Consider the following 72089-nt stretch of genomic DNA (forward strand, 5'->3'; position numbering starts at 1 on the left):
CTCAATCCTACTCAGGTGGTCAGCCACGAGGTTCTGTGCACCGCTCCGATCACAGATCTCCAAATCAAACTCTTGGAGCCAAAGCATCCACATGATCAATCTAGGCTTTGATTCAGCCTTCTTCAACAGGTACTTCAGAACTGCATGGTTAGTATAAAAAATAACATGAGTACCAAGCAAATATGAACGAAATTTCTCAAGAGCAAAAACTATTGCAAATAGCTCCTTCTCTGTGGTAGTGTAATTTGCTTGGGCAGCATCCAAAGTTTTGGAAGCGTAGTAGATCACTCGAGGCAACTTGTCAATCTTTTGAGCAAGGACAGCCCCCAATGCATAATGGGATGCATCGCACATCAGTTCAAATGGGGCTGTCCAATCTAGTGCCTGAATGATAGGGGTGGTAGTCAACGCACGCTTGAGGTAATCAAAAGCCTCTTTGCACCGGTCATCAAAATCAAACTCCACCTCCTTTTGCAGTAGATTGGATAGTGGAAGGGCCACTTTGCTAAAGTCCTTGATAAAGCGCCTATAAAAACCTGCATGGCCAAGAAAAGAACGAACCTCTCGCACACAAGAGGGGTAAGGTAATTGTGAAATAAAAACTATCTTTGTAGGGTCTACCTCTATGCCCCTACTGGAAATGATATGCCCTAAAACTATACCTTGTTCTACCATGAAGTGACATTTTTCAAAATTCAGCACAAGGTTAGTTTGAATGCATCTATTAAGAACTCTATCTAGACTATCCAAACATGCATCAAAAGAGGATCCATAAATAGTAAAATTATCCATAAACACCTCTATGCAACTCTCTAAAAAGTCATTGAAAATGCTAAGCATACACCGCTGAAAGGTACCAGGGGCATTGCATAGGCCAAAAGGCATCCTCCTATAGGCAAAAGTGCCAAAGGGGCAGGTGAATGTGGTCTTTTCTTGATCCTTAGGAGCAATATGAATTTGTAAATAACCAGAAAAACCATCAAGAAAACAGTAATGAGACTTACCTGCCAAGCGCTCAAGCATTTGATCAATGAATGGCAGGGGAAAATGATCTTTTCTGGTTGCCAGGTTCAGCCTCCTATAATCAATGCAGACTCGCCAACTGTTATGCACTCTTGTGGGGATAAGCTCATCCCTCTCATTCTTGATCACTGTGAGGCCTATCTTCTTAGGAACCACTTCGACTGGACTCACCCACTGGCTGTCAGAAATGGGTAGATGATTCCAACTTGCAAGAGCTTGGTCACCTCCTTTTTCACCACATCTAGAATGATGGGGTTGAGTCGCCGCTGTGGCTGCCTCACTGGCTTAGCTCCATCCTCTAAAAGTATCCTAGGCATGCAGGTAGATGGGCTAATACCAGGAATGTCTGCTAAATTCCATCCAATGGCTTTCTTGTGCTTCTTGAGCACTAGCAACAACTTCTCCTCTTGCTCAGCAGCAAGGGAGGCAGAGATGATCACATGAAATTTTTCCTAGTCCTCCAAGTAAGCATACTTGAGGTTTGCTGGTAAGGGTTCAACTCTGATGTGGGTGGTGGCTGAACAGTGGGAGGAACCAATATAGGAGAAGAAGAGGAGGGTTCCTCAGCCTGTACCTCATAAAGCAAGTCAGAAGTATATGTACTTCCTGCAACATGGTTAGTGCATTCTGACTCTAAAAAATCAACATCATGAGGTACAACACCCAGAAAATCAGAACCAGACTCAAATTCAGATTTACTCTCAGCATAAAAATCAGATACAGGATCAAATTCAAACTTAAATTCAGGTTCAATGCATGAGGAATGACAAGTATGCAGATCAGATAAAAATGGATGTTTCCTACCATGAAGAGAATCAAAATCAAACATATAATCATCAACAATCTGATCAAGTATCTCAGCACGAAAAATAGAATGATCCTCAGATGGATGTTTCATGGCATCAAGAATGTTAAAATGAACAACAATATCACCAAATTCCATAGACAATGTGCCAACATAAACATCTATCTTGGTTCGGGCTGTTTTCAAAAATGGTCTGCCTAAAATAATTCGAACTAAACCATGAGAAAATCCCTCTTCCATATCAAGAACATAAAAATCAGCAGGAAAAATAATTTCACCAACCTGAACCAACACATCCTCTATGAAACCTGTGGGGTGAACAACACTTCTATTTGCCAATTGAATCACCACACCCGTAGGTTGCGAAGGTCCAAGAGATAAAGAATTAAAAATGGACAGAGGCATGACATTAACTGATGCTCCTAGATCTAGTATGGCATTCTCAAATTTGTTGTTCCCAATAATGCAAGGTATACAGAAAGTACCTAGGTCCTTACATTTCTCAGGAATGTGAGGAACAGATTTACCTATCAATGCTGACACATTTCTGCCCATGCTAATCCTTTCATTGCCTTTGAGCTTCCTTTTGTGGGTGCACAACTCCTTTAGAAACTTGGCATATCTTGGAATCTGCTTGATGGCATCAAGCAGAGGTATGTTCATCTCTACTTTCCTGAAAGTCTCCAGGATCTCCTTTTCCACTTCTTCCATTTTTTTGTTTGGAATTGCTCTAGGTGAAAATGGAAGATGGATAGGAGGCTGCTGCAAGTCAGAACTACTAGAAGAAGGTCCACCTGCATGAAAATTTTTGTTAGCTCCCTCATGATCAGGAAGCTTTCTCTTTTGTGTAGCTAGCTCATCCTCTTTTTCAGGTGTAGAATGAAGCTTGACAGGTTTAGGTGCAGGTGCTGCTACTGGTGAAGGCACTTCAATTTGTTTGCCAGATCTCAAGGTGATGACACTCACATTTTTCGGATTTTGCATAGTTTGTGAAGGCAATTTGTCAGAATTTTGGGACTGAGCTTTGTTCAACTGAGTAGCCATCTGCCCCATCTGATTTGTCAGACTCTGAATGGAGGCTCTTGTCTCTTGCTGAAATTGCATATTCTGGATGGTCATTTGCCTCACTAACTCCTCTAAGGAAGGTTGAGAAGGGGCCTTAGTTGCTTGTTGTCTTTGTTGTTGTTGCTGCTGCTGTTGCATTGGAGGAGGAACATATGGCTTGCTTGGACCAACAACATTTTGGAAGGGAGGGACAGGCTGTTGTTGTTGTTGTGGAGGATTTGCCCATCTCAGATTCAGATGATTCCTCCAACCTGGATTGTATCTGTTGTTTGAAAGATCATAATTATTCTGCTGTTGTTGGTTTTGCTGCTGATGGGGTCTATTATAAATGTTTGCAGCATAGGCTTCAAGTTGCTCATTGACTTCAAATTGCTACAAAGAAGGATAGAGATCTGTATGGTGATCAGCAGAAGAACATAGACCACACACATTGCAACAGTAATAAGTGCAGATGCAAATTTATGATTTATGGCAAGCTGAGTTACTAGGTTGACCAAGGCATCAAGTTTTCCCTCAAGCTTCTTATTTTCAACAGATGAAGATGAATTCGTGGCCACATCATGGACTCCTCTAAGGACAATAGCATCATTTCTTGCACGGAATTGTTGGGAGTTGGAAGCCATCTTCTCAATCAGATTCCAAGCCTCAATAGGAGTCATATCACCAAGAGCTCCACCACTGGCAGCATCAATGATACTCCTCTCTATGTTGCTAAGTCCCTCATAGAAATATTGCAGAAGGAGTTGCTCAGAAATCTGGTCGTGAGGACAGCTTGCACACAATTTCTTGAATCTTTCCTAGTACTCATACAATCTCTCTCTACTAAGTTGCCTGATGCCTGAAATGTCTTTTCTGATGGTAGTGGTCCTAGATGCAGGGAAGAATTTCTCCAAGAACACCCTCTTAAGGTCATCCCAGCTGGTAATGGACCTAGGAGCAAGGTAGTACAACCAATCTTTCGTCACTCCCTCTAGAGAATGAGGAAAAGCCTTTAGAAAGATATGATCTTCCTGGACATCAGGGGGCTTCATGGTGGAACAGACAATATGGAACTCCTTAAGATGCTAATGAGGATCTTCACTTGCAAGACCATGAAACCTGGGAAGCAAATGTATTAGTCCAGTCTTGAGAACATATGGAACATCCTCATTAGGATATTGCATGCACAAGCTTTCATAAGTGAAGTCAGGTGCAGCCATCTCCCTAAGAGTCCTCTCACGAGGTGGAGGTTGAGCCATGTTTTCAGTATGAAAATTAACAGTCGAATGCTCAAAATCAGAATGTTCAGAATCACCAACAACAAAATGCTCAAAATGCATAGGATGCTCAAAATGCACTGAATGATCAGGATGCACACTATGCCTAACTAATCTATGAAAGCTTCTATCTATTTTAGGATCAAAGGGTTGTAAATCGCCTGGATTGCCCCTAGTCATGCACTATATGCAGCAAATCATGTATTTCTCAAACAAGCACCAGGGGTAAAACTAGGGGTAAAACTGTAACTATACTCAAACGATATGCAAATGAGCTGAAAATTTGTGAGAAACACCCTAAAATCATGAAAAGATAGCACAAAAAGTTTCAGACAAAAATTCAAAGTCTAACTATGAAAACTGCCTAAGAAAAGTTTAGAAAAATAGGACAATAATACTTAAAAAATAAAAAAAACGTAGTAAACAACTGATTTTTAAGCGCTAAGAAACCGCAACCAGTGCTAGCAGGTTAAGGCTACTTGGGAACTTTTTTTCTACCCCAAATTCATATATAATAATAGTCATTTTGATAACCAGAGCAAAAGTTCCCAAATTTTTTGTATCTCTCAAATTTAGCCACACCAAGTCCTTATGGTATTTTTCACACAAAATATGGATCAAAAGAAACTACCACACAAAAAATCAGCCAAAAATAACAACTCTAGCTATCAAAACAAAAATCGCCAATTAATTTGAAAAATCCAACACTGTTCATAGCACTATTCACAACACTTTTCACCTCTGAACAGGGGGGAACCACGAAATTTCACCCCTAAACAGGGGACAAGACTGAAAAACAAAATAGAACACTACACAACACTACACACCTGAAACACACACAAAAAACACTAAACAACACTAAACAACAGAACTACACACAAAACAACTAAACACTACAAATTAATCACATAACACAGATTTTATAAAAACACACAGAAACAAACACAAAGACACAAACACATAATTATGAACCTTTGGACCACTACTCCCTGGCAACGGCACCAAATTTGATCGGAGCCGTACCCGAATCAAATAAACATTAGAATGCAGTATCTAGGAAGTGATCCTATGTCGTCTCCCAGTGAGCAATGATTAAACAAACGTTCATAACATATAATAATAAAACAGTAACGAAATAGGGGGGGGGGGTTGTTTGTTTTTTTTGTAATTTAAACAGCAAGCAAACTTGAATTAAAAAATAATAGAACTAAAACATTTTGTTTCCCCTTGATTCAAAAGCAAGTCTCTTATCCTAGGTTACGAGAATTTATCCCTAATCAATTCAACCACTTAATCCAACCCCAAATTAATTTACTAAGCGAAAATTAACACAAGGCTACCATTATGTGATTAAGCAACACATACACCAATTAATTCCTCTCACATGTCCATTAAGCATGAACATTAATTAAGCACATAGACAATTAATCAGCATTAAGCATGCATGGATTAATATAAGCAACAAATATAGAATAATTGGTGAAGGGGAAAAACTGATCAGAATTTAATATTAATAACAAAACCTCAAAGAGAGCTATGCTCAATCCTGAAGAGAAAACAACACTAGAGATTTAGCCTTCCATTAACAGCAGAAATGAAAACAAAAACTGGAAACTAATTGCAACACAGAAACGAAAATGAATCTACAAACAAAAACCGAAAATGAAATTGCAATTGGAAACGAAATGCAGAAACGAATAGGAAATCAAAGGCAGAAAATGAACTGAAATTAGAAGACAAGAATGAAAATGAAACTGGAATTAAAAGCAGAAAACAAAACTAGAATTTGAAGCAGAAAACGAAAATGGAGTTGCTACGTTAACAGTACCATGCACGTGAACAGTAACACGAAAAACTGAAAATGAAACCCTACAATCTCTCCCTCCACGTGAACAGTAACCGGACCACTTCTAAAACCCTAGCAGTTGGGCTCACTAAAGGTCATTTGGCCCCAAAGCTTACAAATCTGATTTTGGGTCCCAATAAGGTCTGGTGGCCCAATTACAAAAATAAAACCCAAAAACAAAATAAAATAAAATTGGACGACAAATAAAATTGTCTGCACTCTTCATGTCTAAGCCGGTTTAGCCCAATTGCTTACAATTCTCCTAAAATTAAATTAAAACACATAATTAGTCAAGTAGGCCCAAATGATAAAACTGCATAATTAATTTGAAAATTAAGGCTAATCAGTAATTAAAATGGTGATAGAAAGGGGTAAGAAATATGAGAAAATAATGACACATCACGGAGGTGCATGAAGGATCCTTTGACACCCATGCCAATGGGCATGCCATGGCCCGAAAGATTCTAAGAGTTGGGTATTACTGGATCAAAATGGAGAATGATTGTTATGTTCACGTGAGGAAATGTGACAAGTGCCAAGCTTTTGTAGATAATGTTAATGCTCCACTTGTATCGTTGAATATGTTGTCGACGCCATGGCCACTCTTAGTGTGGGGCTTAGATGTGATTGGGGCTATCGAGCCTAAGGCTTCAAATGGGCATCGTTTCATTCTAGTCATCAAGTATTTAAAATTAAAATGGATGAATCCGAGTATCGAACTCAGGGAACTAGTCTAAGACCGGGTTAAATTTAGAAATAAGGCATTGTTGAAAGAAACATTGATAATTGATGGTTTAAAACAAAATTAAACTAAGTCTAGGATAAAAACAATAAAAATGCAAGTAAAATTAACAGCAGTAGGTAAATATGTTGGGCCTTTCTAATGTATATAAAGATATTTCTCTAATCAATCATGCTTTTGTGTTCTATGTTGTAGCCAAAATTACTAAACCTCGATCCCTAGTTGGACTGAATCAATCCAAGCTTCGTCCTCAAATCCCTCTTATTGGACTAGGCTCAATTTAGGCAGCCCTCCTAGGTTTAGACTAACTTAAACTAAGCTTCATCCTCAGATCCCTCTTGTTGGACTAGACTCAATGAAACTTTAGACTAATTTAGCCTAAGCTTTGTCCTCAGATCCCTCTTGTTGGACTAGGCTTAGACCAAACAACGTTATTGTAACAGCATACTTAAAACCAAATCTTAATCCGCAGATCTCTCTTGTAAGATTAAGTTTCAATTCTGCTTTATTCAAGTTCTAAGGCAACAATACATTTTCCAATGTTAAAATCACATAACTAGGCACACTAATGGCTGATCAGACCAAGAGCATATGGAATTTAAGCACTGAAAGAAGCATCAAACACAAGAAACACAATCAATTAGATATGAAAATAATTACATCAGCTATTCAGTAGAAATCCACAACAAGGGTGTTTAGCCAGCCATTACAGAAGAAACCCTAACAATAATTGTTGGAAAAAGTGGCCTCAGAATAATTAAGAAGGGGGGGTTGAATTAATTATGAATGTGTCTTGACTAATTAAATTTTATCCTTCTTAATGTTACTAGATTCAATTAGGCTTTACTACCAAGTTACGAGAAAGTAAAGAATAGAGACAATAACTTATACAAAAGTAAAGCGGAAATAAAAAGTGCACAACGGAAAAGTAAATAGTATAGGAAAGAAGAAAGCAAACACAAGTTTTATATTGGTTCGGCAACGACCCGTGCCTACATCCAGTCCCCAAGCAACCCACGGTTCTTGAGATTTCCAATAACCTTGTAAAATCCTTTACAAGCAAAGAGACATAAATGATGTACCCTCCCTTGTTCTCTTTGAACAACAAAGTAGATGTACCTTCTACTTGAAGCGAACCACAAAGGATGTACCCTTCCTTGTGTTCACTATTACAACCAAGAAGCCACCCGTTTCTTACATAGAATTCTTAGACGGTTAGTTCTTTGAATTCAGTGTTTGGGCAAAGAATTCTCAGACGATTAGTTCTTTGAATTCTTTTGGCAAGAGGAAGAATGAAAGAAGAAGAAGAAGAGAACAACAGAAGGATAGCACAGTTTTTGTTTTTGCAGAATTTACCTTTCTTCAAGGAAAGATTGAACAAAAACTTAGAATGAATTTGGCAAAGGTTTTTTTATGTTATTGTATATTGTCTTGTGTATTAAAATGTATGTCAAGGTCTTACATATATAGAAACTTGATACCTTTTGAGAAAACCATGTTAAGACTTATAACTCTTAACATTTTCTTCAAAAACATTCACAAGTAATAGATTACCATAATGGTGTAATCGATTACACAATGTATTTTATGAAAAGTTGTGACTCTTCGGAATTGGATTTTAATTCCAACGTTCAGATTCACTTGTAATCGATTACACTATTTGAAAATCATTTTGGAATGTTGCAAAGCATTGAACCTAGTTTGAAAACCATCTTGGTCACTGGTAGTCGATTACTACCAAATGGTAATCAATTACCAGAGAGTAAAAACTCTAGTAACTTAGAAGATTTCAGAAAATCCTTTTTAAAACAAAAAACGTGCTATTTGATGTTTTTGAAAAATACTTTTTACTACCTACTTTGACTTGGCTTGATGCTTCTTGATTTCTTCATTTGATTCTTGAATCTTTGAGTGGAATCTTGAATGCTTGATTCTTTAATCTTGAAACAAATCTTTAAGCTTTGGCATCATCAAAACATCTTGGTGAATCATCATGGTAGCTTTGCTTCCACAATCTCCCCCTTTTTGATGATGCAAACCTGAAATCAAGAGATACATACAAGCTATTTTCTAGTCGTTCACTCACTTTATTCTCCCCCTTTCCTTTTGAGTTTAAGCTTAATTCTTTTTAAAACTTAGTAAATTTAATATCTTGATTTCTAACATACCCATTTTTTCTCCCCCTTTGGCAACATTAAAAAAGCCAAAGTGCGTAAAATAAAATCATACATAAGAAATTTTAAAACATACATAAAGCATAATTTTAAATAACACCAAATTTAAATACATAGTCATATATCATCAAAAAAACCAAGTTCAATCATAACTAATTAAGTACCAAATACTTAAACATAACCAATGTTCAGAGAGTAAATAACTAACATTAATGTCATAAGATATAGCAAAATACACGGCTTAAAGATAGAAAATACGAGAAACTATAATAATAATCTAAGTGGATGGTGGCGGTGGAAGGTCAAAGCAATCTCTGATGAAAGTAATGTTGCCTTCAATCTTCGTGATCCTAGAATCCATCTCTCCGAATCGAATGTCTACTTGACTCTCCAAGGAGTCAAATCTCTCTCCAACATAGGTCTGAAGATTGTCAAACCTATCCATGACACTCTGCAGAAGAGAAGAATCCTCTCAAGGAGGTGAACATCCCTTAGCATCATGTGGTTCAGCATCCTTCTTTACCCAAGAGCCATCACGCTCTTTGCGATAACCGAAGGAGGCGACCATTGCAGCCCCAATGGAGAAGGACTTCTTGATTTGAACAAAAGGTTTAGAATCAAGAGGTACCTCGAAATGGTGAAGAAAGAGAGAAATAAGATGAGGATAGGGTAAGGGAGCATTTGATCGCAATGCCTTACTCATGCGATAATGAACTAAGTGAGCCCAGTCGATTTAACGACCGGTAAGAAATGCCCACATGATAATGAGACTTCTTCAAAAACCTGTGCAAGGTTTGAAGATCTCGGAAGCAAAATGCGAACAATAAGATAGTGGAGGATACGGCAATCAAATGCCAATGAACCGGCAAGAAGCCTTCCGATCATATCCGCTTGGTTGGTGTAAACCAACCGGCGGGCATCGTAAACAGAAAAATCGAACTTCCAATCATCATCAAGTGTACCTTCAAATGGTACACCATCACTGGATAACTAAGTGAGTTCAAAGAAAAGGGACTGGTCTATGACCATCTTAATCCCATATACTTCAGAAATCTAGGAACCTTCTTGAATTTCTAAGTTTGAATAAAAAGCTTTCACTAATTAAGGATGTCGCAACCTACCCTTCCATGGAAGGAAAATGCGCGGAGTCGCCACCAACGTTTATTCGAGGAAAACATCGGAAAAAACGGAAAGGTGGGGTCAATGAACTTTAAGTGTGAAAGGTTCGGGAGTTGTATTTACGCACTGGGAAGGTATTAGCACCCCATGCGTCCGTCACAAAGGACAACAGCCTTTAATCAAGTGTGCAAATATGACCTCTGATATGGTAATCAAGTGTATTTATGCCTTTTTTGTATTTTTTATCTTTTTGTGGTCGACAAGGGTGTTTCCCTTGCTCCTACGTATTCCTCAATTGTGATAAGGAAGTCAGACCTACGTAGTTCTTTGAGAACTAAATGTTGGTTAAGTTGTTTTTATCCTTTTTTTGCAAGATATATTTCGACTGAATAAAAGGTCATTTAAGGCGTTGGACCATTAAACGACCTTTTGATTCTTTTGAAAGGAGAGAAAAACATTAAGGCATTGGACCATTAATGATCCTTTGGTTTTTTGAAAGAGGTGACAAAGTTATGTGTTGATTTTAGGCTTTCAAAAGTCCACGTTTAACCAATAAAAGCGAAGAGGACCATTTCAAGACGTTGGACCTTAAAATGGTTTTTAGGTGATTTTTAATGACAAAAGCTTGATTTGTGAGTTGAGTTTAGCCTTAGTTTCACTTGCGTTATTAGTCAATTCAATTAAGAAGAATCCCAACGAAAAACGTCCGATTGATTTTTTTGATTATTTTATTTAAAGATATTTTTTGATTACTATATTATTATTTTGCCTCTTTTTGGTTTTAAACGTGGTTACGACGTGAAAGATCGGTCATATTTAATTTTTGATCGGTGGAAATTTATTTAATTTTTGATCGGTGGAAATTTATTTTATTTTTTATTAGGCAAGAAAACGACTTAAATAAATGGTTAAAGCACGTCAAAAAGGGGTACGGAAAGCAAACAAAATAAAAATAAAAGCACGTGAAACAAGTGGGGACCACTAAGGGCACATAGAATGAATTGAAAGGTTCCATTTCGGGAACTTACCGGTTGAAGACCAAAGAACGACGAAGAATGAACAAAGAAAGATGAAGAACGATGAAGAACGGTGGAAAACCTTCACGAAATTGCCCACGGAAATGTCTCGGAAGCATTACGGAAGCGCCTCGGCTTGGATTTTCTTCACAGAAACAATTTTTCTCACTAATTTCAAGTGAATCGTAGATACCAGGAGGGTGGAACGAATTTGCTCTGCCCTGATTCCCCTATTTATTGGGGAAAAGAGGGAGGTGGTTGCCGCCCAGCTTGCCCAGGCGAGCTGGGTTGCTTCCACTTGAAGGCACCGCCTTCTGTTGGAACACCCTGGAAGGTCCAAGTGGGCCTGGTTGCTATTTGCACACCCCTATTTACTAAATACACCCCCTTTGCCTTTTTTTGCTGATTCTTTTCCTGTAACGTTACGGAACTTTACGGATTACGTAACGATACTTGTTTTCTTTACGTAATGTCACGAAACTTTACGGATTACGCAACCATCCCCTCTTTGACTTCTGGAATGTTACGGATTGCGCAACAATGCTTCCTTTCGACTCCTGACATGTCGCGAAACTTCACGGATTGCCTAACGATAGGTGTTAAGTACCTCGAAGCGGTCAAGCGAAGGTTGCATGACACCAACAAATGGTCCCCAGACGAAATTAGGGTATGACAGTTGCCCCTCTTTACTTATCTTTTATTGGAGATAAAAGCGAAGTAAAGATAAGACACTAATTTTGTTCAAGCGGAACGTCATTCGGCCGGTCAATATCCCCGCCAGTGGAACCTGTCATTCAGAAAGAAAAGAAAGTGCTGCAGAAGCGTCAACAAACTTCAGTGTCTTAAAAATGACAAAGTTGGACAACCACGACACATCCCTTCGCCATTGCACTCGATCGTCCCTGTCCAGCAGAGAAAAATCTCGCGTTTCGTTGGGGTTGACTATTTCCGGACGACGAGAGTAAAAACCTGCAAAAATTTTGAAAATGATCAGCAATGAACGACCAACATCATCCTCATACCGTCGAATTCGTTCCCCTCGATTGACGAAAGGCATAAAGAACCATAAGGTATCTCCGCCTAATACCTGACTTGCTATCCCTGGATGACAAAAGGTGCAGAAGACGATGTCAGTTTCTTCGCGTCAACGGGCTCGTTTGCCCCGGGTTGACGAAAGGTGCGGGTAACCATATGGTAACCCCGCATGTCACCTGACTTCACGGGTCAGGAAGACAAAAGGTGCAGGAGACGATTTTAGTCTCTGCATGCTATTGTGCTTTGAGTCTTACAGATAGCAAAAGAATGTTTATACGGATAACCACTTGGGTATTTCCGCCTACCCATAACTTCACGAGTTAATACAGACAGAGGTTGTCTGCGCGGAAGATGACGTAAATCTCCGCGAGTCAATGGGCTTGTTGGCCGCAATTGACAAAGGGTGCAGAAGACGGCGTTAGTCTCTGCATGCTATCATGTGTTCAGTCTTAGAGATAGCAAAAGAATGTTTATACGGATAACCACTTGCGTATTTCCGCCTGCCCCCAAACTTCACTAGTTAGTACTGACAGCGGTTGTCTGCACGGAAGACAACGTAAATCTCCGCGTATCAACGGGCTTGTTGGCCGCGATTGACAAAGGGTGCAGAAGACGACGTTAGTCTCTGCATGGTATCATGCGTTGAGTCTTAGAGATAGCAAACAATTGTTTATACGGATAACGACTTGGGTATTTCCGCCTGCCCCATAACTTCACGAATTAGTACCGATAGAGGTTGTCTGCGTGGAAGATGACGTAAATCTCCGCGTGTCAATGGGCTTGTTGGCCGCGATTGACAAAGGGTGCAGAAGACGACGTTAGTCTCTGCATGCTATCATACGTTGAGTCTTAGAGATAGCAAAAGAATGTTTATACGGACAACAATTTGGAAATTGCCACCTACCCCCTAACTTCATGAGTTAGTACCGACCGAGGTTGTAAGCGTGGAAGACGACGTAAATCTCTGCATGTCAATAGGCTTGTTGGCCGCGATTGACAAAGGGTGCAGAAGATGACGTTAGTCTCTGCATGCTATGATGTGTTGAGTCTTAGAGATAGCAAAAGAATGTTTATACGGATAACCACTTGGGTATTTCCGCCTGCCCCCTAACTTCACGAGTTAGTACTGCAGAGGTTGTCTGCGCGGAAGACAACGTCAATCTTCGCGTGTGAACTGGCTTGTTGGCCGCGATTGACAAAGGGTGCAAAAGACGACGGTAGTCTCTGCATGCTATCATGCGTTGAGTCTTAGAGATAGCAAAAGAATGTTTATACGGATAAACACTTGGGTATTTCCGCCGGCCCCCTAACTTCTCGAGTTAGTACCGACAGAGGTTGTAAGCGCGGAAGACGACGTAAATCTCCGCATGTGAAAAGGCTTGTTGGCCGGGATTGACAAAGGGTGCAGAAGACGACGTTTGTCTCTGCATGGTATCATGCGTTGAGTCTTAGAGATAGCACAAGAATGTTTATACGGATAACAACTTGAGCATTTCCGCCGGCCTGCTAACTTCACGAGTTTGTACTGCAGAGGTTGTCTGCATGGAAGACGACGTAAATCTTCGCGTGTCAATGGACTTGTTGGCCGCGATTGACAAAGGGTGCAGAAAATGACGTTTTTCTTTGCATGGTATCATACGTTGAGTCTTAGAGATAGCAAAAGAATGTTTAAACGGATAACGACTTGGGTATTTCCGCCGGCCCCCTAACATCACGAGTTAGTACTGGAGAGGTTGTCTGCGCGGAAGACGACGTAAATCTCCGCGTGTGAACGGGCTTGTTGGCCGCGATTGACAAAGGGTGCAGAAGACGACGTTAGTCTCTGCATGGTATGATGCGTTGAGTCTTAGAGATAGCAAAAAATTGTTTATACGGATAATGACTTGTGTATTTCCACCTGCCCCATAACTTCACGAATTAGTACTTACAGAGGTTGTCTGTGCGGAAGATGACGTAAATCTCCGCGTGTCAACAGGCCTTTTGGCCGCGATCGACAATGGGTGCAGAAGACGACGTTAGTCTCTGCATGCTATCATACGTTGAGTCTTAGAGATAGCAAAACAATGTTTATACGGACAACAATTTCGAAATTTCCACCTACCCCCTAACTTCATGAGTTTGTACCGATCGAGGTTGTAAGCGCGAAAGACGAGGTAAATCTCTGCATGTCAATGGGCTTGTTGGCCGCGATTGACAATGGGTGCAGAAGATGACGTTAGTCTCTGCATGCTATGATGCGTTGAGTCTTAGAGATAACAAAAAATTGTTTATACGGATAATGACTTGTGTATTTCCGCCTGCCCCATAACTTCACGAATTAGTACTGACAAAGGTTGTCTATGCGGAAGATGACGTAAATCTCCGCGTGTCAACAGGCTTGTTGGCCGCGATCGACAAAGGGTGCAGAAGACGATGTTAGTCTCTGCATGCTATCATACGTTGAGTCTTAGAGATAGAAAAACAATGTTTATACGGACAATAATTTCGAAATTTCCACCTACCCCCTAACTTCATGAGTTTGTACCGACCGAGGTTGTAAGTGCGAAAGACGAGGTAAATCTCTGCATGTGAAAGGGCTTGTTGGCCGCGATTGACAAAGGGTGCAGAAGACGACGGTAGTCTCTGCATGCTATCATGCGTTGAGTCTTAGAGATAGCAACAAAATGTTTATACAGATAACCACTTGGGTATTTCCGCCTGCCCCCTAACTTCATGAGTTAGTACTTACAGAGGTTGTCTGCGTGGAATACGACGTAAATCACCGCGTTGTGAACAGACATGTTGGCCGCGATTGACAAAGGGTGCAAAAGACGACGATAGTCACTGCATGCTATCATGCGTTGAGTCTTAGAGATAGCAAAAGAATGTTTACACGGATAACCACTTGGGTATTTCTGTCAGCCCCCTAACTTCACAAGTTAGTACTGACAGAGGTTGTCTTCGCGGAAGACAACGTAAATCTCCGCGTGTTAACGGGCTTGTTGGCCGCGATTGACAAAGGGTGCAAAAGACGACGTTAGTCTCTGCATGCTATCCTGCATTGAGTCTTAGAGATAGCAAAAGAATGTTTATACGGATAACCACTTGGGTATTTCCGTCGGACCCTTAAGTTCACGAGTTAGTACTGACAGAGGTTGTCTGCGCGAAGACGACGTAAATCTCCGCATGTGAACAGGCTTGTTGGCCGCGATTGACAATGGGTGCAGAAGACGACGTTTGTCTCTGCATGGTTGATCGAGGCCGTACCCGAATCAAATAAACATGAAAATGCAGTAACTAGGAAGTGATCCTAGGTCGTTTCCCAACGAGCAATGACAAACCAAATGTTCATAATATACTTGCGCAGTAACAGAAACGATTGGGGGGTTTGTTTGTTTTGTGATTAAAGAGCAGAATAAGTAAACTGGAATATGAAATTACTAATATTAAAAACGGGTTGTTTCCTCTGATTCAGAAGCCATTCTCTTATCCTGGGTTATGGAGAATTTGTCCCTAACAGTTAACCACTTAATCCAACCCTATTTCAATTTACTAAGCGAAAATCAACTTAGGGTTGTCAATACGTGATTAGGCACCACATAGACCAGTTAGCCCTTCGTCCATTAAGCATGAACACAAGTTAGGCTCAGAGGCAATTAATCGAACACGAAGCGTGCACTGATTAATGTTCACAAATTTGGGTTCACAAATTTGGGAAAACTGCCAGGAAACCACATTATAAACGAAACCTCAAAGAGAGTTGGGCTTCGTCCTTAAAAGGAAACAACACCAAAATAATTAGCCTTCCATAGATTCAAACAGAAAACGTAAATGAACAGAAATGTAAATGAACAGAAACGTAAATGGGACAGAAATGAAATTGAAAGTAGAAGAAGAAACAAGAACGAAATTGTAATTAGAAGCAGAAAGTGTAAAAATAGAGTCACTCAAAGTAGCATCCAAGCAGAAAAACGTAAAACCCTAAAACAAAAGCTCTGAATAATGAATAACATAACAGAATAGCCTTGCACAAATCCCAAGGTTGCTATTTAAAAAGAGTCACTCAAAGTCACTGGGCCCTATTACAATACTCTGGCCCAAAACGAAATAAACACTGAACAACATAAAATAAATTTGCGAAATTTCCTAATTAGAAATTAACTAAGGTAAGCGCTGCTTTATTTGCCCTCTTCAAGTCCATAACCAAAATCCGGATTAAGCCCAATGTTTCATTAATTCATGAAATTAGATTAAAAACATCAAATTAGCTAAATGAGCCCAAATAATAAAATTGCCTGATTAATTGACAATTAAGACCAATCAGTAATTAAAATGGTGCAAAAAGGGTTTAGAAAATAAAAGAAAATGATGGCACATCAAAACCCCCCATACTTAGCCTTTTGCACTCCGGGGCAAAATGAAACAAAGAACAAAATCCAAGGATATCAAAGAGAGACAAACAAAAACATTCACATATTTCTCAATGAACATCAAGGAATGAAAGGAATGGGTAACATCTAACATAAGGAGATCCAAAAAAAATCAAGACATTCATGAAAATCATCCAGGCAACCCAATCATGGCAAAATAGTTAATCAGCTCAAGAATGAAAAATGATAAAGCCTCACAAGATATACACTCTATCTCTCAAGTGTCTAGGCTACTATTTACCCTCAAAGCACCCATGAAAACAAACACCACATAAACTTGGCAAGATTCTAAAATTGACAATCAACCCATAAACACAAGCACATGAGGATCAAAAGGTCTTTTAAAGTTGTAATGGGGCCAAGGACAAGGTATGGAAAAATATGGAATAAGTGGCTAAATCCCAAAGGAATAGAGGAGCAATGGGGAATAAGTGCATATTAAGAAAAAATAAGAAAATAAAAAGAAGTAAAGATAAAATTTAAACATAAAGAGTAGAACCAAGAGTTTCATCATTCTTGTGCCATTTAAGATCTTATTCACTCAACTTTATTGCTTTTCTTTTTCTTTTTTCGAATATTTTTTTTTTTTACTCTATAGCCTTTGAGAAACAACATTTCATTCAGCATGTCCAACATTTAACCAATATACAATGTACATCAAGTATGGCCCAAAATACATCATGAAGCATAGCCAACAAAACAAGTTATCCAATGAAACAAAAACCCCCCACACTTATTCCCAAAACAATTCCAAAGCTCCAAAATTCCTTAAGGATATGGTGATATCATGGTTTTTCATTTAAGGCTTGTAGAGAGATTCAAAACAAGGAAAGGGAAACAAGGCTCAAAAGGGCTATCAAAGGAATTAATTCAAGGTAAGTCCATTTGGCTAGAAGCTTATAAGAACAAAATTGCCTCAATCATTTCCAAATATGCATGTGAATTAGGAAGCATCAACAAGAATCAAGCCAAGGCTATTGTGCAAGCAATCAATGGGGCAAAACACACCAAATGATTATGATGATGGATGGCTCAAATTCTCACATAGGTAAACTCATCACTTTCAAATTGAGCTTTCAAAACTATCATGACATGTAGAGGAGAATCAAGGATTTCAAGTCACAAAATGTCAAGAACTTTTATTTTCAAAACAATTACCCATTTCTTGAACATATCCTATGATTCAAAGAAAAACATGCAAAGTCGTACATGCACACAAAATTGACCCAAAATATTAAACTAAAAATCTGACGAAACTAACAACATTAACAAATTAACACAACTAACAAATTAACAAAACCAACAAAACTAGCAAAACCAAAGAACACTCCCCGCCCCCATACTTAAACAACACATTGTCCTCAATGTAGCACAATTAAAAGATTAAAAACAATTAAATCATCAAATAGAATTGGACAAGTGTAATAAAAGCAAAGAAGGAGATAGGAAAAGAAAAACTCCCTAAGTCATGGTGGAGGAAGGAAGTCTCTTCCACCACTACGTCCACTAAAGAAGGGTTCGTGAGGAATGGCTTAAGTCGATGTTCGTTGACCTTGAAGCTCTTGTTTGGGGAGTCACTTTTGATCTCAACTGTACCATAAGGAAAAACATTAGTAACAAGAAAAGGACCAATCCACTTAGACCTCAACTTACCACTCATGAGACCAAGCCTAGAATTATACAATAACACTTTTTGCCCAACCATGAAGTCCTTCTTAACTATCATACTATCATGGAACTTCTTGGTCTTTTCTTTGTAGAACTTGGCATTCTCGTAGGCTTCTAGGCGGATTTCATCTAACTCACTCAGTTGCAACTTTCTTTCCTCACCAGCTTGATCCATAGAGAAGTTGCAAGTCTTCACTGCCCAGTAAGCTTTGTGCTCAATTTCCACTGGAAGATGACATGCCTTTCCAAAGACAACCCGATAAGGAGACATTCCTATGGGTGCTTTGTAGGCAGTTCGATGTGTCCAGAGAGCATCATCAAGCCTGGTACTCCAATCTTTCCTGCTTGGCTGCACAATCTTCTCTAAAATTCTCTTGATTTCCCGGTTAGAAATTTCTACTTGTCCATTGGTCTGGGGGTGGTATGGTGTGGATACCCTGTGTACCACCCCGTACTTTTTAAGCAGGGCATGCATTGTCCTGTTGCAAAAATGGGTTCCTTGATCACTAACAATTGCTTTAGGTACTCCAAACCTGCAAAACAGATTAGACCTGACAAAGTCTGCAACAACTTTAGCATCATTAGTTATAGTGGGCTTGGCTTCCACCCATTTTGAAACATAGTCAACTGCAAGGAGAATGTAAACATAACCAAAAGAGACAGGAAAAGGGCCCATGAAATCTATACCCCAGACATCAAACACCTCACAGCATAGCATAGGTTGTTGAGGCATTTGTTGTCGCCATGTAAGTGTATTTCCTGCTCTCTGACATTGCTCACAAGTGCTGCAGATCTTCCACGCATCTTTAAAGATGGTGGGCCAATAAAAACCACAATCAAGCACTTTGCAAGCTGTCCTTTGAACACCTAGATGACCTCCCGGTGCGGAAGAATGACAAAACTGCAGGACTGAGTCATTCTCATGATCTGGAATGCATCGTCTAATTACCTGATCACTGCGCAATTTCCACAAGTAGGGGTCATCCCAAATAAAATGCTTAGCATCACTTTTAATTTTATCTTTTTGGGCCTTAGATGCTAAGGGAGGAAAAACAGAGGCAACTAAATAATTGACAATGTTAGCAAACCAGGGAGTAGAAAGAGAGTCAGAAATACTATACAGTATATACAAATGATCATCCGGGAAATCATCCTGAATGGGTGAATCCGCATCTGATACACGTTCGATCCGACTCAAATGATCAGCAACTAGATTTTGTGCTCCGCTCCTATCCCGGATCTCCAAGTCAAACTCTTGGAGCCAGAGCATCCATTAGATCAACCTAGGCTTAGAATCAGCCTTCTTCAACAAGTACTTTAGAGCTGTATGGTCAGTGTAAACAATAATGCGGGTACCAAGCAAATAAGATCGAAATTTTTCAAGAGCAAAAACTATGGCTAGAAGCTCTTTCTCAGTAGTAGTATAATTCGCTTGGGAAGCATCTAAAGTCCTAGAAGCATAATATATCACCCTGGTCAATTTATCAATTTTCTGAGCAAGGACAGCCCCCAATACATAATTTGATGCATTACACATAAGCTCAAAAGGGGTTGTCCAATCGGGTGCCTGGATGATGGGGGTGGTAGTCAACGCTCTTTTGAGGCAATCAAAAGCCTCTTTGCATCTGTCATTAAAGTCAAACTCCACCTCCTTTTGCAACAAGTTGGACAGTGGAAGGGCTACTTTGCTAAAATCCCTTATAAAGCGCCTGTACAATCCTGCATGACCAAGAAAAGATCGCACCTCTCGCACACAAGAGGGTTAAGGCAATTGTGAAATAACAGAAATTTTTGCAGGATCTACTTCAATACCCTTATTGGAAATAATGTGGCCTAAAACTATACCTTGCTCAACCATAAAATGACATTTTTCAAAATTTAGAACTTGGTTAGTTTCAATGCATCTATTCAAAACTTTTTCCAAACTATTCAAACAACCATCAAAAGAGGATCCATATACAGTGAAATCATCCATAAACACCTCTATGCAATTTTCTAAAAAACACTGAAAATACTAATCATGCACCGCTGGAAGGTACCAGGGGCATTGCATAGGCCGAAAGGCATCCTCCTATAGGCAAAAGTGCCGAAGGGGCAGGTGAATGCGGTCTTTTCCTGATCCTCAGAAGCAATAGTAATTTGCATATAACCAGAAAAACCATCAAGGAAACAGTAGTGGGATTTACCTTCCAGGCGTTCAAGCATCTGGTCAATGAATGGCAGGGGAAAATGGTTCTTTTTGGTAACCTGGTTCAGCCTCCTATAGTCAATGCAGACTCTCCAACTGTTCTGCACCCAAGTAGGAATCAGCTCCTCCTTCTCATTTTTTATCACTGTGAGGCCGGTCTTCTTCGGGACTACCTGGACGGGACTCACCCATTGGCTGTCGGAGATAGGATAAATGATTCCAGCTTGCAAAAGCTTGGTTATCTCCTTCTTCACTACATCAAGAATCACCGGGTTGAGTCTTCTCTGTGGCTGTCTTACTGGTTTAGCTCTGTTAGTGCTTAGCTTTACTGAGTTTTAAAAGATTGGCTAAAATTTTGTTAAAACATAAGCACTTAGACAATGAAGGAAAGCTGGAGTTGCTGCACATGATGTCTAACATTATGTCAAGGAATCAGATCGGGCTGCACAATGCACAAGGCAAGATAAAATGTCAAATGAAGAATTGAAGCTGCAGGATCCACGATGTCGGATACAATGTCCAGGACATCCTGCCCGAAAATACTGGACACATAAATCTGTTATACCTTTAACAGCTTAATGTGCAGTCAGCAACAGATTAGGCGATCTATCTTTAGGAACGAATTAAAAGATAATTAAAGTTCGAATTACAAACTTGAATAGTTCGTTCAGGGATTAAGGATTAAAGATAAAAACTAAAAGATCAAACTTTATCTTTTAGATCTTTAAGTGCAGATTTTTCAGGAGAATGATAGATCTTATCCAGCGCAAGTTGTTGCAGCCCAGATACGTACACTGCTATATAAACATGAAGGCAGCACGGGTTTGATTACCAAGTCCGAGATTGAAGAGTTATTTTGTGAGTTTTGGGACTTGAGTGTTTTGTGAGCCACCTTGATGTTACCCTAACATCAAGTGTTGGACCTGAGTGTGTAGAGTTGATCTCTATTGTTCAGAGAGCAATCTCTGGTGTGTCTTTGATTTATTTGTAAACACGGGAGAGTGATTGAGAGGGAGTGAGAGGGGTTCTCATATCTAAGAGTGGCTCTTAGGTAGAGGTTGCATGGGTAGTGGTTAGGTGAGAAGGTTGTAAACAGTGGCTGTTAGATCTTCGAACTAACACTATTTTAGTGGATTTCCTCCCTGGCTTGGTAGCCCTCAGATGTAGGTGACGTTGCACCGAACTGGGTTAACAATTCTCTTGTGTTATTTACTTGTTTAATCTGTTCATACTGTCAAATATAATCTGCATGTTCTGAAGCGTGATGTCGTGACATCCGGTACGACATCTGTCATTGGTATCAGAATTTGAAGCTCCATCCTCTAAATTTATTCGATGCATACATGTGGATGGGCTAATACCAGGAATGTCCGCCAGGGTCCAGTCTATAGCCTTCTTATGCTTCTTGAGAACTGACAACAACTTCTCCTCTTGCTCATGAGCAAGGGAGGCAGATATAATCACTGGAAAACTCTTGCTATCATCCAAGTAAGCGGATTTTAAATTTGACGGCAGAGGCTTTAATTCTGGTGTGGTCGGCTGGACAGTGGTAGAAGGAGATGGTTTCTCAGCCTTTACCTCATAAAGAAAGTCAGAGGTATGTGTACTTCCTGAAACATGGTTAGTCCTATCTGACTCTATAAAATCAATCTCGAGAGGTAAAGCACCACCACCAGACATGCAATCAATATCACTCTCAAATTCACTCTCAGCATCAAATTCAGACATATGATCAAGTACAATTTCAGACTCAATGCATGAAGAGTGAGAGGCATGCAGATTAGAATAAAGATCAGTCATGTATTCATCAACAACATGGTCAATTATTTCAGCACGAAATACAGAAAGATCTTCAGATGGGTATTTCATAGCATCCAGAATATTAAAATGAACAGTTATATCACCAAACTCCATGGATAGTGTGCCTGCATAAACATCTATCTTAGTTCTAGCAGTTTTCAGAAAGGGTCTGCCTAGAATGATGGGAACTGATCCTTGAGAAAATCCATCTTCCATATTCAAAATATAAAAATCAACAGGGAAAATCAGTTCACCAACTCTAACTAAGACATCTTCTATGAAACCAACAGGATAGACAACACTTCTATTAGCTAAATGAATTACCACATCAGTTGACTGCAAGGGGCCTAGAGATAGAGAATTAAAAATAGACAGAGGCATAACACTAACAGAAGCTCCTAAATCTAGCATGGCATTGTCAAACTTACTATTCCCTATAATACAAGGTAAGCTAAATGTACCTGGATCTTTGCAATTTTCAGGAATTTGAGGAACAGATTTACCAATCAATGCGAAGACATTTCTGCCCATGCTAATTCGTTCACTTCCTTTAAGCTTCCGCTTATTAGTGCACAACTCCTTCAAGAATTTAGCATATCTTGGAATTTGCTTTATTGCATCCAACAGAGGTATGTTTACCTCTACTTTTCTAAACGTTTCCATGATCTCTTTCTATGCCTCTTCCATTTTTTTGTTGGAAACTGCTCTTGGAGGGAATGAAAGAGGGAGAATGTGCTGCTTCTGCAAATCAGAATTACCTGTGGAAGAAGATTCACCTGCACAGAAATTGTTATGTAAATTTTTGTCATCACCTTTTTCTGGAGTAGAGTGAAGTTTGGCAGGTTCATTTACAGATGAGGAAGGTGCTACGGGTTGAGGTCCTTGACACTGCTTTCCCGACCTCAATGAAATGGCACTGACATTTTTGGGATTTTGGACAACTTGAGAAGGTAGCTTGTCAGAATTCTGGGACATTTGTTGATTCAATTGTGTAGCTAATTGTCCCATCTGATTAGTCAAGCTCTGAATGGAAGCTCTGGTCTCTTGTTGAAACTGCATGTTTTGCATAGTCATTTGCCTCACAAGTTATTCGAGGGAAGGATGTGGAGGGGCCTCAACTGTTGGCTGTTTTTGGGGCTGTTGCTGTTGTTGGATTGGTGGAGGAATGTATGGTCTACTTGGGCCAGCAACATTTTGGAAGAAAGGAGCAGGCTGCTGTTGTTGTTGCTAAGGGCTGGACCATCTGAGATTAGGGTGATTCCTCCATCCAGGGTTGTATCTATTACTGGAGAGGTCAGAATTGTTCTACTGTGGTTGATTTTGCTGCTGAGGTTGAGGAGGTCTATTGTAAATATTTGCAGCATAAGCTTCAGGCTGCTCAATTGCTCCAGGTTGCTGCATGGAAGGGCAAAGGTCTGTATGGTGGTCAGCAGAGGAGTACAAACCACAAACCCTTGTGACAGGTACAAATTTCTGATTCAAGGCCAGCTGGGTTACCAAGTTAACCAATGCATCCAGTTTGCCTTCAAGCTTCTTAGTCTCAGATGATGCAGCTGAGTTTGTAGCTACCTCATGCACTCCTCTAATGACTATGGCATCATTTCTGGTGCTAAACTGCTGGGAGTTGGAAGCCATCTTCTCAATTAAATTTCTGGCTTCAGCAGGAGTCATGTATCCAAGGGCTCCACCACTGGAAGCATCTATCATACTTCTCTCCATATTACTGAGTCCTTCATAAAAATATTGGAGAAGCTGCTCCGAAATCTGATGGTGAGGGCAACTGGCACATAGTTTTTTAAATCGCTCCCAGTACTCATTTAGGCTCTCTCCACTGAGTTGTCTAATACCTGAGATATCTTTCCTGATGGTTGTGGTCCTGGAAGCAGGGAAAATTTTTTCTAAGAATACTCTCTTAAGGTCATCCCAGCTCGTGATGGACCTTGGAGCAAGGTAATACAACCAGTCCTTTGCCACTCCCTCTAATGAATGAGGAAAAGCTTTCAAAAATATGTGATCCTCTTGGACATCTGGGGGTTTCAAGGTGGAGCATACAATATGAAATTCCTTCAAATGTTTGTGCGGGTCTTCACCTGCAAGGCCATGAAACTTTGGAAGCAAATGAATCAGTCCAGTTTTAAGAACATATGGGACATCCTCATCAGGGTATTGGATGCACAAGCTTTCGTAGGTGAAATCAGGTGCAGCCATTTCCCTTAGAGTCCTCTCACGGGGTGGAGGTTGTGCCATGTTCTCAGAATGCTCAAAATTATAATGTTCAAGATCAGGATGTTCAAAATCACCAATAACAGAATGCACATATTCACCAGTAATGGAATGCTCAGAATGATCAAAAGGTATAAAATGATGCCTAACTAATCTATGAAATGTCCTATCTATCTCAGGATCAAAGGGTTGTAAGTCAGATGGATTGCCTCTAGTCATACACTACATTCAGCATACACAACTAGTTGCCTTGTCATGTAAATAAAGGTGTGTAGGTTTGAACTACAGCTACCCTCAAATGATATCCAAATGACTTGAAAATTTGTGAGCAACCTTATAAAATGATGATAAGATAGCACAAAAAATTTCAGACAAAAATTCAAAGTCTAACTATAGAAGCTAAAAATGGTAGGTTAAGAAAAATAAGTGAATAAAACTTGAAAAATAAAAAACTTTTGACAGAATCACTTTTTTTGGACGATGGAGGCCTCAGCCGGCCTACAGTAAGCTGCCATTGCGTAGGAAATTTTTTTCTACCCCAAATACATATATAATAATTGCGATTCTGATAACCGGAGCAAAAGTTATGGCCGTTTGAAGTTTTGACAAACACAAAATTTGCTACTTTGTTGGAACTTTCAAATCTGACCAAACTAAAGGCTCTAGCTATTTTTCCCACAAAATATGGATTAAAAGAAGTTACCACAAAAAAATTCAGCCAAAAATAACAACCCTAGCTACTAAAATAAAAAATCACAAATAATTCAGCATGGGTGGTTGCTAAAATCCGTCGCTACATGATTTCTACTACTACTCTGGTTTGTCGCAAGCAAAAAAAATGGTCGCTAAGTCCATCGCAAAACACTATTCACAGCAAAACACCGAAAACTGAAACAGGGGAAACACTTAATAGAAAAACTGAAACAGAACACACACTAAACAAAATACCAGGACACTAAACAACACTAACACACATACTAACACAATACTAATAATTAAACATAGGACACGAAAAAAATTAAACACACAACGCTAGCTATTATGAACCTTTGGACACTGCTCCCCGGCAACAGCGCCAAATTTGATCGAGGCCGTACCCGAATGAAATAAACATGAAAATGCAGTAACTAGGAAGTGATCCTAGGTCGTTTCCCAACGAGCAATGACAAACCAAATGTTCATAATATACTTGCGCAGTAACAGAAACGATTGGGGGGGTTTGTTTGTTTTGTGATTAAAGAGCAGAATAAGTAAACTGGAATATGAAATTACTAATATTAAAAACGGTTTGTTTCCTCTGATTCAGAAGCCATTCTCTTATCCTGGGTTATGGAGAATTTGTCCCTAACAGTTAACCACTTAATCCAACCCTATTTCAATTTACTAAGCGAAAATCAACTTAGGGTTGTCAATACGTGATTAGGCACCACATAGACCAGTTAGCCCTTCGTCCATTAAGCATGAACACAAGTTAGGCTCAGAGGCAATTAATCGAACACGAAGCGTGCACTGATTAATGTTCACGAATTTAGGTTAACTGGTGAAGGGAAAATTGCCAGGAAACCACATTATAAACGAAACCTCAAAGAGAGCTAGGCTTCGTCCTCAAATGGAAACAACACCAAAATAATTAGCCTTCCATAGATTCAAACAGAAAACGTAAATGAAACATGAAGCAGAAACGTAAACAAACAGAAATGTAAATGAACAAAAACGTAAATGGGACAGAAATGAAATTGAAAGTAGAAGAAGAAATAAGAACGAAATTGTAATTAGAAGCAGAAAGTGTAAAATTGCATTACGGGAACAGTAGCATCCAAGCAGAAAAACGTAAAACCCTAAAACAAAAGCTCTGAATAATGAATAACATAACATAATAGCCTTGCACGAATCCCAAGGCTGCTATTTAAAAAGAGTCACTCAAAGTCACTGGGCCCTATTACAATACTCTGGCCCAAAATGAAATAAACACTGAACAACATAAAATAAAATTGCGAAATTTCCTAATTAGAAATTAACTAAGGTAAGCACTGCTTTATTTGCCCTCTTCAAGTCCATAACCAAAATCCGGATTAAGCCCAATGTTTCATTAATTCCTGAAATTAGATTAAAAACATCAAATTAGCTAAATGAGCCCAAATAATAAAATTTCCTGATTAATTGACAATTAAGACCAATCAGTAATTAAAATGGTGCAAAAAGGGTTTAGAAAATAGAAGAAAATGATGGCACATCAATGGTATCATGCGTTGAGTCTTAGAGATAGCAAACGAATGTTTATACGGATCACCACTTGGGTATTTCCGCCGGCCCGCTAACTTCGCGAGTTTGTACCGCAGAGGTTGTCTGCGCGGAAGACGACGTAAATCTCCACATGTCAACGGACTTGTTGACCGCGATTGAAAAAGGGTGCAGAAAATGACGTTTGTCTCTACATGGTATCATGCGTTGAGTCTTAGAGATAGCAAAAGAATGTTTATACGGATAACCACTTGGGTATTTCCGCCGGCCCCCTAACTTCACGAGTTAGTACTGCAGAGGTTGTCTGCACGGAAGACGACGTAAATCTTCGCGTGTGAACGGGCTTTTTGGCCGCGATTGACAAACGGTGCAAAAGAGGACGTTAGTCTCTACATGCTATCATGGTTGAGTCTTAGAGATAGCAAAAGAATGTTTATACGGATAATCACTTGGGTATTTCCGTCTGTGCCCTAACTTCACGAGTTAGTACCGACAGAGGTTGTCTGCGCGGAAGACGACGTAAATCTTCGTGTGTGAATGGGCTTGTTGGCCGCGATTGACAAAGGGTGCAAAAGACAATGTTAGTCTCTGCATGCAATCATGCGTTGAGTCTTAGAGATAGCAAAACAATGTTTATATGGATAACCACTTGGGTATTTCCGTCAGCCCCTTAACTTCAGAAGTTAGTACTGATAGAGGTTGTATACGCGGAAGACATCGTAAATCTCCGCGTGTGAACTGGCTTGTTGGCCGCGATTGACAAACAGTGCAAAAGAGGACGTTAGTCTCTGCATGCTATCATGCATTGAGTCTTAGAGATAGCAAAAGAATGTTTATACGGATAATCACATGGGTATTTGCGTCTGCGCCCTAACTTCACGAGTTAGTACCGAAAGAGGTTATCTGTGCGGAAGACGACGTAAATCTCCGTGTGTGAACGGGCTTGTTGGCTGTGATTGACAAAGGGTGCAAAAGACGACGTTAGTCTCTGCATGCTATGATGCGTTGAGTGTTAAAGATAGCAAAAGAATGTATATACGGATAACCACTTGGGTATTTCCGTCAACCCCGAACTTCACAAGTTAGTACTGGCAGAGGTTGTCTACGCGGAAGACAACGTAAATCTCTGCGTGTGAACTGGCTTGTTGGCCGCGATTGACAAAGGGTGCAAAGGACGACGGTAGTCTCTACATGCTATCATGCGTTGAGTCTTGGAGATAGCAAAAGAATGTTTATACGGATAACCACTTGGGTATTTCCGCCGGCCCGCTAACTTCACGAGTTTGTACTGCAGAAGTTGTCTGCGCGGAAGACGACGTAAATCTTCGCGTGTCAACGGACTTGTTGGCTGCGATTGACAATGGGTGCAGAAAATGACGCTTGTCTCTGCATGGTATCATGCGTTGAGTCTTAGAGATAGCAAAAGAATGTTTATACGGATAACCACTTGGGTATTACCCCCGGCCCCCTAACATCATGAGTTAGTACTGCAAGGTTGTCTGTGCGGAAGACGACGTAAATCTCTGTGTGTGAACGGGCTTGTTCGCCGCGATTGACAAAGGGTGCAAAAGACGACGTTAGTCTATGCATGCTATCATGCGTTGAGTCTTAGAGATAGCGAAAGAATGTTTATACGGATAACCACTTGGGTATTTCAGTCTGCCCCCTAATTTCACGAGTTAGTACTGACAGAGGTTGTCTGCGCGGAAGACGACGTAAACCTCCGCGTGTGAACGGACATGGTAGCTGCGGTTGACAAAGGGTGCAAAAGACTACGTTAGTCTCTGCATGGTATCATGCGTTGAGTCTTAGAGATAGCAAAAGAATGTCTATACGGATAACCACTTGGGTATTTTCATCAACCCCCTAACTTCATAAGTTAGTACTGCAGTGGTTGTCTAAGCGGAAGACAACGTCAATCTCCGCGTGTGAACGGGCTTGTAGGCCGCGATTGACAAAGGGTGCAAAAGACGACGTTAGTCTCTGCATGCTATCATGCGTTGAGTGTTAGAGATAGCAAAAGAATGTTTATACGGATAACCACTTTGGTGTTTCCATCAGCCCCCTAACTTCACAAGTTAGTACTGATAGAGGTTGTCTACGCAGAAGACAACGTAAATCTACGCGTGTGAACTGGCTTGTTGGCCGCGATTGACAAAGGATGCAAAAGACGACGGTAGTCTCTGCATGCCATCATGCATTGAGTCTTAGAGATAGCAAAAGAATTTTTATACGGATAACCACTTGGGTGTTTTCGTCTGCGCCCTAACTTCACGAGTTAGTACCGACAGAGGTTGTCTGCGTGGAAGATGATGTAAAGCTTCGAGTGTGAACGAACATGTTAGCCACGATTGACAATGGGTGCAGTAGACGACGTTAGTCTCTGCATGGTATTATGCGTTGAGTCTTAGAGATAGCAAAAGAATGTTTATGCGGATAACCACTTGGGTATTTCCGTCATCCCCCTAACTTCACAAGTTAGTGCTGACAGAGGTTGTCTACGCGGAAGACAACGTAAATCTCCACGTGTGAACTGGCTTGTTGGCCGCGATTGACAAAGGGTGCAAAAGACGACGGTAGTCTCTGCATGCTATCATGCGTTGAGTCTTAGAGATAGCAAAAGAATTTTTATACAGATAACCACTTGGATATTTCGGTCGGCCCCCTCACTTAACGCGTTTGTACTGCAGAGGTTGTCTGCGCGAAAGACAACGTAAATCTCCGCGTGTCAACGAACTTGTTGGTCGCGATTGACAAAGTGTGCCGAAGATGACGTTTGGCTATGCATGGTATCATGCGTTGAGTCTTGGAGATAGCAAAAGAATGTTTATACGGATAACCACTTGGGTATTTCCATCGGCCCCTTAACTTCACGAGTTAGTACTGCAGAGGTTGTCTGCGAGGATGACGACGTAAATCTCCGCGTGTGAACGGGCTTGTTGGTCGCGATTGACAAATGGTGCAAAAGGCGACGTTAGTCTCTGCATGCTATCATGTGTTAAGTCTTAGAGATAGCAAAAGAATGTTTATACGGATAACCACCTGGGTATTTTCGTCTGCACCCTAACTTCACGAGTTAGTACCGACAGAGGTTGTCTGCGTGGAAGACGACATAAATCTCCGCGTGTGAACGGACATGTAAGCCGCGATTGACAAAGGGTGTAGAAGACGACGTTAGTCTCTGCATGGTATTATGCGTTGAGTCTTAGAGATAGCAAAAGAATGTTTATACGGATAACCACTTGGGTATTTCCCTCAGCCCCCTAACATTACAAGTTAGTACTAACAGAGGTTGTCTACGCGGAAGACAACGTAAATGTCCGCGTGTGAAGTGGCTTGTTCGCCGCGATTGACAAAGGGTGCAAAAGACGACGGTAGTCTCTGCATGCTATCATGCGTTGAGTCTTTGAGATAGCAAAAGAATGTTTATACGGATAACCACTTGGGTATTTCCGCCGGCCCCCTAACTTCACGAGTTAGTACCGACAGAGGTTGTAAGAGAAGAAGATAACATAAATCTCCGCATGTGAACGAGCTTGTTGGCGACGATTGACAAAGGGTGCAGAAGATGACGTTTGTCTTTGCATGGTATCATGCGTTGAGTCTTACAGATAGCAAAAGAATGTTTATACGAATAACCACTTGGGTATTTCCACCGGCCCGCTAACTTCACAAGTTTGTACTGCAGAGGTTGTCTATGCGGAAGACGACGTAAATCTTCGCATGTCAACGGACTTGTTGGCCGCGATTGACAAAGTGTTTAGAAAATGACGTTTGTCTCTGCATGGTATCATACGTTGAGTCTTAGAGATAGCAAAAGAATGTTTATACGAATAACCACTTGGGTATTTCTGTCAGCCCCCTAACTTCACAAGTTAGTACTGACAGAGGTTGTCTACGCAGAAGACAACGTAAATCTCTGTGTGTGAACGGGCTTGTTCACCGCGATTGACAAAGGGTGCAAAAGACGATGTTAGTCTCTGCATGCTATCATGCGTTGAGTCTTAGAGATACCAAAAGAATGCTTATACAGATAACCACTTCGGTATTTCCGGCGGCCACCTAACTTCACGAGTTAGTAGCGACAGATTTTGTAAGCGCAGAAGACGACGTAAATCTCAGCATGTGAACGGGCTTGTTGGCCGCGATTGACAAAGGGTGCAGAAGACGACGTTTGTTTTTGCATGGTATCATGCCTTGAGTCTTAGAGATAGCAAAACAATGTTTATACGGACAACCACTTGGGTATTTCCGCCTGCCCCCTAACTTCTCGAGTTAGTCTCGACAGAGGTTGTCTGCGCGGAACACGACGTAAATCTCCGCGTGTGAACAAGCTTGTTGGCCGCGATAGACAAAGGGTGCAGAAGACGACGTTTGTCTCCGCATGCTATCATGCGCTGAGTCTTAGAGATAGCAAAAGAATGTTTATACGGATAACCACTTAGGTAATTCCGCCTGCCCCCTAACTTCACGAGTTAGTCTCGACAGAGGTTGTCTGCGTGGAAGACGACGTAAATCTCCGCGTGTGAACAAGCTTGTTGGCCGCGATTGACAAAGGGTGCAGAAGACGACGTTTGTCTCCGCATGCTATCATGCGTTGAGTCTTAGAGATAGCAAAAGAATGTTTATACGGATAACCACTTAGGTATTTCCGCCTGCCCCCTAACTTCACGAGTTAGTCTCGACAGAATTTGTCTGCGCGGAAGATGACGTAAATCTCCGCGTGTGAACGAGCTTGTTGGCCGCGATTGACAAAGGGTGCAGAAGACGACGTTAGTCTCTGCATGCTATCATGCGTTGACTTTTAGAGATAGCAAAAGAATGTTTATACTAATAACCACTTGGGTATTTCTGCCGGCCCCCTAACTTCACGAGTTAGTACCGACAGAGTTTGTAAGCGTGGAAGACGACGTAAATCTTCGCATGTCAACGGACTTGTTGGCCGCGATTGACAAAGTGTTTAGAAAATGACGTTTGTCTCTGCATGGTATCATACGTTGAGTCTTAGAGATAGCAAAAGAATGTTTATACGAATAACCACTTGGGTATTTCTGTCAGCCCCCTAACTTCACAAGTTAGTACTGACAGAGGTTGTCTACGCAGAAGACAACGTAAATCTCTGTGTGTGAACGGGCTTGTTCACCGCGATTGACAAAGGGTGCAAAAGACGACATTAGTCTCTGCATGCTATCATGCGTTGAGTCTTAGAGATACCAAAAGAATGCTTATACGGATAACCACTTCGGTATTTCCGGCGGCCCCCTAACTTCACGAGTTAGTAGCGACAGATTTTGTAAGCGCAGAAGACGACGTAAATCTCAGCATGTGAACGGGCTTGTTGGCCGCGATTGACAAAGGGTGCAGAAGACGACGTTTGTTTTTGCATGGTATCATTCCTTGAGTCTTAGAGATAGCAAAACAATGTTTATACGGACAACCACTTGGGTATTTCCGCCAGCCGCTAACATCACAAGTTTGTCTTGGAGAGGTTTTTTGTGCGGAAGACGGTGTAAATCTCCTCGTATCAACGGACTTGTTCGCCGTGGTTGACAAAGCGTGCGGAAGACGACTGAAATTCTGATACCAATGACAGATGTCGTACCGGATGTCACGACATCACGCTTCAGAACATGCAGATTATATTTGACAGTATGAACAGATTAAACAAGTAAATGACACAAGAGAATTGTTAACCCAGTTCGGTGCAACGTCACCTACATCTGGGGGCTACCAAGCCAGGGAGGAAATCCACTAAAATAGTGTTAGTTCGAAGATCTAACAGCCACTGTTTACAACCTTCTCACCTAACCACTACCTGTGCAATCTCTACCTAAGAGCCACTCTTAGATATGAGAACCCCTCTCACTCCCTCTCAATCACTCTCCCGTGTTTACAATTAAATCAAATATACACCAGAGATTGCTCTCTGAACAATAGAGATCAACTCTACACACTCAGGTCCAACACTTGATGTTAGAGTAACATCAAGGTGGCTCACAAAACACTCAAGTCCCAAAACTCACAAAATAACTTTTCAATCTCGGACTTGGTAATCAAACCCGTGCAGCCTTCATGTTTATATAGCAGTGTGCGTATCTGGGCTGCAGCAACTTGTGCTGGATGAGATCTGTCATTCTCCTGAAAAATCTGCACTTAAAGATCTAAAAGATACAGTTTGATCTTTTAGTTTTTATCTTTAATCTTTAATCCCTGAACGAACTCTTCTAGTTTGTAATTCGAACTTTAATTATCTTTTAATTCGTTCCTAAAGATAGATCGTCTAATCTGTTGCTAACTGCACAATAATCTGTTAAAGATATAACAGATTTATGTGTCCAGTATTTTCGGGCCAGATGTCCTGGACATTGTATCCGACATCGTGGATCCTGCAACTTTTGTCTTGCCTTGTGCATTGTGCAGCAACTCCAGTATTTTCGGGCAGGATGTCCTGGACATTGTATCCGACATCGTGGATCCTGCAGCTTCAATTCTTCATTTGACATTTTATCTTGCCTTGTACATTGTGCAGCCCGATCTTATTCCTTGACATAACGTTGGACATCATGTGCAGCAACTCCAGCTTTCCTTCATTGTCTAAGTGCTTATGTTTTAACAAAATCTTAGCCAATCTTTTAAAACTCAGTAGAGCTAAGCACTAACAATCTCCCCCTTTGGCAAATTTTGTCTAAAACATACTTAGACACTTCCTGAGCAGGTACGAGCAGTTATGCAAGTGGGATCAGCAACTTTCATTATCAGAGTAATCAAGCACAGCGGTATCTGTAGTGGCGACAGCAAAATTCTACAAGTTGCAAGTCGTTTCCAGGATGTCAAGACATCTCACGTGACATCAGCTTTCTGCTCCCCCTGTCTCCATGCTCTTACTGCAGCATCTTCTATCAGCTACTAGTAGTTACAGTAGCTTACATCAGTCATCATCAACAGCAGCAGTCTCCCCCTCAAAATCATATACATACAACTCCCCCTCAAAATCATGAATCATGCATACATCGTATCCTACTACTCAAAATCATAAATCATGCATAATACTATTACTCCCCCTTTTTAGACAGAATTTGACAAAAGTAGAATGCATGCAAATATTACAGACCAATAGCAATCAATTGTTCAAAGGGACATGCCCCTATAGCTAGTAAAAGTAAAAAGCAAAAATAAAGGTCTGATGGTCATGGGGTGGCATCAGAATCATCATCATCTGATTCTGTATCCTCTGCTGCATCTTCTTCTTCCTCAGCAGCTTCTTCTTCTTCCTCAGCTGCTTCTTCTTCTTCCTCAGCTGCTTCACCATCATCAATGCCACTGTCTGAGAGTCTTTTGATCAGGCGTTCCAGCTCCATTTTCTTCTCTGTGGTGGCTTTGATGGTTGCTTCCAGCACCTTGCATGTGTCCTTGAGTTCAGCAATCAAAGCATCCTTGGACACAGCACCTGAAGCAGCAGCTTTCCCTGATGTCGAGACAATGTCTGGGACATGTGTCCCCTCAAACAGTTTGTAATGCAGGGACAGAGCCGATTCTCTCTTCATCACAGAGTCAATGTTGTTTAAAATATTGGGATGTTGACTCAACATAATGCCACACAATACAGTTGGGAAGGCAATGGGTAATTTGACAGCAAAAGATTCTGAATGCTTAACAGTTTGATCAAAAATATAGTTTCCAAAATTAAATTTGGACTTGGTTCCAACAGCATACAGAAATTTTCCCAAACCTGTGGCAACAGTGGAAGTATGATTGGTGGGTACCCAGTTTGCAGCGCCAATCCTATGCAGGATTGCATACTTCACACTTAGCTTCCCTGCAGAAAGCTTCCCTTTCTTTGGCCAATGCTGGACTTGTTTGGCAGTGATTTCCTTGGCAATTTGATGCTCAGAGACAGCAATATCCACCACTCCATCTGTTGGCCTGTCCAGGTATTTGTTGATTACAGCAGGGGAGAATCTAACACATTTTCCTCTGACAAACACTTTTTGATACTCATCACTCTTTCTGTTTGTTATGTCAGAGGGAATGTTGACAATGAATTCCCTGACTAGACTTTCATAGCAATCTCCCAACTTGGTGACAGTTTTCAGCAGTCCAGCAGCCTTGATGAGGTCCATGATCTCCTTGCAATCCAAGGCATCTCTTCCCAGTTCTCTTTCTAAGGCAAGTCTACGTTGATATACAAATTTCCACCTTTCAACATTGCCAATGGAGTGGAATGAGATGTTGTCCAATGGTGCATCAGGGACATTTCCAGGCACCTTTTTCCCTGATGTCTTGGCCTTCTTGATGTCGGGAACATCTAGTTCGACATCATCATCAGAATCAGATGAGGAAATTTCTTTCCTCTTCTTGGAAGGGATTGCAACTTTGCTCCGTCTGGATGTGGTAGGAGTGATTGGAGTACTCTTCTTCTGTGCCATAGTTTTGATTCGTCCAGACCTCTTAATGGGGGTTTTCCCTTTCGGCTTTGTAATCTTTCTGCAATGCCAGGTGCCAACTTGTTGGCAATGGGTTCCTCATCAGATTCTACTTCTTCTAGGTCAATGAGGTCACCTGGAGCAGGTTCTGGTGCCCTTGGTGCAGGGGTCTCCTCTGTGGCTTGTTCCTCTTCCTCTGTTGATTTCTCTTTACTGGCCGAAGAGAGGACTTCAGCATTTGGGGTGGAAGATGTTGGAACATCTTTCTCAGCATCAGGAACAGAAACATTTGGGGTGGAAGATGTTGGAACATCTTTCTCAGCATCAGGAACAGAAGCATTTTTCAGAATGTTACTCACAATACTGCGGATCTTCTTATCCATCTCTGTGTCTACTTCCCTAGGACTTGTTGCAAGGCTAGGGTTTTCAGAAATCTTCACTCCCTGTTGTCGTTTGGGGACCAGTTTTTCAGGAACAGGGGCTGGACCAGGAATTATTTGTATGGGTTGGATATTGAATTCAGGTCGTTCCTGGTTTGATGGTGCTTTGGTGGATGATGGAGATGATGGTACAGAGGGTGAACCAGGAGCTGAAGTTTCTTTTGGTGAGGTAGCCATGGAGAAGCAGAGCCTTTGGAATGGTTTCGTAAATTTCTGAGAGCTGTTAGGGAATGCTGAAAACGAGATTACCACTAAAATATGAATTTGAATGAGGAATGTAGAGGGACGTGTGAAGCAACGGTCGAATTTGTTTTGGCCCAGTAGGGAACGCGCTATTAACGTTTGAGCACATTCAGATAACAGTAATTGCTATAAATCTTCTAGCAGACAAATGCCCAGCTTGCCCCTCAGTTTTTCAAACTGATTTGCATCCAATGCCTTTGTGAAAATATCTGCTATTTGTTCCTCAGTGTCAACATGCTCCAGTGTGATAACTTTATCATCAACAAGCTCTCTAATATAGTGATGTCTAATGTCAATGTGCTTGGTTCTGCTGTGTTGAACAGGATTTTTAGAAATATTAATAGCACTCAAGTTGTCACAGTACAATGTCATGACATCTTGTTCGACATTGTACTCCTTGAGCATCTGCTTCATCCAAACTAGTTGTGAACAGCTGCTTCCTGCTGCAATATACTCTGCTTCTGCAGTAGATAGGGACACACAGTTCTGCTTCTTGCTGAACCATGAAATAAGATTGGTTCCCAAATAGAAACATCCACCAGAAGTGCTTTTTCTGTCATCTGCACTTCCAGCCCAATCAGCATCACAATACCCAACCAGCATTGAATCTGAACAATGACAGTACATAATCCCATAGTCACTGGTGCCATTTACATATTTCAAAATTCTCTTTACTTGATTCAAGTGACTTATCTTAGGATTGGCTTGATATCTTGCACAAACACCTACTGCATAGGTGATGTCAGGTCTGCTAGCTGTTAAATATAGTAAGCTCCCAATCATGCTTCTGTACAGACTTTGATCAACACTGGTGCCAGCTTCATCCTTTGACAGCTTAAAGTGAGTAGGTGCAGGTGTTCTTTTATGGCTGGCATTTTCCATCCCAAACTTCTTGACAATGTTCTTTGCATACTTGCTTTGTGAGAGGAATATGGAGTCTTCCATCTGCTTCACTTGGAGTCCCAGAAAATAAGTCAGCTCTCCAACAAGACTCATCTCAAATTCAGATTGCATCTGTTGGACAAAATGTCGAAGCATCTCATTCGACATCCCTCCAAACACAATGTCATCAACATATATCTGTGCTATCATCAAGTTTTCAGCATCTTGTTTGACAAAGAGAGTCTTGTCAATTCCTCCATTCCTATACCCTTGCTGAGTAAGGAACTCTGTTAGCCTTTCATACCAAGCTCTTGGAGCTTGCTTCAATCCATAGAGAGCCTTCTTGAGCCTGTATACATGATCTGGATGAGTTGGATCTACAAATCCCTTTGGCTGCTCCACATAGGCTTCTTTATTCAGGTATCCATTCAGAAACGCGCTCTTCACATCCATTTGGTACAGCTTGAATTTGAGGATGCAAGCTACACCAAGCAACAATCTGATGGACTCAAGTCTAGCAACTGGGGCGAACGTTTCATCAAAGTCTACACCTTCAATCTGAGTGTAGCCTTGAGCAACAAGTCTGGCCTTGTTTCTGGTTATAACACCTTCTTCATTGGTTTTGTTCTTGAAGATCCACTTGGTGCCAATCACATTAGTTCCCTCGGGTCTCGGAACTAGCTCCCAGACTTCATTCCTTTTGAATTGCTCCAATTCTTCTTGCATAGCATTGATCCAGAACTCATCAGTCAGTGCCTCTTTCACATTCTTGGGCTCAATTTTGGAGACAAAACATGAGTTGGAGACAATCTCAATCTCCCTTGATCTTGTAGTGACTCCTCTGTTTGGATCTCCTATAATCAGCTCCTTGGGGTGCATCTTCTGGATTCTAATGGAGGGTCTCTTGTCAGGTTGGTTGATGTTTGATTCATCTGTAGCAGAATCAGAGTTTTCTGCATTTTCTGCACTTTTAGCTGTATCTGCTACATTGTCTCCCGATGTTCTGACATCTTCTTCGACATCCTTCTTTCTTGCTGGAGTTAGATCATCAACAACCACATTGATGGATTCCATCACAGTTCTGGTTCTGGAATTGAATACTCTATATGCTCTGCTGTTTGTAGAGTATCCCAGGAATATCCCTGCATCACTCTTGGAATCCATCTTTCTCCTTTGCTCTCTATCTGCCAAAATGTAACATGGACTTCCAAAGATGTGGAAGTGCTTGACAGTTGGCTTCCTCCCTTTCCAGATTTCATACAGTGTGGTTGGAGTCCCTCTTCTAAGTGTGACTCTGTTGTGGATGTAGCATGCTGTGTTCATGGCTTCAGCCCAGAGATTATAGGGAAGTTCTTTGGCATGAAGCATGACCCTAGCAGCTTCTTGCAAAGTCCTGTTTTTCCTTTCAACTATGCCATTTTGTTGTGGTGTAATGGCTGCAGAGAACTCATGAGTGATGCCTTCAGATGTGCAGTATTCAGTAAACTTGCTGTTTTCAAACTCTCTGCCATGGTCACTCCTGATTCTCTTGATGACACAGTCTTTTTCTCTTTGAAGTCTTAGACTCAACTCCTTGAATACTTCAAAGGTGTCTGATTTCTCTCTGATAAAGTTGACCCAGGTAAATCTGGAGAAATCATCCACAACAACATAGGCATACCTCTTTCCTCCAAGGCTTTCAACTTGCATAGGCCCCATCAAGTCCATGTGAAGTAGTTCCAGCACCCTGGAAGTGGTCTGATGTTGAAGCTTCTGGTGGGACATCTTGACTTGCTTTCCAATCTGACATTCACCACAGATTCTGTCTTCTTCTATTTTCAGATTGGGAATGCCTCTAACAGCACCTTTGTCAATGATTTTCTTCATGCCTCTTAAGTGCAGATGTCCAAATCTTTGATGCCATATTTTGACTTCATCTTCTTTGGAGACTAGACATGTGGAGGAGTAACTGGTTTCTTGAGGTGTCCATAGGTAACAGTTGTCCTTTGATCTGCTGCCCTTCATTAGGACTTCACTCTTCTCATTTGTCACCAAGCATTCTGACTTTGTGAAGTTTACATTGAATCCTTCATCACACAACTGACTGATGCTGATCAAGTTTGCAGTCAGTCCCTTCACCAGCAGAACTTTGTTCAGACTTGGAAGTCCATCATGGACTAGCTTTCCCATTCCAGTGATCTTTCCTTTAGAGCCATCTCCAAATGTCACATAGCTAGAGGAGCAAGGTTCAATGTTCACCAGGAATTCTTTAACTCTTGTCATGTGTCTGGAACAGCCGCTATCTAGGTACCAATCTTCCTTAGCTGATGCTCTAAGTGAAGTATGAACAACAAGACTAACAGTCTTGTGTTTTGGAACCCACATCATCTTCCTTCCACTGCAGCTACTTTGAGTTCCATGATGTGGATGGCCATGTAAATGATAGCAAAAGGGCTTTATGTGACCATACTTGCCACAGTAGTGACACCTCCACTTCTTTCTTTTGCTCCTTTTCTGCTGCGTTCCATGATGTCGAGACCGATGTTGTGACATCGTGGCTCCAGTGCTGTTTTTGGCAGGAACAAATTCTGTCATGGTTGTTCTGCCAGTAGATTTATGATTAAATCCAAGTCCTCTCTGGTTTCCAACATTCTTCCCAAGCTGTAGCACCTCATCAAGCAAATCTGAGCCTTTATTCAGCATCTTTATTGACTTTGTCATGTTTTCCAGTTTAGAGTTCAGAAAACCAATTTTTCCTTTAAGTTCAGAGATTTCCTCTTCATGTGCCTCTTTCTCAGCCTCCAGATTTGCAATGACCTTCTTTAGTTGTGCTTCTTGCTGAAGAATCTTCTCACTTTTGATGCATAGTTCTCTATAGGATATAGCAAGCTCATCAAAAGTGATTTCACTATCTGTATCACTTGAATCTTCAGCAGATTCAAATCTCCCAGTGAGTGCATTCACATCTCTGTCAGAATCACTTTCTTGTTCACTCTCTGTATCATCAGACCGACATACAGAAAGTCCTTTCCTCTGCTTCTTGAGATGAGTGGGACATTCAGCTTTGATGTGTCCATAGCCTTCACACCCACGGCATTGAATTCCTTTGCTGTGACTGGGCTTTTCATCTGACTTTCTCTGGTATTCACTACCTTTCCTGATGTCGAGAGAGATGTTCCGGACATGTGGTTTCTGCCTCCTGTCCATTTTGTTCAGCACTTTGTTGAACTGTTTTCCAAGGAACACAACTGCATTAGTCAGACCTTCATCAGTGTCCAGGTCATACTCATCTTCTTCTCCTTCATCATTGGACACGAACGCCAGATTTTTGCTCTTCTTTTCAGTCCTATCCGAGAGTCCTAGCTCAAAGGTTTGAAGGGAACCAATGAGTTCATCTACTCTCATGTTGCAAATGTCTTGGGCCTCCTCTATTGCAGTGACTTTCATGTCAAATCTCTTAGGCAAGGATCTGAGGATTTTTCTCACCAGCTTTTCATCTGTCATCCTTTCTCCCAAGGCAGTGCAAGCATTGGCAATTTCAAGAATGTTCATGTGGAAGTCATGAATACATTCTTCCTCCTTCATCTTCAGATTTTCGAATTTTGTAGCCAATAGTTGCAATCTGGACATCTTCACTTTGGAGGTTCCTTCATGAGTGGTTTTCAGGATCTCCTATGCATCCTTGGCCACTGTGCATGTGTTGATCAGTCTGAAGATATTCTTGTCAACTCCATTGAATAGAGCGTTCAAGGCTTTGGAGTTTCCAAGTGCCAATTCGTCTTCTTCTTTTGTCCAGTCTTCTTCTGGCTTCAATTCATTAGTGGGCTTTCCTTCTGTGTCCAGCATCTTGGAATGTTCCCAGCCTTTGATGACAGCTTTCCAGGTTCTGCTATCCAGTGATTTGAGGAAGGCCACCATCCTTGCTTTCCAGTATTCATAGTTGGTTCCATCCAGAATTGGTGGTCTGTTCACTGGTCCTCCTTCTTTCTCCATGTTCATCAGAATTTATCTCCCTAGATCTCACTCAGTGATTTCGAGTGCCCGCTCTGATACCAATTGAAATTCTGATACCAATGACAGATGTCGTACCGGATGTCACGACATCACGCTTCAGAACATGCAGATTATATTTGACAGTATGAACAGATTAAACAAGTAAATGACACAAGAGAATTGTTAACCCAGTTCGGTGCAACGTCACCTACATCTGGGGGCTACCAAGCCAGGGAGGAAATCCACTAAAATAGTGTTAGTTCGAAGATCTAACAGCCACTGTTTACAACCTTCTCACCTAACCACTACCCGTGCAATCTCTACGTAAGAGCCACTCTTAGATATGAGAACCCCTCTCACTCCCTCTCAATCACTCTCCCGTGTTTACAATTAAATCAAATATACACCAGAGATTGCTCTCTGAACAATAGAGATCAACTCTACACACTCAGGTCCAACACTTGATGTTAGAGTAACATCAAGGTGGCTCACAAAACACTCAAGTCCCAAAACTCACAAAATAACTTTTCAATCTCGGACTTGGTAATCAAACCCGTGCAGCCTTCATGTTTATATAGCAGTGTGCGTATCTGGGCTGCAGCAACTTGTGCTGGATGAGATCTGTCATTCTCCTGAAAAATCTGCACTTAAAGATCTAAAAGATACAGTTTGATCTTTTAGTTTTTATCTTTAATCTTTAATCCCTGAACGAACTCTTCTAGTTTGTAATTCGAACTTTAATTATCTTTTAATTCGTTCCTAAAGATAGATCGTCTAATCTGTTGCTAACTGCACAATAATCTGTTAAAGATATAACAGATTTATGTGTCCAGTATTTTCGGGCCAGATGTCCTGGACATCGTATCCGACATCGTGGATCCTGCAGCTTCACTTCTTTTATCTTGCCTTGTGCATTGTGCAGCAACTCCAGTATTTTCGGGCAGGATTTCCTGGACATTGTATCCGACATCGTGGATCCTGCAGCTTCAATTCTTCATTTGACATTTTATCTTGCCTTGTACATTGTGCAGCCCGATCTTATTCCTTGACATAACGTTGGACATCATGTGCAGCAACTCCAGCTTTCCTTCATTGTCTAAGTGCTTATGTTTTAACAAAATCTTAGCCAATCTTTTAAAACTCAGTAGAGCTAAGCACTAACAACGACGTTAGTCTCTGCATGCTATCATACGCTGAGTCTTAAAGATAGCAAAAGAATGTTTATACGAACAACAATTTGGGTATTTCCGCGTGCCCCCTAAATTCACGAGTATGTATCGACAGAGGTTGTAGCGCGGAAGACGATGTAAATCTCCGCATGTCAACGGGCTTGTTGGCCGCGATTGAGAAAGGGTGCAGAAGATGACGTTTGTCTCTGCATGCTATCATGCGTTGAGTCTTAGAGATAGCGAAAGAATGTTTATACGGATAACCACTTGGGTATTTCCGCCTGCCCCCTAACTTCACGAGTTAGTCTCGACAGAGGTTGTCTGCGCGGAACACGACGTAAATCTCCGCGTGTGAACAAGCTTGTTGGCTGCGATTGACAAAGGGTGCAGAAGACGACGTTTGTCTCCGCATGCTATCATGCGCTGAGTCTTAGAGATAGCAAAAGAATGTTTATACGGATAACCACTTAGGTATTTCCGCCTGCCCCCTAACTTCACGAGTTAGTCTCGACAGAGGTTGTCTGCGCGGAAGACGACGTAAATCTCCGCGTGTGAACAAGCTTGTTGGCCGCGATTGACAAAGGGTGCAGAAGACGACGTTAGTCTCTGCATGCTATCATGCGTTGACTGTTAGCGATAGCAAAAGAATGTTTATACTAATAACCACTTGGGTATTTCTGCCGGCCCCCTAACTTCACGACTTAGTACCGACAGAGTTTGTAAGCGTGGAAGACGACGTAAATCTCCGCATGTGAACGAGCTTGTTGGCCGCGATTGACAAAGGGTGCAGAAGACGACATTTGTTTTTTCATGGTATCATGCATTGAGTCTTAGAGATAGCAAAAGAATGTTTATAGGGATAACCACTTGGGTATTTCCGCCGACCCCCAACATCACGAGTTTGTATTGGAGAGGTTTTTTGTGCGGAAGACGGTGTAAATCTCCTCGTGTCAACGGACTTGTTCGCCGTGATTGACAAAGGTTGCAGAAGACGACGTTAGTCTCTGCATGCTATCGTACGTTGAGTCTTAGAGATAGCAAAAGAATGTTTATACGAACAACAATTTGGGTATTTCCGTCAGCCCCTTAACTTCACGAGTTAGTACTGCAGAGGTTGTCTGCACGGAAGACGACGTAAATCTCCGCGTGTGAACGGACATGTTAGCCGCGATTGACAAAGGGTGTAGAGGACGACGTTAGTCTCTGCATGGTATAATTTGTTGAGTCTTACAGATAGCAAAAGAATGTTTATACGGACAACAATTTGGGTATTTCCGCCTGCCCCCTAATTTCACGAGTTAGTACCGACAGAGGTTGTAAGTGCGGAAGACGACGTAAATGTCCGCATGTCAACGGGCTTGTTGGCCGCGATTGACAAAGGGTGCAGAAAACGACGTTTGTCTCCGCATGCTATCATGGGTTGAGTCTTAGAGATAGCAAAAGAATGTTTATACGGATAACCACTTGGGTATTTCCACATGCCCCCTAACTTCACGAGTTAGTCTCGACAGAGGTTGTCTGCGCGGAAGACGACGTAAATCTCCGCATGTCAACGGGCTTGTTGGCCGCGATTGACAAAGGGTGCAAAAGACGACATTAGTCTCTGCATGCTATCATGCGTTGAGTCTTAGAGATAGCAAAAGAATGTTTATACGGATAACCACTTGGGTATTTCCGTCAGCCCCTTAACTTCACGAGTTAGTACTGTAGAGGTTGTCTGCGCGGAAGACGACATAAATCTCCGCGTGTGAACGGACATGTTAGCCGCGATTGACAAAGGGTGTAGAGGACGACGTTAGTCACTGCATGGTATCATGCGTTGAGTCTTAGAGATAGCAAAAGAATGTTTATACGGACAACCAATTGGGTATTTCCGCCGGCCCCCTAACTTCACGAGTTAGTACTGCAGAGGTTGTCTGCGTGGAAGACGAAGTAAATCTTCGCGTGTGAACGGGCTTGTTGGCCGAGATTGACAAACGGTGCAAAAGAGGATGTTAGTCTCTGCATGCTATCATGCGTTGAGTCTTAAAGATAGCAAAAGAATGTTTATACAGATAACCACTTGGGTATTTCCGTCCGCGCCCTAACTTCACGAGTTAGTGCCGACAGAGGTTGTCTGCGCGGAAGACGTCGTAAATTTCCGCATGTGAAAGGACATGTTAGCCGCGATCGACAAAGGGTGCAGAAGACGACATTAGTCTCTGCATGGTATCATGCATTGACTCTTAGAGATAGCAAAAGAATGTTTATACAGATAACCACTTGGGTATTTTCGCCGGCCGCCTAACTTCACGAGTTAGTACTGAAGAGGTTGTCTGCGCGGAAGACGACGTAAATCTCCGCGTGTGAACGGGCTTGTTGGCCGCGATTGACAAAGGGTGCAAAAGACGACGTTTGTCTCTGCATGCTATTATGCGTTGAGTCTTAGAGATAGCAAAAGAATGTTTATACGGATAACCACTTGGGTATTTCCGTCAGCCCCCTAACTTCACAAGTTAGTACTGACAGAGGTTGTCTACGCAGAAGACAACGTAAATCTCCGCGTGTGAACGGGCTTGTCGGCTGCGATTGAAAAACGGTGCAAAAGACGATGTTAGTCTCTACATCTATCATGCATTGAGTCTTAGAGATAGCAAAAGAATGTTTATACGGATAACCACTTGGGTATTTTCGCCGGCCCCCTAACTTCACGAGTTAGTACTGCAGAGGTTGTCTGCGCGGAAGACGACGTAAATCTCCGCGTGTTAACGGACATGTTAGCCGCGATTGACAAAGGGTGTAGAGGACGACGTTAGTCTCTGCATGCTATCATGCGTTGAGTCTTAGAGATAGCAAAAGAATGTTTATACGGACAACCACTTGGGTATTTCCGCCGGCCCCCTAACTTCACGAGTTAGTACTGCAGAGGTTGTCTGCGCGGAAGACGAAGTAAATCTTCGCGTGTTAACGGGCTTGTTGGACGAGATTGACAAACGGTGCAAAAGGGGATGTTAGTCTCTGCATGCTATCATGCGTTGAGTCTTAGAGATAGCAAAAGAATGTTTATACGGATAACCACTTGGGAATTTCTGTCTGCGCCCCAACTTCACGAGTTAGTACCGACAGAGGTTATCTGCGCGGAAGACGACGTAAAGCTCCGCGTGTGAATGAACATGTTAGCCGCGATTGACAAAAGGTGCAGAAGACGACGTTAGTCTCTGCATGGTATCATGCATAGAGTCTTAGAGATAGCAAAAGAATGTTTATACGGATAACCACTTGGGTATTTCCGTCAGCCCCTTAACTTCAGAAGTTAGTACTGACAGAGGTTGTCTACGCGGAAGACAACGTAAAGCTCCGCTTGTAAACGGGCTTGTTGGCCGCGATTGACAAACGGTGCAAAAGAGGACGTTAGTCTCTGCATGCTATCATGCGTTGAGTCTTAAAGATAGCAAAAGAATGTTTATACGGATAACCACTTGGGTATTTCCGTCAGCCCCCTAACTTCACAAGTTAGTACTGACAGAGGTTGTCTACGCAGAAGACAACGTAAATCTCCGCGTGTGAACGGGCTTATTGGCTGCGATTGAAAAACGGTGCAAAAGACGATGTTAGTCTCTACATGCTATCATGCATTGAGTCTTAGAGATAGCAAAAGAATGTTTATGCGGATAACCACTTGGGTATTTTCGCCGGCCCCCTAACTTCACGAGTTAGTACTGAAGAATGTTTATACGGATAACCACTTGGGTATTTCCGCCAGCCCCCTAAATTCACGAGTTAGAACTGCAGAGGTTGTCTGCGCGGAAGACGACATAAATCTCCGCGTGTGAACGGGCTTGTTGGCCGCGATTGACAAATGGTGCAAAAGACGACGTTAGTCTCTGCATGCTATCATGCGTTGAGTCTTGGAGATAGCAAAAGAATGTTTATACGGATAACCACTTGGGTATTTCCGCCGGCCCGCTAACTTCACGAGTTTGTACTGCAGAGGTTGTCTGCACGGAAGACGACGTAAATCTTCGTGTGTCAACGGACTTGTTGGCCGCGATTGACAAAGGGTGCAGAAAATGACGTTTGTCTCTGCATGGTATCATGCGTTGAGTCTTAAAGATAGCAAAAGAATGTTTATAGGGATAACCACTTGGGTATTACCGCCGGCCCCCTAACTTCACGAGTTAGTACTGCAGAGGTTGTCTGCGCGGAACACGATGTAAATCTCCACGTGTGAAGGGCCTTGTTGGCTGCGATTGACAACGGGTGCAAAAGACGACGTTAGTCTCTGCATGGTATCATGCGCTGAGTATTAGAGATAGCAAAAGAATGTTTATACGGATAACCACTTGGGTATTTCCGCTGGCCCCCTAACTTCACGAGTTAGTATTGCAGAGGTTGTCTGCGCGGAAGACGACGTAAATGTCCGCATGTGAACGGACATGTTAGCTGCGATTGACAAAGGGTGCAGAAGACGACGTTTGTCTCTGCATGGTATCATGCGTTGAGTCTTACAGATAGCAAAAGAATGTTTATACGGATAACCACTTGGGTATTTCGGTCGGCCCCCTAAATTCACGAGTTAGTACTGAAGAGGTTGTTTGCGCGGAAGACGACATAAATCTCCGCGTGTGAATGGGCTTGTTACCCGTGATTGACAAATGGTGCAAAAGACGATGTTAGTCTCTGCATGCCATCATGCGTTGAGTCTTAGAGATAGCAAAAGAATGTTTATACGGATAACCATATGGGTATTTCCGCCGGCCCCCTAACTTCACGAGTTAGTACCGACAGAGTTTGTAATCGCGGAGGACGACGTAAATCTCCGCAAGTGAACGGGCTTCTTAGCCGCGATTGACAAAGGGTGCAGAAGACGACATTTGTTTTTGCATGGTATCATGCGTTGAGTCTTAGAGATAGCAAAAGAATGTTTATACGGATAACCACTTGGGTATTTCCGCCGGCCCCCTAACATCACGAGTTTGTATTGGAGAGGTTGTTTGCGCGAAAGACGACGTAAATCTCCTCGTGTGAACGGACTTGTTCACCGTGATTAACAAAGCGTGCAGAAGACGATGTTAGTCTCTGTATGCTATCATACGTTGAGTCTTATAGATAGCAAAAGAATGTTTATACGAACAATAATTTGGGTATTTCTGCCGGCCCCCTAATTTCACGAGTTAGTATCGACAGAGGTTGTAAGCACGGAAGACGATGTAAATCTCCGCTTGGATACGGGCTTGTTGGCCGTGATTGACAAAGGGTGCAGAAGACGACGTTTGTCTCTGCATGGTATCATGCGTTAAGTCTTAGAGATAGCAAAAGAATGTTTATACGGATAACCACTTGGGTATTTCCGTCTGCCCCTAACTCACGACTTAGTACTGACAGAGGTTGTTTGCGCGGAAGACGATGTAAATCTCCGCGTGTGAATGGACATGTTAGCCGCGATTGACCAAAGGGTGCAAAAGACGACGTTAGTCTCTGCATGCTATCATGCGTTGAGTCTTAGAGATAGCAAAAGAATGTTTATACGGATAACCACTTGGGTATTTCCGTCGGCCTCCTAACTTCACGAGTTTGTATTGTAGCGGTTGTCTGCGCGGAAGACGACGTAAATATCCGCGTGTCAACGAACTTGTTGGCCGCGATTGGCGAAGGGTGCAGAAGATGACGTTTGTCTCTGCATGGTATCAAGTGCTGAGTCTTAGAGATAGCAAAAGAATGTTTATATGGATAACAACTTGGGTATTTCCGTCTGCCCCCAAACTAACGAGTTACTACTGGCAGAGGTTGTCTGCGTGGAAGACGATGTAAATCTCCGCGTGTGAACGGACATGTTAGCCGCGATTGACAAAGGGTGCAGTTGACGACGTTAGTCTCAGCATGCTATCATACATTGAGTCTTAGAGATAGCAAAAGAATGTTTATACGGACAACAATTTGGAAATTTCCACCTTCCCCCTATCTTCAAGAGTTAGTACTGATAGAGGTTGTCTACTCGGAAGACAACGTAAATCTCCGCGTGTGAACGGGCTTGTTGGCCACGATTGACATAGGGTGCAAAAGACGACGTTAGTCTACGCATGCTAACATGTGTTGAGTCGTAGAGAAAGCAAAATAATGTTAATACGGATAACCACTTGGGTATTTCCGCCGGCCCCCTAACTTCACAAGTTAGTACTGACAGAGTTTGTAAGCGTGGAAGACGACGTAAATCTCCGCAAGTGAGCGGGCTTGTTGGTTGCGATTGACAAAGGGTGTAGAAGACGACATTTGTTTTTTCATGGTATCATGCGTTGAGTCTTAGAGATAGCAAAAGAATGTTTATATGGATAACCACTTGGGTATTTCCGCCGGCCCCCTAAAATCACAAGTTTGTATTGGAGAGGCTGTTTGCACGGAAGACGACGTAAATCTCCTCGTGTCAACGAACTTGTTCACCGTGATTGACAAAGCGTGCAGAAGACGACGTTAGTCTCTGCATGCTATCATACGTTGAGTCTTAGAGATAGGAAAAGAATGTTTATATGGACAACAATTTGGGTATTTCCGCCGGCCCCCTAATTTCACGAGTTAGTATCGATAGAGGTTGTATGCGCGGAAGGCGATGTAAATCTTCGCATGTCAACGGGCTTGCTGGCCGTGATTAACAAAGGGTGCAGAAGACGACGTTTGTCTCTGCATGGTATCATGCGTTGAGTCTTAGAGATAGCAAAAGAATGTTTATACGGATAACCACTTGGGTATTTCCGCCAGCCCCCCAACTGCACGAGTTAGTACCGATAGAGTTTGTAAGTGCGGAAGACGACGTAAATCTTCGCATGTGAACGGGCTTGTTGGCAGCGATTGAGAAAGGGTGCAGAAGACAATGTTAGTCTCTGCATGCTATCATAGGTTGAGACTTAGAGATATCAAAAGAATGTTTATACGGACAACAATTTGGGTATTTCCGCCGGCCCGCTAACTTCACGAGTTTTTACTGAAGAGGTGTTCTGTGCGGAAGACGACGTAAATCTCCGCGTCTGAACGGGCTTGTTGGCCGCGATTGACAAAGGGTGCAAAAGACGACGTTAGTCTCTGCATGCTATCATGCGTTGAGTCTTAGAGATAGCAAAAGAATGTTTATACGGATAACCACTTGGGTATTTCCATCAGCCCCCTAACATCACAAGTTAGTACTGACAGAGGTTGTCTACGCGGAAGACAACGTAAATCTCTGCGTGTGAACTTGCTTGCTTGCCGCGATTGACAAAGGGTGCAAAGAACGACGGTAGTCTCTACATGCTATCATGCGTTGAGTCTTAGAGATAGCAAAAGAATGTTTATACGGATAACCACTTGGGTATTTCTGCCGGCCCGCTAACTTCACGAGTTTGTACTGTAGAGGTTGTCTGCGCGGAAGACGACGTAAATCTTCGTGTGTCAACGGACTTGTTGGCCGCGATTGACAAAGGGTGCACAAAATGACGTTTGTCTCTGCATGGTATCATGCGTTGAGTCTTACAGATAGCAAAATAATGTTTATACGGATAACCACTTGGGTATTACCGCCGGCCCCCTAACTTCACGAGTTAGTACTGCAGAGGTTGTCTGCGCGGAACACGATGTAAATCTCCGCGTGTGAACGGGCTTGTTGGTCGCGATTGACAAAGGGTGCAAAGACGACGTTAGTCTTTGCACGCTATCATGCGTTGAATCTTAGAGATAGCGAAAGAATGTTTATACGGATAACCACTTAGGTATTTTTGCCGGCCCCCTAACTTCACGACTTTGTACTGAAGAGGTTGTCTGTGCGGAAGACGACGTAAATCTCCACGTCTGAACGGGCTTGTTGGCCGCGATTGACAAAGGGTGCAAAAGACGACGTTAGTCTCAGCATGCTATCATGCGTTTAATCTTAGAGATAGCGAAAGAATGTTTATACGGATAACCACTTGGGTATTTCCATCAGCCCCCTAACTTCACAAGTTAGTACTGACAGAGGTTGTCTACGCAGAAGACAACGTAAATCTCCGCGTGTGAACGGGCTTGTTGGTCGCGATTGAAAAACGGTGCAAAAGACGACGTTAGTCTCTGCATGCTATCATGCCTTGAGTCTTAGAGATAACAAAAGAATGTTTATAAGGATAACCACTTGGGTATTTCCGTCTGCGCCCTAACTTAACAAGTTAGTACCGACAGAGGTTGTCTGCACGGAAGACGACGTAAATCTCCGTGTGTGAACGGACATGTTAGCCGCGATTGACAAATTGTGCAGAAGACGACGTTAGTCTCTGCTTCGTTTCATGAGTTGGGTCTTAGAGATAGCAAAAGAATGTTTATATGGATAACCACTTGGGTATTTCCGTCAGCCCCCTAACATCACAAGTTAGTACTGATAGAGGTTGTCTACGCGGAAGACAACGTAAATCTCTGCGTGTGAACTGACAAAGGGTGCAAAGAACGACGATAGTCTCTACATGCTATCATGCGTTGAGTCTTAGAGATAGCAAAAGAATGTTTATACGGATAACCACTTGGGTATTTCCGCCGGCCCGCTAACTTCACGAGTTTGTACTGCAGAGGTTGTCTGCGCGGAAGACGACGTAAATCTTCGTGTGTCAACGGACTTGTTGGCCGCGATTGACAAAGGGTGCAGAAAATGACGTTTGTCTCTGCATGGTATCATGCGTTGAGTCTTAGAGATAGCAAAAGAATGTTTATACGGATAACCACTTGGGTATTGCCGCCGGCCCCCTAACTTCACAAGTTAGTACTGCAGAGGTTGTCTGCGCGGAACACGATTTAAATCTCTGCGTGTGAACGAGCTTGTTGGCCGCGATTGACAAAGGGTGCAAAAGACGACGTTAGTCTTTGCATGCTATCATGCGTTGAATCTTAGAGATAGCGAAAGAATGTTTATACGGATAACCACTTGGGTATTTCCGCCGGCCCCCTAACTTCACGAGTTATTATTGCAGAGGTTGTCTGCGTGGAAGATGACGTAAATGTCCGCGTGTAAACGGACATGTTAGCTGCGATTGACAAAGGCTACATTAGACGATGTTAGTCTCTGCATGGTATCATGCGTTGAGTCGTAGAGATAGAAAAATAATGTTTATATGGATAACCACTTGGGTATTTGCGCCTGCCCCCTAACTTCACGAATTAGTTTTCATAGACGTTGTAAGCGCGGAAGACGACCAACATCTCCGCATGTCAACGGGCTTGTTTGCCGCGATTGACATAGGGTGCAGAAGATGACGTTTGTCTCTACATGGTATCATGCGTTGAGTCTTACAGATAGCAAAAGAATGTTTATACGGATAACCACTTGGGTATTTTCGTCGGCCCCCTAAATTCACGAGTTAGTACTGAAGAGGTTGTCTGCGCAGAAGACGACATAAATCTCCGCGTCTGAATGGGCTTGTTGGCCGCGATTGACAAATGGTGAAAAAGACCACGTTAGTCTCTGCATGCTATCATGCGTTGAGTCTTAGAGATAACAAAAGAATGTTTATACGGATAACCACTTGGGTATTTCCGTCTGTGCCCTAACTTCACGAGTTAGTACCGACAGAGGTTGTCTGCACGGAAGACGACGTAAATCTCCGCGTTTGAACGGACATGTTAGCCGCGATTGACAAAGGGTGCAGAAGACGACGTTATTCTGTGGTTGGTTTCATGAGTTGGGTCTTAGAGATAGCAAAAGCATGTTTATATGGATAACAACTTGGGTATTTCCGTCAGCCCCCAAACATCACAAGTTAGTACAGACAGAGGTTGTCTACGCGGAAGACAACGTAAATCTCTGCGTGTGAACTGGCTGGTTGGCCGCGATTGACAAAGGGTGCAAAGGACGACGGTAGTCTCTACATGCTATCATGCGTTGAGTCATAGCGATAGCAAAAGAATGTTTATATGGATAACCACTTGGGTATTTCCGCTGGCCCGCTAACTTCACGAGTTTGTACTGCAGAGGTTGTCTGCGCGGAAGACGACGTAAATCTTCGTGTGTCAATGGACTTGTTGGCCGCGATTGACAAAGGGTGCAGAAAATGACGTTTATCTCTGCATGGTATCATGCGTTGAGTCTTACAGATAGCAAAAGAATGTTTATAGGGATAACCACTTGGGTATTTCCGTCGGCCCCCTAAATTAAAGAGTTAGTACTGAAGAGGTTGTCTGCGCGGAAGACGACATAAATCTCCGCGTGTGAATGGGCTTGTTGCCCGCGATTGACAAATGGTGCAAAAGACGATGTTAGTCTTTGCATGCCATCATGCGTTGAGTCTTAGAGATAGCAAAAGAATGTTTATACGGATAACCACATGGGTATTTCCGCCGGCCCCCTAACTTCACGAGTTAGTACCGGCAGAGTTTGTAAGTGCGGAAGACGACGTAAATCTCCGCAAGTGAACGGGCTTCTTGGCTGCGATTGACAAAGGGCGCAAAAGACGACATTTGTTTTTGCATGGTATCATGAGTTGAGTCTTAGAGATAGCAAAAGAATGTTTATACAGATAACCACTTGGGTATTTCCGCCGGCCCCCTGACATCACGAGTTTGTATTGGAGAGGTTGTTTGCGCGAAAGACGACGTAAATCTCCGCTTGGATACGGGCTTGTTGGCCGTGATTGACAAAGGGTGCAGAAGACGACGTTTGTCTCTGCATGGTATCATGCGTTGAGTCTTAGAGATAGCAAAAGAATGTTTATACGGATAACCACTTGGGTATTTCCGCCGGCCCCCTAACTTCATGAGTTAGTACCGATAGAGTTTGTAAGAGCGGAAGACGACGTAATTCTCCGCGTGTGTACGGGCTTGTTGGCTGCGATTGACAAAGGGTGCAAAAGACAACGTTAGTCTCTGCATGCTATCATGCGTTGAGTCTTAGAGATAACAAAGAATGTTTATACGGATAACCTCTTAGGTATTTCTGTCGGCCTCCTAACTTCATGAGTTTGTATTGCAGCGGTTGTCTGCGCGGAAGACGACGTAAATCTCCGCGTGTCAACGAAATTGTTGGCCGCGATTGGCAAAGGGTGCAGAAGATGACGTTTGTCTCTGCATGGTATCAAGCGCTGAGTCTTAGAGATAGCAAAAGAATGTTTATACGAATAACCACTTGGGTATTTCCGTCTGCCCCCTAACTTCACGAGTTAGTACCGACAAAGTTTGTAAGCGCGGAAGACGATGTAAATCTCCGCAAGTGAACGGGCTTGTTGGCCGCGATTGACAAATGGTGCAGAAGACGACATTTGTTTTTGCATGGTATCATGCGTTCAGTCTTAGAGATAGCAAAAGAATGTTTATACGGATAACCACTTGGGTATTTCCGCCGGCCCCCTAACATCACAAGTTTGTATTGGAGAGGTTGTTTGCACGGAAGACGACGTAAATCTCCTCGTGTCAACGGACTTGTTCACCGTAATTGACAAAGCGTGCAGAAGACGACGTTAGTCTCTGCATGCTATCATACGATGAGTCTTAGACATAGCAAAAGAATGTTTATACGGACAATAATTTGGGTATTTTCCCCGGTCCCCTAACTTCACGAGTTAGTACTGATAGAGGTTGTAAGCGCGGAAGACGACATAAATCTCCGCGTGTGAACGGGCTTGTTGGCCGCGATAGACAAATGGTGCAAAAGATGACGTTAGTCTCTGCATGCTATCATACGTTGAGTCTTAGACATAGCAAAACAATGTTTATACGGACAATAATTTGGGTAGTTCCGCCGGCCCCCTAACTTCACGAGTTAGAACAGCAGAGGTTGTCTGCGCGGAAGACGACATAAATCTCCGCGTGTGAACGGGCTTGTTGGCCGCGATAGACAAATGGTGCAAAAGACGACGTTAGTCTCTGCATGCTATCATGCGTTGAGTCTTAGAGATAGCAAAAGAATGTTTATACGGATAACCACTTGGGTAGTTCCGCCGGCCCCCTAAATTCACGAGTTAGAACAGCAGAGGTTGTCTGCGCGGAAGACGACATAAATCTCAGCGTGTGAACGGGCTTATTGGCCGCGATTGACAAATGGTGCAAAAGACGACGTTAGTCTCTGCATGCTATCATGCGTTGAGTCTTAGAGATAGCAAAAGAATGTTTATACGGATAACCACTTGGGTAGTTCCGCCGGCCCCCGAAATTCACGAGTTAGAACAGCAGAGGTTGTCTGCGCGGAAGACGACATAAATTTCAGCGTGTGAATTGGCTTGTTGGCCCCGATTGACAAATGGTGCAAAAGACGACGTTAGTCTCTGCATGCTATCATGCGTTGAGTCTTAGAGATAGCAAAAGAATGTTTATATGGATAACAACTTGGGTATTTCCGCCGACCCCCTAACTTCACGAGTTAGTACTGCAGAGGTTGTCTGCGCGGAAGACGACATAAACCTCAGCGTGTGAACGGGCTTGTTGGCATCGATTGGCAAACGGTGCAAAAGACAACGTTTGTCTCTGCTTGGAATCATGCGTTGAGTCTTACAGATAGCAAAAGAATGTTTATGCGGATAACAACTTGGGTATTTCTGTCGGCCCCGTAACTTCATGAGTTTGTACTGCAGAGGTTGTCTGTGCGGAAGACGACGTAAATCTCCACGTGTTAGCGGACTTGCTGGCCGCGATTGACAAGGGGTGGAGAAAATGACGTTTGTCTCTGCATGGTATCATGCGTTGTGTCATAGAGATAGCAAAAGAATGTTTATACGCACAATAATTTGGGTATTTCCGCCGGCCCCCTAATTTCAAGAGTTAGTATCGACAGAGGTTGTAAGCGCGGAAGACGATGTAAATCTCTGCATGGTATCATGCGTTGAGTCTTAGAGATAGCAAAAGAATGTTTATACGGATAACCACTTGGGTATTTCCGCCGGCCCCCTAACATCACAAGTTTGTATTGGAGAGGTTGTTTGCGCGGAAGACGACGTAAATCTCCTCGTGTCAACGGACTTGTTCAACGTAATTGACAAAGCGTGCAGAAGACGACGTTAGTCTCTGCATGCTATCATACGATGAGTCTTAGACATAGCAAAAGAATGTTTATACGGACAATAATTTGGGTATTTCCGCCGGTCCCCTAACTTCACGAGTTAGTACTGATAGAGGTTGTAAGCGCGGAAGACGACATAAATCTCCGCGTGTGAACGGGCTTGTTGGCCGCAATAGACAAATGGTGCAAAAGACGACGTTAGTCTCTGCATGCTATCATGCGTTGAGTCTTAGAGATAGCAAAAGAATGTTTATACGGATAACCACTTGGGTAGTTCCGCCGGCCCCCTAACTTCACAAGTTAGTACCGACAAAGTTTGTAAGCGCGGAAGACGATGTAAATCTCTGCAAGTGAACGGGCTTGTTGTCCGCGATTGAGAAAGGGTGCAGAAGACGATGTTTGTCTCTGCATGGTATCAAGCGTTGAGTCTTGGAGATAGCAAAAGAATGTTTATGCGGATAAGCACTTGGCTATTTTTGTCGGCCCCTTAACTTCATGAGTTTGTACTGCAGAGGTTGTCTGCGCGGAAGACGACGTAAATCTCCACGTGTTAGCGGACTTGCTGGCCGCGATTGACAAAGGGTGGAGAAAATGACGTTTGTCTCTGCATGGTATCATGCGTTGTGTCTTAGAGATAGCAAAAGAATGTTTATACGGACAATAATTTGGGTATTTCCGCCGGCCCCCTAATTTCACGAGTTAGTATCGACAGAGGTTGTAAGCGCGGAAGACGATGTAAATCTCCGCATGGCAACAGGCTTGTTGGCCGTGATTGACAAATGGTGCAAAAGACGATGTTTGTCTCTGCATGGTATCATGCGTTGAGTCTTAGAGATAGCAAAATAATGTTTATACGGATAACCACTTGGGTATTTCCGCCGGCCCCCTAACTTCATGAGTTAGTACCGATAGAGTTTGTAAGCGCGAAAGATGACGTAAATCTCCGCGTGTGAACGGGCTTGTTGGCTGCGATTGACAACGGGTGCAAAAGACGACGTATTTCTCTGCATGCTATCATGCGTTGAGTCTTAGAGATAGCAAAAGAATGTTTATACGGATAACCACTTGGGTATTTCTGTCGGCCTCTTAACTTCACGAGTTTGTATTGCAGCGGTTGTCTGCGTGGAAGATGACGTAAATCTCCGCGTGTCAACGAACTTGTTGGCCGCGATTGGCAAAGGGTGCAGAAGATGATGTTTGTCTCTGCATGGTATCAAGCGCTGAGTCTTAGAGATAGCAAAAGAATGTTTATACGGATAACCACTTGGGTAGTTCCGCCGACCCCCTAACTGACGAGTTAGTACTGACAGAGGAAGTCTGCGTGGAAGACGACGTAAATCTCCGCGTGTGAACGGGCATGTTGGCCGCGATTGACAAAAGGTGCAGTTGACGACGTTAGTCTCTGCATGCTATCATACATTTAGTCTTAGAGATAGCAAAAGAATGTTTATACGGATAACAATTTGGAAATTTCCACCTACCCCCTATCTTGACGAGTTAGTACTGATAGAGGTTGTCTACGCGGAAGACAACGTAAATCTCCGCAAGTGAACGGGCTTGTTGGTCGCGATTGACAAAGGGTGCAAAAGACGACATTTGTTTTTGCATGGTATCATGCGTTGAGTCATAGAGATAGCAAAATAATGTTTATACAGATAACCACCTGGGTGATTCCGCCTGCCCCCTAACTTCACAAATTAGTTTTGACAGAGGTTGTAAGCGCGGAAGACGACCTAAATCTCCGCATGTCAATGGGCTTGTTGGCCGCGATTAACAAAGGGTGCAGAAGACGACGTTTGTCTCTGCATGGTATCATGCGTTGAGTCTTACAGATAGCAAAAGAATGTTTATACGGATAACTACTTGGGTATTTCCGTCGGCCCCCTAAATTCACGAGTTAGTACTGCAGAGGTTGTCTGCGTGGAAGACGACATAAATCTCCACGTGTCAACGGGCTTGTTGGCCGCGATAGACAAATGGTGCAAAAGACGACATTTGTTTTTGCATGGTATCATGCGTTGAGTCTTAGAGATAGCAAAAGAATGTTTATACGGATAACCACTTGGGTATTTCCGCCAGCCCCCTAACATCACAAGTTTGTATTGGAGAGGTTGTTTGCTCGGAAGACGACGTAAATCTCCTCGTGTCAACGGACTTGTTCACCGTGATTGACAAATCATGCAGAAGACGACGTTAGTCTCTGCATGCTATCATACGTTGAGTCTTAGAGATAGCAAAAGAATGTTTATACGGATAACCACTTGGGTATTTCCGTCGGCCCCCTAAATTCACGAGTTAGTACTGTCATACCCTAATTTCGTCCGGGGACCTTTGCTTGATGACATGCGACCATTCTTTGGTCCTTCTGAGGTGCTTGGCATCCATTATTAGGCAATTTGTGAAATTCCAGGACATGCCGAAAAACCAAAAAAATATTGATGCACAATCCGTAAGTTTCCGTGACACACCGGAAATCAAATGGAAGCATCGTTGCATAATTAAGTGAGGTTCCGTAACATTCCGTAAGTCAAAAAGGGGATGATTATGTAATCCGCAAGGTTCCGTAACATTACGGAAAGAAAACAAGTATCGTTACGAAATTCGTAAGTTTCCGTAACTTTACGAAAAAAGAATCACCAAAAAAAGCCAAAGGGGGGTGTATTTAGTAAAATGGGGGGTGCAAATAGTAATTTTCGAATCTGGGCCCTTCTAGAGGTTTCTGGGCAATTTCTTGCTTAAGGTTGAAGTAACCTAGCTCGCCTGGGCAAGCTAGATGGCCACAACACCCCCCATTTTGTTGAAAAATGGGATTCCGGGGCTTCCGGGACACCCGTAATGCTTCCGTAAAATTCCCATAACTCTAAATAAGCATAATTAACTTAATACGGGTGAGACGGAAGAGAAAAAAAGAAGAAAATCAAGTCCTATATGCTTCCGTAAGGCTTCCGTAACTTTTCCGTAAATTACGAAAGAGGGGGTGAACTTATCAAAATTGGGGGGGTGCAAATAGCAATTTCGAAATTTTGAATTGGGCCTTCCAGAACGTTTTTTGAAGCTGGGTTGCTTCTGGAGGAAGCAACCCAGCTCGCCTGGGCGAGCTAAGGTCGCCTGGGCGAGCTGGGCGGCAACCTCCTCCCCCTTTTTCCTATAAAAAGGCTGAAGGGGGCTGTTCGAAGGATCCCTCAGCCCCCTGGCTATGTATTTCAGCTGTTTTGGGTGAAAAAAATTGTTTCCGTGAAGAAAATCCAAGCCGAGGTGCTTCCGTAACGCTTCCGAGATGTTTCCGTAAGCAAATTCGTGAAGGTTTTCGTCCGTTCTTCATCGTTCTTCATCCGTTCTTCGTTCTTCAACGGGTAAGTTTTCGAATCCGAGACTTTCAATTCATTTCTTGTTTTTTTAAGCTTTCATCTTTATTTTCGATTTCTTTTCTTCCGTCTTTAACGCGCTTTTACCGTTTATTTAAGTCGTTTTCTCATCTAAATAATGATAAAATGAATTTCAACCGATCATTTGTGTTGTAATCTCATTTAATCACTTTTAAAATGAAATCTAACCGATCGTTCACGCTATAACCTCGGTTAAACCAAAAAAAGTAAAATAATAATAAAATAATCAAAATATCTTGAAAAATAATAATAAAATAATCAAAATATCTTTGAATAAAATAAATTAAAAAAATCAATCGGACGTTTTTCTTTGGAAGTTTCCTTGAATGAATTGATTAATAACCAAAGTGAAACTAAGACTAAAATAGACTCACAAATAAAGTTTTGTCCGAAAATCACTAAAAACCGTTTTAAGGTCCAACGCCTTAAACGGTCCTCTTTGCTTTTATCGGTTAACATGGACCGTTCAAAAGCATAAAATCAACATGTGACTTTACCGCTTTTGCAAGAACTACGTAGGTCTGATTTCCTCATCGCAATTGAGGATACGTAGGAGCAAAAGCCCCGCTTTTGTCGACCACCCCAAGAGATCGTTAATGGTCCAAATGCCTTAACGTTTCTCTCCTTTCAAAAACAAGAGATCGTTAATGGTCCAATGCCTTAACGTTTCTCTCCTTTCAAAATCAAAAGACCGTTTAATGGTCCAACACCTTAAATGACCTTTTGTTCAAATAAAAAACATATTTTGCAAAAAAGACAAAAAACAAACTTAAACCAAACACTTTGTTCCGAAAGAACTACGTAGGTCTGATTTTCTCATCCCAAATTGAGGAATACGTAGGAGCAAAGGGAAACACCCTTGTCGACCACAAAAAAGAAAAAATATAAAAAGGGTATAAAGGATATAAGGACATAAAAGGGAACGTAAAAATCAAAGTCATGTTTGCACATTCGATTAAAGGCTGCCGTCCCTTGGGGCGGACGTGTGGGGTGTTAATACCTTCCCCGTGCGTAAATACGACTCCCGAACCTTTTCACTAAAAAGTTCGTAGATCGCGTCTTTTCCGGTTTTTCCGACGTTTTCCTCAAATAAACGTTGGTGGCGACTCCGCGCGTATTCCTTTCGTGGAACACGCATCCCGCGAGTCACGCGTCGCCCTCCCGCCGAAGGGTAGGTTGCGACAGTTGGCGACTCCACTGGGGACATTTTTTAGAGAGTTAGGCCATTTAATCTTGTGCAAATGCTTTACCATGACTTACTCCTTTGTTGTTTTCCTTCATTATGTACTTGTGTATATAAACTCTTTGTTGCTTTTAGTGCGTTTTAAAATGTATGCATGAGGTAAATATTTATTCATTTGATGCACACAAACACCGACACTATTTGCACACACTGTGAGTGAAAAAGGGCCCTATACCCGGGTTCATGGGAACATAAGGAGTGGAGGTGAATCTGTGATCATGCTAGGTCTCCGACTTGCTTGATTACAGTGAACCCTCATCTAGAGCTTTTCTCTTTGAAAACCTATTGTTGCTAGTAGTCCCTACTGCTGCAATATGTTCTTCGAAGGGGATGATACCTCTAGAAACCATCAAGAGAGATATGACTACCTTGGGGATTATTACTAAAAGCCTAGTTAGCTCTTTCCCTTATAGGTCCCTTAAATAGAGGCACGGAGCAAACACGTTGCGTGCCATTTTTCACACTGCCATGCATAAGTATCATATACCCTTTTGCTTATATTTGTTTGTGAATATTGTCGTACTATGTACATCCCCGTGTTGTGCCTTTCGCATATGCATCATGCGTAGGTTTCGTCTTTGATCCCCTCACTTTAGCAAACCAACGAAGGGTCCGTATCACCGTTTTAAATACATACGTTGGGGCACTTTGCTACCCCTAGACGTTGTATCTAAGAAGGAGACAGTTTCTCGGGCTCCCGTATTCGTAAATTGCATCTGTGTCATATGCATTTCTTCATGCATTCATCCATTCCACCCATGATAGATGTCGGAGTTTTGATTGCACTAGATTTTATTTCACTTTAGTAAAACATGGGATCAAGTCAAAAGCCTTCGCTTAAAAAGAGGTTTTATCAAGTCAAAATCAAGAGCTTAGAGGTCACCAGTTTACGAAAGTTGGGGCAATTAATGGGTCAACTTCAACGGCAAGCCTTCCGCAAAGCTTATGGTAAGCATTTGGGACCTAGCTAGGGTAGAAGTCTCCATGGAACCAATTGCCTCCCTCGCCCAGTATTATGATCAGCCGTTGAGGTGCTTCATCTTTGGGGACTTCCAGCTATCACCAATGGTGGAAGAATTTGAAGAGATCCTAGGATGTCCTCTAAGGGGAAGGGAACCATACCTCTTCTCAGGGTTCTACCCCTCATTGGCCAGAATTTCTAAAAAAGTCCAAATCTCGGCGCAGGAATTAGACCGCCAAAGGCAAGTCGAAAATGGGGTGGTCGGAATACCGAGAAAATATTTGGAGGTAAAAGCAAGAATCTTGGCAGAAAAAGGCGAGTGGACCCCATTCATAGATATTCTCACACTGTTGATTTTCGAGGGAGTCCTCTTTCCAAATGTGGATGGGTTGGTGGACCTGGCAGCGATCGACGTTTTTCTCGCCTATCATAACCACAAGGAAAGTCCGGTTGCCGCTATGCTAGCCGACCTATATGACACCTTCGACCGAAGATGTGAAGAAAGAAATGCAAGGATTGTTTGCTGTACTCCAGCTCTCTATGTGGGGCTGGTTTCACACCATTTTCTCCAAGAAGGTAGGCCTGTCTATCCGCTACAAGGTTACCGCTCGTGCGTCGAAAAAGGAAAGGCGAATTGGGACCAACTCTTGGCTAGCATGGGGGGGCGTCTGTTAATTGGTTCCCTCGCTAGAAGGAAGGAAGAATCAGGATTCTATCTTCATGCGAAGGATGTCCAAATGTTCCCTTGATGGGAACAAGGGGTTGTATTAATTATAATCCCGTTCTCGCCATAAGACAGCTTGGCTACCCCATGAGAGGAGCGCCATTAGACGAAAGCATCACGCCTTTCATCGCACAGGGTTTTAGTGACCACAACGCGAGGGTACTCCAAGGAGTTCGCAAGGCATGGGATGCGGCGTGAAGAAAGGACAGAGAGCTTAGGGGAAGCAGTAATGGGATCATCGGCGGCTATCATAAGTGGCTGAGAGTCCGAACACAAGGATTGGATTGGCTCCCAAATCTAAAGACTGTGAGGGACGATGAGGTTAAAGCTTCGGAAGAAAGTGATGAGGTACAAGCCCTAAAGGCAGAGCTTGAAAGAGCCCGAGTAGTCGAAGAGAAGTTCAAGTCCATAGCCATCAAAGTCTGAAAAGAGTATGATGAACTAAGGGACGTCAATATGGCCACCGCTGATGCCTTGGAACGAGAAACCAAGAAGGCCCAAAAGGAAGAACACGTGCCAACAAAGTTTTGAGGGGCTTTATAGGGCAGCAATAGTAAGCTCAAGCTCCGAAGAGGTGAAAGGAATCATCACGGGTCAAAGGCATGATCTTGAAGGACGAGCTAAAGGCTTACCTTAGGTCGAAAAGAAATTTGTCCCAACAGTTAAGCGAGACTGAAGGGAATATGTGGGCCGTCATCAATGAGTGCAAAGAGAAGCTAAATCTAGCGGCGACTCACGAGCAAAGGCTAGAGGATGAGTACGCCAAGATATCAGCAGAAAGCGAAGCAAGGGAGAGGGTAATTGATTCATGGCACCAAGAGGCAACAATGTGGACGGACCGATTTGCTCTTACTTTGAACAGGAGTCAAGAACTTCCCCGATTGCTAGCCAAGGCCAAAGCAATGGCGGACACCTACTCCGCCCCCAAGAAGATCCACGGACTTCTCAGCTATTGTCAACATATGATAGACTTAATGGACCATATGATTAGAAACCGCTAGGAAGTTTGTATTGTCGCTCAGATCTTGACTAGTTATAACTTTTTGAAAAAAATGAGTTTATCCCACGTTTTTACTCCAAAAATCAGTGCAAATCAAGTCACTCCCGCATTTTATCTCTAGCATGCATTGTATGTTGGTCTCGTCCTTTGTCACGGGAAGCCGGAAGGTCCATATCACCTTCTTAATTGTACACATGGGGCACTGCGCCCCCAAATGCACAAGTAAGAAGAGATAATTTTCCGGGCTCTCGTGTCCGTAAAATGCATTCATATCATGCATCGCATAAGCATCTCTTCATAACATCATAATGGACATATCCTGCATTTGTCCGTTATCATATTCCAGCCTCACATTTTGCATGAGTCATGGCATCATCATGCATATGCGTTCAACAAACTTTTTGATCTGCAAAATTGCATACCATTTGTTTTCATGTTTGCTCATCCTTGCGTTTTCCTCTACAAAACAAAAACAAAAAAGGGGGAAGCGTGAAACTTCACACTACATTCTTAGTTTCATGTGTTAGGCACCACGAGCCAACCATGTTGGGATCATAAACCCGTTTCACTTAAAAACAAAATAATTGAACATGGTACCTAATGCATGGTTAACTAGGAAATGGTGTTTCTTCGGGCATCTCAATTTCATAATTACATTTTCCGTGCATAAGCTTAAAGTATGCCCGAGTCATTCATCCCTATGAGATGTTGTTGAAGTATTGGCGATCAGAATTGCCATTCCTTGGATTATAGGGTTGAACCAAGCTCATGCTTTTACAAAAAGGTTCATCAAGTCAAGTTGAAATATGGAAGTAACCATCTTGCAAAATTGGGGCAAAAGATGAATCGAGTCACATCACTGCTTCGTCTACTGCCAAACATATTTAGGATTATTGATGCCCTTGTTACTTCCAGTTTCACCTTGACAAAGATGTCATGGACCATGTTGAAAATCTAAATTGATTCAACCCCATATCTTGCGTAAAAATTCGCAATACTTCAACTGTACATCATTCGCATGCATCCATGCTTTTCATTGGTTGCATTGCTCGTTGCATTCTTTCCTTGAAAAATAAAATAAAATGAACTTAATCATTGTTATAAAAAAGAAAGGGACACGCTTTACGATGCCCTTACCGAACTCGTGCTAGAGCTAGAGTAATGGGTGAAGTAGAGGAGATACAAGAGAAGATGAAGGCCGACATGGAGGCCATTAAAGAGAAAATGGCCACAATGATGGAGGCCATGATGAGCGTGAAGAAGATAATGGAAGCCAATGCGGTTGCAATTGCCGCTACCAGCGTTGTTGCTAAGGTGAACCCGACGTCCCCATCCGGCCTCAAGCAAATGAATCATCCAACCTCAAATATGGTAGGCAAAGATTTAGGAAGTACGGGCGGCCCCCATGATGTGCAAATTCAAAACGAGCACGCCTTCCCGTCATATGGCTTGCCTCTCAACTATACGCCACCCAATGTGGCGTACACTCCCAATAAGAATGTCAATAACTCCACTCCTATACCCATTGAAAGCCAGCAACCCCAAACTGATCATGCACATGTCTTTTAAACCGTGGAAGAGACACATGAAATTCCCCACCACGATCTAGCCGACTTCGAGCCTTGGCTCGAATATGCCACTGAAGGGCAAGCAGTTGGTGGTATACCCCTACAAAACCCTTTGGAAGGCCCTCAGTATCACCCACAACTACACCTCTTGCATTCCACGACAAGTAAAAACCCTCATGACTATGGCAGGAATGGGAAAGTTGGATCATCTAGAGGAAAGGCTCAGGGCCATTGAAGGAGGTGAAGATTATGCCTTTGCTAACCTAAAAGAGTTGTTCCTAGTACCCAATATCATCACCCCTCCCAAGTTCAAGGTGTTGGACTTTGACAAGTACAAGGGGGCTACTTGTCCCAAGAACCATCTAAAGATGTATTGTCAGAAGATGGGGGAATACGCAAAAGATGAGGAATTGTTGATACATTCCTTCCATGAAAGTCTTACTGGGGTAGCTGTTACCTGGTACACTAACTTGGAACCTTCCCGAGTCCATTCTTGGAAGGACCTAATGGTTGCCTTTGTTAGGCAGTATTAGTACAATTTTGATATGGTTCTGGATAGGATGCAACTACAGAACATTTGCAAAAAGGGGGACGGATCTTTCAAAGAACACGCCCAAAAGGTGGAGGGATCTGGCGGCCCAAGTGGTACCCCCAATGATGGAAAGGGAGACGATAATCGTGATGGTAGACACATTATCGATACTCTACTATGAAAAGATGGTGGGCTACGCACTCTCAAAGCTTTGCGGATTTGGTCTTCGCCAGTGAAAGGATCGAAGTGGATCTGAAAAGAGGCAAATTTAATCATCCTGCTTAGCCGAATGAGAAAACTGGGGCAAATAAAGAGGGTGAGGATGAGGGAGAAACCCATGCTGTGACTGCCATTCCTATACGGCCAAGTTTCCCACCAAACCCAACAATGTCATTACTCAGTCAATAACAAACCTCCTCCTTACCCACCACCCAGTTATCCACAAAGGCCATCCCTAAATCAACCACAAAGCCTGTCTACCGCACTTCCAATGACGAAGACCACCTTTAGCACAAACCAAAAAAAACACCAACCAATAAATGAATTTTGCAGTGAAAAGCCTGTAGGATTCACCCCAAGTTCCGGTGTCATATGCTAACTTGCTCCCATATCTACTTGATAACGCAATGGCAGCCATAACCCCTGCTAGGTTCCCTCAAACCCCCATTTTTCTGAGGATATGACTCGAACGCAACATGTGTATATCGTGGGGGATCCCTGGGGCATTCCATTGAGCACTGTATGACCCTCAGGCGTAAGGTGCAAGGTCTAATTGATGCGGGCTGGCTGAAATTTGAGGAGAATCGCGTGTAAATCCTGACATTGACAAGAGATGCCACACATGGGGCAATTTTGAAAATTGTTGTTAGATGTCTCTAATGACTCATCAGGATTTTCAAGTGCAAGCCATTGGTCAGTTTGCTCAAGCGACCTGTGCTCCTGAGTTTGGACTTCCAAGATCGTTCAATCAGAGATTACTCGTCTTGCACGTTGGTGGGGTTGCCGTAAAACAATGAGTAAAGTTCAAAACAAATAAGTTTCAAAATAAAAAATAAGTTTCAAAAAAAAAAAAATAAAATAAAATAAAATAAAAAGGCATTTGATTGACTGTGTTTTCAAGTAAAAATATAGACGTTCATGTGACCTCATTTTGTCTTTTTAGAGAGAAGTGAGTTATCAAGAATAGGATGTTGGACAAATGGCCTCAGTTACCTTAAGAAAAAGGGGGGTTGAATTAAGATGCAAAGACTATTCCCCAATTGAACTATCACTCTTTCTTTTTGGATTAACAATGCACCCTTAACATGAATTACTCAAAAGACAAATCAAAATAAACTTCTTTAAAGCAAAAGATAAATAGCAATAAAAGAAGTTTAAAGGAAGAGAGGAATGCAAACTTGATTTATACTGGTTCGGCCACTTCCCGCGCCTACGTCCAGTCCTCAAGAAACCCACTTGAGATTTTCCACTCTCTTTGTAAAACTCCTTTTACAAAGTCTGAACCACACAGGGACAACCCTTCCCTTGTGTTCAAGAATCCTCTACTACAAGAGACCCACGGTCTCTTAATCCCTTTTCAGAAATAAGAAGAAGAAATCTCTCTTAAAAGGGATAGATTGTACAATGAAGACCAATCAAAATTCATTATGGAATATGCAAGTGGTTGACCAAGGAATCTTTTTGAGAGGATAAGACATTTCAGTTCAGAAAAACTCTTGATCTTTCGAGAGGATAAAACTGTTTGGGCAATGAAAACTCTCTTTAAAACATTTGAATGGCCATTCATAAAACATTTGAATAGATATGTCTCTTGGAAATTATTTTCTGAAAATCCCCTCTGGTAATCAATTACAAGACTTATGTAATTGATTACAGGTTTTAAAAATTTGAATTAAAACATTTTCAACTAATGGTAATCGATTACCAGAGAGCAAATCTCAATTTGAAATGATTGAATTCTTTGGTCAAACCTTTTGCTTGTTTCAATTTGGAAACTTCTTCCTAAAGATTCTAAGAGATCAAACTTGATAGTATATCTTGACTTTCTCGGATTCTTGTCTTGAATAAAACTTAGAAGCATTTGATCCTTTAGCATCATCAAGACATCAAAACATCTTGCTTCTACATAGGAGTCATTTGACTTAATCCATCAACTGAAAGATCCTTCAACTATTTCTCGTCCTTGGAAAATTCTTTTTGCAAGAATCAACTGCTTCTTTCATTCTTCCTCACTACGAGGTCGTGAAAACAAGACAACACTTGGTACCTCTAAGCCCTACACTGGGGCAACGAAAGGCACCATGCAAAAACCTCAAGCGAACCTAGGGGCAGATTAGAAGTTCTCACCCAATAGGTTCCCTCCTACAAGGTCATGACGAAAGGCAACGATTGGTACCTCAAAGCCTTACACTGGGGCAATGAGGGGCACTGTACATGAGCCTCAAGTGAACATAGGGGCCGATCAAAAGTTCTCACCCATCGATGTTTTTAACAAAAAAAAGGGGGGGAACAAACCCTAGGATTTCAATGGATTGATCAAACATCAAACGACTCCATTGCCGTCACTCCAAAATGGTCAAGTGACTAAATCAAAAAGAACATACACTTTGAGGGAGTTCCCGGAGAGATTTGCAAAAGATAGGATAAGGTCGCATGAATTATCACCTCTTTCAAAAGGACAGTCAATCTATGTTTTCCAAAAAAAATCAAATCAAAATCAAAATCACAAAATAGGGAAAGAATGTCATGAACATTGTACAACTTTCCATTACATTGCATTGTTTCATATGAAGTCCGCATTTACCAAATTTCACGACAAAAGGTTGCATGCATCTGCATCCCTAAAAATCATGTTAACTGCATAGATTTCCTACATCTAATGTCCAAATCTTGTGGATTTGGGATGACCGGCCCTCTCGATGAGTCGATCTCTTGCTTTCTCATAAGGGTGGACCCTTGGGTACTTGTACCTATCACTTTTAGAGGACTACACGTCCTCGCCAACAGAGGGCTGCACGCCCTCACCTTCAGAGGACTACATGTCCTCGCCTTGAGAGGGCTACACGCCCTCACCTTGGGTACTAGTTACCCTCACCGTTGAGAGGACTACACGTCCTCGCCTTGAGAGGACTACACGTCCTCACCATCAGAGGGCTGCACGCCCTCACCTCCAGAGGACTACATGTCCTCGCCTTGAGAGGGCTACACGCCCTCACCTTGGGTACTAGTTACCCTCACCGTTGAGAGGACTACACATCCTCGCCTTGAGAGGACTACACGTCCTCACCATCAGAGGGCTGCACGCCCTCACCTCCAGAGGACTACATGTCCTCGCCTTGAGAGGGCTACACACCCTCACCTTGGGTACTAGTTACCCTCACCGTTGAGAGGACTACACGTCCTCGCCTTGAGAGGACTACACGTCCTCACCATCAGAGGGCTGCACGCCCTCACCTCCAGAGGACTACATGTCCTCGCCTTGAGAGGGCTACACGCCCTCACCTTGGGTACTAGTTACCCTCACCGTTGAGAGGACTACACGTCCTCGCCTTGAGAGGACTACACGTCCTCACCATCAGAGGGCTGCACGCCCTTACCTCCAGAGGACTACATGTCCTCGCCTTGAGAGGGCTACACGCCCTCACCTTGGGTACTAGTTACCCTCACCGTCAGAGGACTACACGTCCTCGCCTTGAGAGGACTACACGTCCTCACCACTAGAGGGCTGCACGCCCTCACCTCCAGAGGACTATAAGTCCTCGCCTTGAGAGGGCTACACGCCCTCACCTTGGGTACTAGTTACCTTCACCTTCAGAGGACTACACGTCCTCGCCTTTAAAGGGTCATGTACCTTCAACTTCAGAGGACTACACGTCCTCGCCGTCAAAAGGTCATGTGCCTTCACCTTTGTAGGGCTACATGCCCTCACCTTCAGAGGACTACACGTCCTCACCTTTAGAGGACTACACGTCCTCGCCATCAGAGGACTACTTGTTCCCCATTTTCAAAGGGGGGCATGCCCTCACCTTCAGAGGATTGCACGTCCTTGCAATCATAGGACTACACTCCCTCGCCTTCGAAAGGCGACACGTCCTGAACTTCAGAGGGGTACACGCCCTCGCCTTTAGAGGACTATGCGTCCTCACTTTCAGTGGGCTCCATATCCACACCTTAAGATAATTTAAGGTCCTCTGTCCTTAAATGCTTAACCGAGACTTGCACTCCCGGTTAAGGGACCAGTAGTTTCCTTTTAACGGTTCCTGGGCCACCCCCTGATATTGGAGGAGGGCCAACTATGCGAGCACAACCAGAGAGGGAGGCTATCACACAGCTACTATGCATACTGGGGCAAGATTTCACCCGTGCCGCTGCAAAGAGAAGAGTGCGGACCATGCGCACCAACATGACCACTCTTACACAGATATAGATGACATTGCTACTTAGCAACATTCTGCCCAGCGACCGCAATGCCAATCTCCCCCTGCGGAAGTATCAGTTGGTCTGTGCCGTCCCGACATGGGTAAGTATGCATATGGTTCAACTGATTTCTGATACCATTTATTTATTTGCTCATGATCCTGGGGATTTAAATAAAACAAGCGCAAGCTCGGAAGGTAGTCATACCTCACAAAATATATATATGTATGTTTAGGTAGTGAAAATACCTTAGATATGCATGTATGTAAACAAAAAATACTTCACAAAATATATGTATGTATGTTTAGGTAGTGAAAATACCTTAGATATGCATGTATGTAAACAAAAAAATACTTCACAAAATATATGTATGTATGTTTAGGTAGAGAGATACCTTAGATGTGCGTGTATGTAAACAAAAAAATACTTCACAAAATATATATTTGTATGTTTAGGTAGAGAGATACCTTAGATGTGCGTGTATGTAGCAAAAAAATACCTCACAAAACATATATATGTATGTTTAGGTGGCAAGATACCTTGGATATGCATGTATATAGCAAAAATACCTCACAAAAATATGCACATGTTTAGGTAGCAAAATACCTCATGAAAAAAAAAAGAAAAAAAAAACAAACAAGAAAAAGAAATAAACAAATGATAATGATAAAAAAAAGAAGGAGAAAAAAGAAAAAAATAAGTTATCTAGCTAAAAAACCAACATGCTTTTGAAAGAGATCACTTCCAACTTTTCTTTGAAAAAATTCGCTGATCATAGCTAGTTTTTAAAAAAAAAAAATGTGTATACACCTGAAGGGTGAATGCTGTGAAGATTTTCCCCGGACGCCCAAAATGGACTCGAATGAATGCACAAATTGATAAAAGAACATATTTTGGAAACATTGGGTTGATTTAAAATAGAGGAAATAAATCCTGAGCCCTAGCATCACATGACCATAAAAATTTGACACTTGAGTATCCGCATAGGTGCATGCATGACCAGTTTTGCATAAAATTTCCAAATCATCATTTTTGCATTTGTGTCATGGAAATAATGTGGGGCATCCCTTTTTATCCTTGAACCAAACCAAACCCTGACATGTATCATGTCTAGCCATTCTACAAGCCTTGAGCCAAAATCCTGACTCACCATAAACCTTACCCTCGGAAGCAAAAAAAAAAAAAGAAGGAAAGGGAATTTCCAATCAAAGAGAAAGCAAAAAAGGAAGGAAAGGAAATTCCCAATCAAAGAGTGGGGGAAAGCAAAAAGAAAAGAAAGAAAATTCCCAACCAAAGAATGGGAGAAAGTAAAAAAGGAAGGAAAGAAAGTTCTTGATCAAAGAAACTAGAAGAAATGTGCAGAAAGGTCTTTTGACCAGACAATATCTGAACAATACAGAATTGTCGGCAAATGAACAAAAAAGAAGGAAAGGAAACCACGACCTAAAATGGTCTTCTCCCTTTGATTACCAACCAAAATCCCGTGCGCTAGCGACCTTTTTTTCGCCCCGCACTAAACAAAAAAAAACAGAAAAAGAAAAAGCCAGAAAAATCAAAAGCCAAAAACACACAAAAGCCGGAAAAAAAACCACCAAAAGAACCCATTCCCAAGGGAAGCCCTATTGATCCATGATCACGCATGTAATTTTTGATTTGATAGGAAATAATTTGCAAAGTCAAGTCATGACATATCTATGGTCCGGAATTAGGATGAAACACTTACCTGTGCGAGATTGATACACTTTGAGTGATTTTCTTCTATTTTGTCGAACCCAGTGTTTCCTCTAAATGTTCATTTAGAAACGAAATGCTAACATCCAAAATCTCATTTATGGTTATGGGGGATTTCATCAGCAGACTCTCCTTCCCCGGTAAACGCATTGTTTTCCACTCAAAAAAAGCGTATGCTGCTCTAATCAGTTGGAATATTTATCTCTTTACTAAAGCATGTTTGCATTTTAGCGAAGAAAACACCGAGACTTTTTCAAGTCTCACAAGTTATCTAGAACTACGTAGGTCTGAGTTCCTCATTGGAGGATACGTAGGAGCAAGAGCCTCGCTTTTGTCGACCACACCGCCTTTTGTTACCATGACCCAAGAGCTGGTAGCCCGCGGAGACACCTTACGGTTATCCGCACCTCGTCATTCAGTGACCCCAAGTGTGATTGACGAGCAGAGGCCAATATGGTCATCTGCGCCCTTTCCGGAGATGTCAGCATTTTCCGATGGAGACTTTTCAAGTCTCACAAGTTATCTAGAACTACGTAGGTCTGAGTTCCTCATTGCAGGATACGTAGGAGCAAGAGCCTTGCTTTTGTCGGCCGCCCCATAATCTTCGTCATACTGACCCTGAGGTCATGTGACGTGCACCCTTGTATCATCCAGAGGCGGCGGGCCCGATGATACGCGGAGATACCTTACGGTTATCCGCACCCTTTTGTCATCCAGAGGCGGCGGGCCCGATGACAAGCAGAGACCAAGTTTGGTCATTCTGCACCCTTGTATCATCCAGAGGCGGCGGGCCCGATGATACGCGGAGATACCTTACGGTTATCCGCACCCTTTTGTCATCCAGAGGCGGCGGGCCCGATGACAAGCAGAGACAAAGTTTGGTCATTCTGCACCCTTGTATCATCCAGAGGCGGCGGGCCCGATGATACGCGGAGATACCTTACGGTTATTCGCACCCTTTTGTCATCCAGAGGCGGCGGGCCCGATGACAAGCAGAGACCAAGTTTGGTCATTCTGCACCCTTGTATCATCCAGAGGCGGCGGGCCCGATGATACGCGGAGATACCTTACGGTTATTTGCACCCTTTTGTCATCCAGAGGCGGCGGGCCCGATGACAAGCAGAGACCAAATTTGGTCATTCTGCACCCTTGTATCATCCAGAGGCGGCGGGCCCGATGATACGCGGAGATACCTTACGGTTATCCGCACCCTTTTGTCATCCAGAGGCGGCGGGCCCGATGACAAGCAGAGACCAAGTTTGGTCATTCTGCACCCTTGTATCATCCAGAGGCGGCGGGCCCGATGATACGCGGAGATACCTTATGGTTATCCGCACCCTTTTGTCATCCAGAGGCGGCGGGCCCGATGACAAGCAGAGACCAAATTTGGTCATTCTGCACCCTTGTATCATCCAGAGGCGGCGGGCCCGATGATACGCGGAGATACCTTACGGTTATCCGCACCCTTTTGTCATCCAGAGGCGGCGGGCCCGATGACAAGCAGAGACCAAGTTTGGTCATTCTGCACCCTTGTATCATCCAGAGGCGGCGGGCCCGATGATACGCGGAAATACCCGAGTGGTTATCCGTATAAACATTCTTTTGCTATCTGTAAGACAGAACGCTTGATAGCATGCAGAGGCTGACACAGTCTTCTGCACCTTTTGTTCCTCCGGGAACAACAAGTCATTTACATGCGGAAATTTCATGGTCACCCGCGACTCTCGTCAACTGAGAGGAGCGAAATTAGTGTCGTACACTAATTTTCGTCCGGGTACCTTTGCTTGATGACATGCGACCTTTCTTTGGTCCTTGTGAGGTGCTTGGCACCCATCATTAG

The 72089-nt window shown here is 42.6% G+C and overlaps 1 non-coding gene across 1 annotated transcript; it reads left to right on the forward strand.

Annotated features, from left to right (window-relative positions):
* The first annotated feature begins 23908 nt into the window (after nucleotides 1-23908).
* On the forward strand, nucleotides 23909-24015 carry LOC112999860 (small nucleolar RNA R71). Its single transcript, XR_003265078.1, has one exon. It is a non-coding gene; the product is annotated as a small nucleolar RNA R71 (small nucleolar RNA).
* The last annotated feature ends 48074 nt before the right edge of the window (nucleotides 24016-72089 follow it).

This window comes from Glycine max, chromosome 16 (assembly GCF_000004515.6).
Source record: "Glycine max cultivar Williams 82 chromosome 16, Glycine_max_v4.0, whole genome shotgun sequence".
Lineage (NCBI taxonomy): Eukaryota > Viridiplantae > Streptophyta > Magnoliopsida > Fabales > Fabaceae > Glycine > Glycine max.